The sequence below is a fragment of the Tamandua tetradactyla genome, chromosome 20 (assembly GCF_023851605.1).
Source record: "Tamandua tetradactyla isolate mTamTet1 chromosome 20, mTamTet1.pri, whole genome shotgun sequence".
Lineage (NCBI taxonomy): Eukaryota > Metazoa > Chordata > Mammalia > Pilosa > Myrmecophagidae > Tamandua > Tamandua tetradactyla.
In genome coordinates this window covers 45,220,653-45,292,741 of record NC_135346.1, presented here as the reverse complement: position 1 = coordinate 45,292,741, position 72,089 = coordinate 45,220,653, and the positions used below count along the sequence as shown (strand labels likewise).

The 72,089-nt window shown below is 36.5% G+C and overlaps 1 long non-coding RNA gene and 1 pseudogene across 1 annotated transcript; both read right to left on the bottom strand.

Annotated features, from left to right (window-relative positions):
* Positions 1-16,205: 16,205 nt before the first annotated feature.
* On the bottom strand, positions 16,206-53,522 carry LOC143664583 (uncharacterized). Its single transcript, XR_013166525.1, has 3 exons — positions 53,220-53,522; positions 18,453-18,620; positions 16,206-16,359 (listed from the first exon to the last, which is right to left on the bottom strand). It is a non-coding gene; the product is annotated as an uncharacterized LOC143664583 (long non-coding RNA).
* A 13,840-nt stretch (positions 53,523-67,362) lies between these two features.
* LOC143664336 (uncharacterized protein C14orf119 homolog) lies at positions 67,363-67,780 on the bottom strand (annotated as a pseudogene).
* Between the last annotated feature and the right edge of the window lie 4,309 nt (positions 67,781-72,089).

Genomic DNA, 72,089 nt, shown 5'->3' with positions numbered 1-72,089 from the left:
GATGAGCTGTAACACTGTTTCTGTACCTGCTTTACCAACTCACTGATCTGTAGCATTTCACTTAGGGCTGTTCTCTTTGACAGGAAGGCTTGAGGGAGATGATGGTTCTTAAATGTCAGGAGGATTTTCCACGTGGGCACAGGGGGAACACACTGTATCTGTGCACAGCAAGCAGAACAGATTTTGAGGGTGCAAAACTCCATTTACTTGTTCTTAAAATGGACCATTGGGCTTAGTGGAAGGGAAAAAAGTTAATTCATCTGGAGAGCAATCTGAGAAACCAATTCTTCAGTTTCATTTACATTTGCATTAGCAGGGCATCTTTAACATTTGAATGAGATCAAGCCAATATGTGAGACTTTATGGATACGATCTCTTTGTATTCTCCAGTCAGTTACCTATTGGCAAAAAACCACAGAGCCCTATTGCTTTGTTTTGTCTGTTCCTCTAGTGTGACCAAGAATTTATTCCTTGCATTTCTGCCTCTCAGTCTCCAATCACGCATTTTTAATACCAAAACTTTTATCTAACCAAAGCCATCTGATAACTCATCTCAATCTCACTTCCTACCTCTTCTCTACTTGTGATAGAAATTTGACTCCTTCAGAAACTAGTCACGTGCTCTTAAGAACTTTGCTTATTTCTGGACCTTAGCTCATGGTTCACTTTTATTAGTATTAGTGTTATGTTGTTTTTCTTACTATTATTGTAGGTTTACAGAAAAGACATGTAAAAAATATAATATTCCTATATGCCCCCCATTGTTGGCACTTTGCATTGTTGTGGTACCTTTTGTACAATTGATGAAAGAATATTAAAACAGTGCAATTAACTGATAGTTTACACTAGGTGTATTTTTCCCCTATACCATCCTATTATTAACACGAGGTATTAGTATCAAGCATTTGTTATAATTTGAAAAAGAACATATTTATACTTGTGCTGTTAACTCCAGTTTATTGTCCACAGCAGGGTTCACTGTGTTGTACAGTCCTATGTTTTTTCTTCTAACTTTCATTCTAGTAACATACACTACCCCAAACTTCCCCTTTCAACAACGTTCACAAACATAATTCAGCGCTGTTAATTACATTTACAATAATGTGCTACCATCATCACCATCCATTTCCAAACCTTTACAATCAACCTAAACAGAAATTTTGTACAATTTAAGCGTCAGCTCCACATTCTTTACCCCCATCAGTCCCTTGGCAATCTTTATTCTAGCTTCTAACTCTGTGAGTTTGCTTATTATATTTAGTTCATATCAGTGAGATTATACAACGTTTATCCTTTTATGCCTGGTTTATTTCACTCAGCATAATGTTCTCAAGGTTCATCCATGTTGTTGCATGCATCAGGACTTCAATCCATTTTTTTAAGCAGTTTTATTGAGATATATTCAGATACCATGCAGTTCATCCAAGGTGTACAATCAATGGAGTTGTTCATTCATCACCAGAATAAATTTTAGAACATTTCATTTTTTCAGAAGGAAAACCCCACACCTTTTGGCAGTCATCTGTTAATCCTTCTATCTCTCCCCAGCCCTACATAACCACTAATCTAATTCTGTCTCTCTGTTTATCCATTTGTATTTAAAGATGCTAAACTCTTACTGTTAACTATAGTGCATAGTTTGCATAAGGTGTATTTATTCCCATATGCCATCCTATTATTAACACCTTGTACTAGTAGCATACATTTGTTATAATTCATGAAAAAACATCTTCTATTTGTACCATTCACCAGAGATATCATTCACCACAGGATTCAACATGTTGTACAATACATATTTTATCCTCTCGTGTTCCCTCTAGTAACATGCATGACCTAAAACTACCCCCTTCATACACATTCATACACATAATTCAGTGATGTGAATTATAATCACGGTAATGTGCTACCATCACCTCCATCCATTTCCAAGCATTTACAATCAACCTAAATAGAAATTTTCCACAAATCAAGGATCATTCCCCTATCCTCTATGCCAATCAATTGCCTGGTAACCTATATTTTAGATTCTAATTTATGGGTTTGCTTATTATACTTAGTTCATATTAGTGAGATCATACAATATTTATCCTTTTATGTCTGGCTTATTTCACTCAATATATTTCTTCCAGGTCCATCCATGTTCTCATACACATCAGGACATCATTCTTTCTTAGTACTGAATAACATCCCATTATATGATATACCATATTTTGTTTATCCATTGATCAAATGATGGACATTTGGATTGCTTCCATCTTTTGGCAAATGTGAGTAATGCCATTATAAGCATTGGTGTGCTGTTGTCTGTTCATGTCTCTACTTTCAGTTCTGTATATACCTAGTAGTGGAAATACTGGATCATAGGGCAATTCTATACTTAGCTTCCTAAGGAACTGCCAAACTGTTTTCCACAATTGCTGAACAACTTTACATTTCCATCAGCAATGATTGAGTGTTCCTATTTCTCCACATCCTCTCTAACATGTGTAACTTTCTTTTTTTTTTTTAAATAGTAGCCATTCTAGTGTGTGAAATGATATTTCATTGTGGTTTTGATTTGCATTTTCCTAGTAACTGGTGATATTGAGGATCTTATCATGCGCTTTTTTAGCCATTTGTATATCATCTTTGGAGAAGTGTCTATTCAAGTCTTTTGCATGTTTTTTAATTGAGTTGTCTTTTTATTGATGAGTTCTAGAATTTCTTTACATATTCTGGGTATTAAACCCTTATCAGATATGTGGTTTCCAAATATTTTCTCCATTGAGTAAGCTGTTTATTAACTTTCATGACAAAGACCTTTACTCAAAAGTTTTTAATTTTGAGCAGTTCTCATTTATCTATTTCTTTCCTTTTTTTGCTAGTGCTTTGTGTTTAAAGTCTAAAGAAACATTACCTAACTAAAGATGCTTGGAGATGCTCCCTACATTTTCTTCTAAGAGTTTTATGGTCTTTGCTCTTATATTTAGATTATTTAGGTCTTTGATCCATTTTAAGTTAATTTTTGCATATGGTGTGAGATAGGGGTCCTCATTCATGTTTTTGCATATGGATATCCAGTTCTCCCAGCACCATCTGTTGAAGAGACTATTATTTCCCAATTGGGTGGACTTGGCAGCCTTGTCAAAAATCAGTTGGTCATAGGTCATAGGTGTGAGAGTCATTTTCTTGGCTCTCAGTTAGATTCCATCAGTCAATATATCAATTCTTTCCCGGTGCCTGCCCATGTTAAAATATATATGTGTGTGTGTATATATATATATATATCAATTCTTGTAACAGTACTATGCTGTTTTGGTAACTGTAGCTTTGTACTGTGCTTTAAAGTCAGGAAATGTGAGTCCTCTAACTTCATTATTCTTTTTTGAAGGTATGTTTGGCTATTCAAGGTCCTATACCCTTTCAAATAAACGTGATAATTGGGTTTTACATTTCTCCAACTAGATTGTTGGAATTTTTATTGGGATTGCATTGAATCTGTGTTTCAGCTTGCCAAAATCGCTGCAGTGCAATATACCAGAAGTGGGCTGGCTTTCACAATGGGGATTTATTGACTTACAACTTACAGCTCTTAGACCATGAAAATGTCCAAATTAAGGCATCAACAGGATGTTACCCGGGCTCTGAAGAAAGGCTGCCAGCATCTGGGACTCCTCTGTCACACGCGAACACACTTGGCTGACATTTGCTGGCCACGTGCTCCCAAGTTTCTTTACTATTAACTCTGGTTCCAGTGGCTTCCTCTGTGGATCCTTTCTTAGCTCCTCTGTGGTTTTTCTCTCTAAGCTTTCTTGGTTTCACTTCTTTTATCTTCTCGTAAAGGACTCCAGGAAAAAGATTAAGAGCTACCTTGAATGGGCTGGATCACATCTCAATTGAAATAACCTAATCAAAAGTTCCCACCTATAATAGGTCCACACTCACAGGAATGGATTAAAAGAACGTGGCTTTTTCTGGGGTACATAAAACCTCAAACCAGGTATAATTAACACCCTGATGATATTTATTCTTCCAATCCATGAACATAGAACGTCCTTCTATTTATTTAAATCTTCTTTTATTTATTTTAACAATATTTTGAAGTTTTGTGTGTACTAAGTTCTTTACATCCTTGTTTAAATTTATTCCAAGATATGTGATTCTTTTAGTTGCTATTGCAAATGAAATTTATTCTTGATTTCCTCCTCAATTTGTTCATTACTAGTGTCCAGAAACTCTACTGATTTTTGAGTGTTGATTTGAACCCCATCACTTTATTGAATTCATTTATTAGCTTTAGTAGCTTTGTTGTAGATTTTTCGGGACTTTCTATATATATAGGATCATGTCATCTGCAATTTAATTTTTCTTTTCCAAATTGAATGTCTTTTATTTCTTTTTCTTGCCTATCTGCTCTGGCCAAAACTTCCAGTACAATATTTGATAACAGTTGTGACAATTAGCATCCTTATGTTGTTCCAGATCTTAGAGGGGAAATTTTCAGTCTTTCACCAGTAAGTATGATGTTAGCTGGGGGGTTTTCTGCTTTGATTTGGTGATATGGTATATTATATTAATTGATTTTCTTATGTTGAACCATCCTTGCATACTTAGAATAAATTCCACTTGATCATGGTATATAATTATTTTAATGTGCTGCTGGATTTGATTTACAAGTATTTTTGTCGAGGATTTTTACAAATATTGATAATGAATATCTATATTCATTAAAGAGATTGGTCTGTAATTTTCTTTTCTTGTAGTATTTTCTTATCTTGTAATGTTGGCTTCATAGAATGAGTTAGGTTGCTTTTCCTCCCCTTAAATTTTTTTGAAGAGTTGGAGCAGGATTGGTACTAGTTCTTTCTTGAATGCTTGGTAGAATTCACAGGTGAAGCCATCTGATCCTGGACTTTTCTTTTTTGGGAGCTTCTTGATGACATATTCAATCTGTTTACTTGCAAGTGATTTGTTGAGGTCATCTATTTCTTTTCAAGTCAGTGTTGGTTGTCCATGCCTTTCTAGTAAGTTGTCCATTTCATCTATGTTGTCTGGTTTATTAGCATACAGTTGTTCATACTATCCTCTCATTACCTCCTTTATTTCTGCAGGGTCAGTGGTTATGTCTCCTCTTCCATTTCTGATTTTATTTATTTGCGTCATCCTCTCTATATTTTTTGTCAGCCTGGCTAAGAGTCCATCGATATGATTGATTTTCTTAAAGAATCAGCTTGTGGATTTGTTAATTTTCTTGTTTGTTTTCGTTTTCTCAATTTCATTTGTATCTGCTCTAATCTTGTTATTTCTTTTCTTTTGTTTGCTTTGGGGCTAGTTTTCTGTTCTTTCAGTAGTTCTTCCAAGTGAGCAATTAATTCCTTGATGTTTTCTCTTTCTCTTTTTAAAATATAGACCTTTAAGGCAATAAATTTCCCTCTTAGCACTGTCTGTGCTGCACCTCATGAATTTTGATATGTTGGGTTTTCATTTTTATTTGCCTGGAGGTATTTACTGATTTCTCTTTTAATTTTTACCTTAACCCACTGATTGTTTACGAGTGTGTTGTTTAGCCTCCATATATTTGTGAATTTTCTGCCCCTTTGTCTGTTATTGGTTTCCAGCTTCATTCCATTATGATTTGAGAAAGTGTTTTGTATGATTTCAGTCTTTTTAAATTTATTGAGACTTGCTTTGTCACCCAGCATATAGTCTATCCTTGAGAATGATCCATGAGTACTTGAGAAAAATGTGTATCTTGCTGTTGTGGGATATAATGTTCTGTCAATATCTGTTAAGTCTATTTCATTTATTGTATTATTAAAATTCTCTGTTCTTTTATTGATCTTCTGTCTAGAAGTTCTATCCATTGATGAGAGTGGGGAATTGAAGTCTCCAACTATTACAGTAGTACAGTGTTGGCAGTGTTTGCCTCATGTACTTTGGAGTGCTTTGGGGTATGCTGCTGTTCTTGGATATATAATTCTATGTCTTTCATAGGAAATGGAAACTATCAGTGATTATTTCCTCCACTAGTCTTTCTCCTCTTTTTCCCTTCTCTTCTGCTTCTGGGACACCCACAGCATGTATATTCATGTGCTTCATGTTGCCATTCAGTTCCCTGAGACCATGCTCATATTTTTCCATTCTCTTCCCTATATTTTCTTTTGTGTGCCAGATTTCAGATGTCCAGTCCTCTAGTTCACTAATCCTTTCTTCTGCCCCTTCAAATCTATTGTTATAGGTTTCCATTGCTTTTTTCATCTCTTCTATTGTGCATTTCATCCCCACAAGTTCTGTAATTTGTTCTTTCAAATTTTTTAGTTCTTTTTATTCACCCAATGTCTTCTTTATATCACCCCTCAACTCACTGATTTGATTTTAATGGGATTTTCCATATTTGTTCAAACAACCTGAATTTCAACTCCTCTATCTCAATTTAATTGTTAAATTTAAAGGTTGTTCCTTTGACTGGACAATAACTTTGATTTTCTTAGTATGACTTGTTATTATTGCTGGTGTATAGGCATTTGATTGCCTTAATCAATTTATTCTGGAGGTTATTTTCACTCTTTTACTTAGGATTTTCTTGCTGGATAGCTTTGTTCTCTGTCTGTTCTTTGACTTATTTTAAACCTAGGTTCTGTTTAACTTATCAAAATTTTTCTTTTTCAGGAAGGAAGAGTCACCAGCCCTATTTTCCCTGAAGGTGAGACCCTATAGGTTTTCAGACTTTCCCTGTGAAACCTCTAGACTCTATGCTTTTCCTGTCCTGCCCACCATGTGGCCCTTTTCTGCCCTTGGCTTCCCACCAGTGTAAAGTGCTGTGGTACCTCTAATTTCAGCAGACTCTCCCTGCCAGAGGCATGGTTGAGACAGAGGTGAGACTGGCATTAATTGCTTCAGTTTTCCAGTCCATGGGACCTGAATTCCTTGAAGGAGTGATTCCACTTGAGCTGGGCCCTACTGTCCTCTTGGGGAAGATACAACTCCAAAGGAATTAACTCTTTTCACCTGACAAGTTACTTGTCTCTCAGGCAAGCTTAATTCCCCACTTGTTTGGGGCAGTGCTGGAGCCTAAGAGGGTTTCTAGTTTTATCTAATGAGCTGTTAAGGAGTTGAAAAAAGCAAAAAAAATAAGCCTTTTCAGAGCCGACTCCAACTCCTTAGGTTTGTCAATCAAGAGCTTAAGTTGGTATATGGCTCCACGCATCTCTAGGCTCTATATGCCCCCTTTTCTTGGGGTCCAGTCCTTTTCACGTATTTTGTGCTGTCCTACTCAAAAAGCCTCCCTTTTTTTTGCCATCAGCTCTCCCCCCTCTCTGTCAGGGCTTACTCCTAGTGCCTTTATTGCTTATTCCAGATTTATCTGTGCTGGGGGCCTATTTTCAGTAGTCAGAATTAATTCCACAATTTGGTGCTTGGCTGAGCTTAGCCCTTGCTGCTAGTAAAGTCTGTTTTCTTTCCCCTAGGCCTGTCATGCCTATGGGAGAGGGACACCAGCCTCCATGGTTTTAGGGACTTACACTTATGTGTGGAGTCTCAGCCTTCCACCTTGTCCAGACTGGTGTCCCCTGTGTGTCTAGTCACTGATGTAGCCCCAGCAGTTGTTCTGTACTGTTCCTGGCTATTTACTAGCTGCTCTGGAAGACAAACTAAATTCCACACCACACTAAGCTGCCATCTTGACCCTTCTCTCCTCTAGTGTAATTTTATTCTCTACTATTGTGCCATTAATCCCCATAATTTCTGTTTTATTTCTTTTTATATGTTCCATTTATTCTTTATCCTCACATATTATATTCTTAATATGCTTTATCTCTTTATACATATTTTCCTTCATCTCCTTGAATTGCTTTAGGAGATATGTTTGAATATCTTTGATTAGTTGTTCCAACTTCTGAGTTTCTTCTGATGTTTTGATCTGTTCCTTTAACTGAGCCATATCTTTCTCTTTCTTAGTATAGCTTATAATTTTTTTGCTGAAGGATGAGCATTTGATTTTCTTGATGAGTTAACTCTGAAGGTCAGTTTCTCCCTCTTATCTAGGGTTTTATTGTTGATTGACTTTGTGTTATCACTTTTCTTTGATACTTGGTCTAACTTATTCTAGAGCTTTAGAATACCCTGTGTTTAACTGTTCAGTTTTTCTTAGCTCTTGTTCATTTGATTCTTGCCCTGGATATTCGGTATAATTGTACTTTCTGTGAAATTGTTTTACCTCCAGGAGAGAGCTTTCTTCCATTTGTTCCTTCTCTGAGAATGTTGGTCTATTCTGTTTATTTCCATGCAGACTTTTCTCCCCAGTCCCTGTGATTTGTTTTAATCTGTTCCCTACTTTTGTGCCCTATTTTCCTTACACTTTTCATTTCTGTTTTGCATCCTTTCTTACAGCAGTTCAATTTAATCCTCACCCTATACCACCACCCCCCCCCCCACTTTACTTTTTGCATGGGCAGTCACTGGGAATTGAACTCTGGTCTCTGACATGACAGGCAAAAAGTCTGCCTGCTGAGCCACTGTGGCCTGCCCTCCCCTGCCCTGCCCCTTTTTGTGAGACTTTTCTGCCTCCAGTTTCTTCCCTATTAGGTATCCCAACCCTTGGAGCCATATTACGTCAATCCAAAAGGGTGGGTAACTTCATGAGAATCTGTTTGGCCTTTAGATATCCAGTCAACTGAATTAAGGGCAAAGCAGTTCTTACCAGCTTGCTATCATGCTTATCTCTCTCTCTCTTTCTTTCTCTCTCTCAATCTCTCTCTCTCTGTCTGTCTCTCTGTCTCTCTCTCTCTCTCTGAGGCTCTTTTGACACTTAGGGCTCTTTTGTATATAGCACTCCCCAGGACTTGTTTTCTACCCAGGATCTCTGGGAACTTCAGTCCCTATGCCTCAATTTGTATGGATTTCTAACTTGCTGTTACGAGTTGCTCTTCAGTATCAGTCCATGGTGGGTGAGAACCAAGCTGCACTACCACTGTGTACTTGCAAGCTGTGCAGAATCAAATGAGGGAGAGGGAAAGAATTGGAGAACTGAACCACGTCGGACCTGAATCTACTACCTAAGATTTTTCCATTTCTTCTATTCAGAATTTTGGCATCCCTTTCCAGTTTCTACCCTCCTCCAGATGACTAAACAATTGGGATTTGTTCTTTTATTTGCTAAATCTCTGGGGAAGCCATAAGGTGATGTCTTATGTTGCTCTGTTGATGACATCATTCCTCATGGTTAAATTTTAAAACAAAATTTGAAGAATATGAAGTATATAAAGTTGATGATACTGACCCAGACATTTTTGTGACCCTGAACAAGTCCTCTTACTTCTCCAAACCTTAGTTACCCACTTAGAAGATGGGATTCACAATAAAATAAGGTTTTCTTCATGACTGTAATATCATCTGTGTAAAGAGTTTGCTGTTGATTCTTTAAACAATGTGCCTCCCATGTGTGGGTCCAGCTTTTGATGTGATGCCATTATCACAGAGAAATGTTCACACAGCTAGAGACTTAGATTGCCTAACCCTCTTTGCAGTGCAACAAGTAAGCAAACACATCACCTTCTTCTCAATTTTGACTTTTTACATTCTGAAGTTACCTTCTAAGCTCCAGTTCAAGAATAGACTGGGTGAGACAACTTGGAAGTACACTTGCATGATTTAATACCCAATTATGTCTTCATCCAGGTCAGTGGAAAAAGCAACAATTAATCAGTGCTCAGGCTTAAATCAACACTTGCACAAATAAGTAATATTCTTTCCTTCATGTCTTCATTCTTAATCTGCTTTCCAGACCATACCCAAAGGTACAGCCATTGCATCTAAATCCAGAATTACTCTTGACTTCATCTGCCTGTGGTTTCCTTGTTAAGATGTTATTACCATGAGGAGGTGATCTATTCCAAGGCTAACCTAGAGTAGAGTATGTTTAGACTAGCTGTGATGTGAGTGCCTTGTTCTTGATCAAATCACTATTATGTTTTTGGTTACACTTACTTTCATAGCTGAAAGCATGGAAATCATTGAAAAGCCGTATTTGTATTTTCTTCTAGTTTTGCATTTTTCTGCCTGAGGACTTGATGGCTGACACAATTTCTTCAGAAATTATTAAATTAACTTCTGCAGGTTCTATTAGTTAACTTAGTTGATTTTCTTCTACTTCTGTATAATAGAGACCCATCTGACCAGTACTTCTCACTTAGCATTTAGCAGAATGCTTGACACCTAGCGCACGTTTCAATAAATGGTAGATAATATTGCTATTACCATTAAGTTCCAGACACTGCCATAAAATCTGTTAATACCAATGTAAGTAATGGCACAACTTCCATAGTTAGTGAGTTCAGACTCTTTTTCAATTTGTGCTTAAGTCATGCTTTCATGAATGAAAGTGAATTTTCCTTGAGAAATCTATCGTTTGTTTTCAAATCTTCCTTGATGGCAATGACAAGAATATCATGATTCCTGGCTAATATTTTTGAGTGATGTTTATAGCCAAGGAACTGAGCCCCAGTGGTGCAGCTTGCAAGACCTTTGGTTAACCATTACATCTCCTCTTAACCCAAACCAGGCTAATTAGTATTTGCCAAATGAGCATCTAATATGTACTGTCAAACTAGAGAGTTCATAGGTCTAGGAGGGGCAGACATGCAAATCATATTCTTATTAACAAGTCAATTATATTCCTAATCATAATCCTATTAATATGCCAATCTTTGCCTCAAACTTCCATATGAGTATGGCTATAACTTGAAATAAATATTCAATATGCTTGTATAAGAAATACTTTTTAAGCCCTGCAAATGATCATTTTCACACTTAAGATAGATGGAACTTAGCATAGAAAAGTAAATAGTAAAAGTAAAAATAAAAGTTATTTTATTCATTTCACCAAATTGCAATCTCCTTGAGAGCAAGGGTCATGCATTTCTTGTTCACTGCTTAACCTCTGTGCCTTATACAATGTATACAGAATTGGGCCTCACTAAATATTTATTGAAATACTAAACTCATTTTGCTACCAATTTACCACCTTGGTAAAAAACAGGTGAATAGAAAAATACTTTAAGTCAGTAGGAAAGTGATTTACAAGATTAGGAGAAGGCTATTCTGAACACAGTGGAAACTATAAGGTCAAATGTGAAATTAGAATAAATCTATACTGTCACGCCTTCATAAATCCTTATTTGTTGTTTGTCTGCAATTGATGGTAATTTACCAAGTTTATTTGTATTCACCAATAAACAGAAAGAACTGAAATGCTGACTTTGTAAGATTTTGAAAATATGAGGGCGTTCCTCTACCTTAGTTCTTTTAGTTAATGAAATCTTGTTCAAACCCATCCACCAACCCTTCATTCAAGTGTCACTTTCCTCATTGCTTTTGTTATGTGCCATTGAGTCATGGAAATTTCCCGGCTGACTCATGCAGTGGCAAGGTGATAAATCATAACCACAAAATAACGTCAGAGAAATTGCAAATGATAGACAGCATTTCAGAAGATTGCCTATGGGAAACCAGATATTTATTTTCACTTTGTACCAACTTCTAAATAGTTTACACTGTGCAATGGGAGTTGTCAGAAAGTTAAGAAGTTATTGCCAGTCCATTGTTATTTGAGCATGCAGGTGGAGCTTGTTAAAATAGAGAATTTGTCAACTTTCATATTCTAGCAAATTAAAACTGAAATTGAGGAATATATTTTTTTATGAGAAGTACAATTTGAAGGTAAAGTGAAAACAATATGAAATCCAGGCCTTTGGTGAGGAAAACTACTTGTTGCTGTTTTAAGGGATGCTTAGTTCATTTTCTTCAGCAATAAGAAAAATAATTGAAATGGAGTAGAGGCTTTTGCTTCTATGAATAAAGCTCTACTTCGTACATGAATCATCAGTTTGGACTCAGGTTATCTCAGTATTATACCATTGTAGTCTGAGAATTATATGTGGAATCTGCACAGCACTCATATAAGGGCAAATGTAAGACTACAAAAACCAAACAGCTTTTAAATGAAGATGATTAAATACTTGTGCTTATAATTAGAATTACTCTATACTAATTTACTCTGTACATTTTATATAGTAGCAACTCAGCCTAGAATAATGATCCCTTCATCCAGAGCTTCAAAAATTGTATCTTATTAACATTGATGAAAATAAATACCCTACTGTTGAAAGGAAATCGCTTCTTCTTCCAAGCAAAATTAGCCAAATTATCTAAAATTCTGAAATTTGATTGTTATAATTTTATATTATGAATACATTTAAAAGCATATATATTATCAAAAGGCAAGGGGAATATTATGGAAAATACACAAGTAGATAGATCTGTGTGTCTTTACAACACCCTTGTCATATATTTCCACAGAGCTGGGCATATATGTATTTCAAAGAAAGGAAAATTTGAGCTAATCACTAATGCTTTTTTATGTGGTTTTTCCAAATTTGATTTTTATTTATAACATAAAGTTTTAAAAGTTAAAAAATGTGTGTGAAGTATACCATCTTTCTCCCAGAACTCACATGTTCCAAAGAATCTCATCTGAAGACAATGAACAGGAATAAATAAATCAAACTTAGAAGTTGGAGATACAATCTGTGTCATTTCACCTTCTGTCAAACTAGCAACTCTTTGGGAAGGCAGAAGGAAGAGGAAGAAGTGAGCTATTTACCAACAAAGAATATCTTATTAAAGCCAGTTGAAACTTGCAGAAATACAACATTCTCTTTGGTGGACTCTTAGAGGATCATTAACATATATACATTCCCATTCTCTTAAGAATTGTGCCAAAAAAAAAAAAAAAAAAAAGAAAGAAAGAGCTGAAATGGTATCTTCTTCAAAATTCTAGAGGGAAACTAGCCTTTAAGTAGGCACTTTTGGTGCACTATGCATTAAAGTGTTTTAATAGCATCCATTTATCATTTTAACAGCAGGCATTTACTAAAAGGTGTATGACCAGGTGCAAAGAAGAAAGCATATGATGTATCCTGAGGCTTAAATTTTCAAAATGACAGTGTGAAGTCAAGTCAGAAATGGAAAATGCTTTCCTTTTCCCTTTATTTGCCTAAAGTGTATGATTTTCTAGTCCCAGCTTCATGGGTGACAAAACTTGATCAGAACAATATCAAGTGTCTTTTGCATGAATGAATGATTGAAATAAGACCCAATTACATCAGGTTATAACCAGAGTTATAGTGGAAAGTTTCTGACTATTGGTCAAGACAAGAATGTAAATGTAGTCATGATAACAGACAGTGTGAAGAAAAATCAAAGTTTACACATCACTTTCACATACATCATCTGAGGTGATTCTCTTAACAAACCTATAAATAAAGAATTTACCCCCACTTGACACAGGCAACCCGCAGAAAGCTGAATTAACTTGTTGCCTTGTTGGTGCATGGAATATATTTGAAATCATCCCAACCTATAAAAAGCACTTAAATCTGTAGACCCTTGAGAAATCTCGGATGGATAATTCCATTAATAAAGTTAAGCAAAACTCTTTACAATCTGCTTTCCTTCAAAATTCCAGTGCATTACGAAGGACATAATTCCATGCATCACTGATTCATTATAACACAACTGTTCCTGAATACATAAATCATCTCTTTGTTGTGTTTTCTCTCTGTGTCTCTGTCTCACTTTCTCTGCCATACACACAAACACACACATACACACATACCTATCAAAATATATTGTTTCCTTGTTTTTGGGGTATCTTCTTCCCCAGTCAATGAAACAATGAGAGTCATTCATCTAGACTTTCATTTTTAATTCTGGTGAATAGTTTTGGCTGAGGAATAAACAACAGGTGTGTGATAGGGCTGGTCCCTCTGTACAAATAAATGAAGGAATAGCATTTGGTATTTTGAACTGTGAAGTCTACAGAGGCTCAATTTTTTTCCTGAAAAATGGTAGAAGAACGAATGATAAATTTTAGCAAACAGGGATCGATAAGTATAAATATAAATAAAGATCTCATTAAGCATTAATTGAGTCTCAGACAGTTGACCAGCATTAAGTTTTGTGATTCTTGTAATAAAATGAAACTGAAAATATTTAATTTCAGAATTGTTGCCAGTGAAGATTCAGGCAAATGCATTTCCATATGACTTATGGTAATAGAACAATTCTTAGTAGGTCTTTTATGAGCTCCCATATCTTGACCTCAAAGCTTAATGGAATAAATGTATTATGAAAATCTACATAGCGACATTGGATTCTTTAAATTAGGGTCAATACACTTTGTTTAAGGGGACAGATTGTGAATATTTTAGATTTACGAGCCAGACAGTCTCTGCTGTATTCATTCAACCCTGTCATTGTAGTGGGAAAGCAGCCATCGATAATACTTAAATGAATTAATGCGGCTTTGTTCCAATAAAATTTTATTTGCAAAAAGATGGTATTGACAACCCCTGCTATAGAATATGATTGTTGTTTTGTTTTTGTTTGTTGGTTTTTTCCTTCTGCTATGCCAAAGACCCAGATTCTGTACAGTAAAGTGGAGCTTGAACTAATCAGTCGAGCTCCCACACATCTTTCTTTCTCAAGAGTCAAGTGAAAGCAGGGGAATCTCAGGCATTGTTGCATAATACCTTATCTTTTTCACTCCCATAACTGAGGAATCTGAGGCCCAGGGTAGTAAAGTACCTTGCCCGAAGGCACTCCTAGATTCTAAGCATGTTTCTGACTTCAGGGCTCAAGGCTTTTCCTTTGGGTATGTGGAATTTATTTTTGGAGCTCCTCTACAACTTTTTACTTTGTTTTGGGTACTTGTGTATCTCCAGACAAGTTTATTTGATGGTCAGTTGTTAAAGTTCTGGCCTTAGTGAGGTGAACTCATTTCTTTGAAGGATTTAACAGGTGATAGAATTTGGTGTTATACATATGGGATTACTTTCTTGTTAAAAAGCAATTCTCACAAACTGGAATATCTTCAATATACAGAGGCGTACTCTCTAATTGTATATTGCATACAACATAGCAGGCTGTAGGTGAGAGATTTCAGGGGAAGGATACATATGCAGTCATACTGTGTGGACCTTCTTCACTTTATCACATACAAATCGGAAGATATCTTCCTCCTTTCTATTAGGTTTCAGTTCCCGGAACTGGCATAATATAATCATGAATGCCTGAGGCAACTTCCCTCATCTAAGCCCTGTGCTGCCATGCCATTATTTCCATTAACTTTGGATATGGAAGCTGTTAGTAAGGCCTCTGACAGCACTGTAGAACTTTATGATTCTTTTCATGAATTTGGCATATAAGAAAGTACACATTCCCTCTCCTATCCCTGCTCTAGCCCTGTCCTCATCTTTGTCACTAAGAAACCAACATACAAAGCCATATTTTTCTTTTGAAATATGAATACCATCTGAAAAAAATAGAAGATGAGAAGGTAGTACAGACAGTGATTTACTTCTTCTCTAGTCTGACTAGGTGATGTTAAGAATGGAAAACTCTATAGAAGAGAGGGAGTAGAGGAGTTGGAAGATACCAGCATCCTACTGAAAAGTTTGGTTATCTTGGAATTGTGGATGGACGAGATAGAAGAAAAAAGAAATGCACATTCTGTTAAATACTGTTAACTCACATGTTTAATCCACAGATAGAGATGCATCTGCTACTCTGCTTCTTGGCTAGAAAAACAGAAGAAGTCAAAATGCAGGTATAGGGACAGCTAAGGAGTTCAAGAATTTGGAGCACAAGAGAAAATTCCTTCCATATTCCATTTACACCCTCAGAAACAGATGTGCACCCCTCTGAAATCCATGTTTTTAAACACAAATAGGAAAGCTGCCAGGCAAGGACACAGACCCAAACTAAAAAGTCATTTCCCAGCAAGGGACACAGCAATCTCTACTTTGACTTTGACTTTAGCTCCACAGCTGTGGTGAAACTCACATTATGACTGCGGGAAGGAAATTGTTCCCAGGTGAGAAGTAAATTATCTGCCTTGGCACTAAAATGTTGAAAAGGCAAATTCCACCTGCTTTTCTCTAGGCAAGATATTTTTGTTCAAATATCTCCCTGCCACCTAGTCAAGTAGTTGCCCACATGTCCAATTTGCATCCTAATTGTGAAAATGGTTTCAATTTTGCATTCATAAATATATGCATGTTTGTATGTAGAAATACATAGAGGACCTAAGGCCCAAAACTTACACTTTCTAATGCCCTAAAGACATATTTTAAAGAAATCTCAAATATGAATCCTTGCTTTGATTGATTGATTTATTCATTAATTTCTTTTATCATTCAAAAATATTTACTGAGTGCCAGTTTGGTGCCATGTGCTATTTTAAGATCTGGGACTTTAGCAGGGACAAGCAAGTCCACTTCTCTCATAGATCTCATGTTTTTAGGCGAGGAGACAGGAAGTCACCTAAAAAACAATGAACAAATTAGACACATTTTTTTCTTATTCATTTCATAAACACAGAGCTTGTATAAATATTTGACAAAATACTCAATACATTATTCTAAGGCCCTGAGAGGATTTAAAAAAAGATGAGGAAGAGGACATCATGGCTTTTGCCCTGAAGGAACATAGAATTTTATGGGGGTGGCAAGCGTTCAAGGCATTTACTATAATATAAAACATAACTTTTTAAGTTCTGTAATAAAGATACAAGAGAAGTGTTGGAAGAATGCTAAAGCAAGAAGAGATAGTCTGGCAAGGTGCAGGGCAAAGCATTTATGGAGAAGTGTTTGAAAACCATATTTATGATAAGGAGGAAGGGGGAAGAGGAAAATGATAGCAACTAATATTGATTATAGTGCTCATTTCCTATCAGGCACTGTGGCACTGTTATAGATATTTTGCATATGTGAATGCATTTAATCCTCACAATGCTAGGAAGTAAATGCTCTCCTTTCCCCATTATACAAGGTCACAGAGGTAGTATGTGAGGAGGTTAGGATTTGAACCCAAGTAGACTGGACCCAGTGCCCATGTTTGTAAACCTTGTTCAATATGGCCCCTCATACTAAGAATTTCAGTAGGTCAGATAATAAACTAGGTTGATGGTACTGCAAAACCAAAAGCAAAAAGATTGAAATTTCCAAGAGTGTTTAGATAGAAGGAGTTGACACAGAGGATGTATGATCCACAGTACAACGAATGTAGTAAGATATGAAGTCAGAAAAGCAGGACTCCATTTTGGGACTCTTAAATGCCAGGCTAAGTAATTTGTATTCCCTAGGTTGGCAGTGGGGAATTATTGAAACTATTTGAAGTAGAAAATGACACAATCCTACTATCAAGAACAGTTTGATCTAGAGAATACTTGAGACATCCCTAACCCCCTTATTAGGTGTTTATGTACATTGTTTCTAATCCTTGTATAATGGTACAGCTTATTAGCATTTAGAGGTGAGAAAACAAGGGCTTACAGCTGATAAAAGGCAAGACTAGGATATGAATCCACAAAACTTAGAATACTAGACTATTTCTAATTTTCTTTGAATTCCAGACCTTCGCAATATTGGGGAAGTAATAAAGAAGCTGAGGGAGTGTTCACAAGGTAATCAACAGTGCACCTGGTACTCTACATTATGTTATTTGATGGATTTTCAAAGGTCATTATTCAATACCAACCTGTGTAGTTATACTGTTCCTTCAATTGAATTGTCATTTTATTTTCTAAGTTGTAGAAATGTTTTTTTTCATTTACCAGAACTTTAAGGTACTGGAATCTGTAGCATCATTCATTCATTCATTTTTCTTTTTAATGCTCATTGTGTGGGTACTTCCTGTTTGACAGATTGTTTGCTATGGATCCTGTAGGTGCCATGATAGATAAAGTCTCTTCCATTATGAGGACTAGTCTTTTGGAGAAGACATATAAACATAACAATAACAATGAAAGTGGGATATTTGTGATAATATAGAAAAATAGATGATGCTGTGGGTTCTATGAGTGCCTGGGTCCTATGGTCCCTCACCTAATCTGATTGAAGGTTAGATCAAAAAAAAAACAAACAGGAGAGTTAATGAGTGCGGAAAAAAAAGTATCCTGGAGAATGAATGAGTAGAAGTTAAGAAGAGCTTTCACACGGAAGACCAAGAGTCTCTCAAGCATCATCTAAGTAGAAATTAGAAGCCTCCCCATAGTTGGGAAATCTGATAGGTTTTCAGGCTTTTTTTCCTGTCATCATTGAATGTGGACTTGAAAAAATCTCTCATGCTGCTCAAGGGAGTTTTTACGTGGTGAATCAGGTGCTCATGCTATCAGAGGCATCTCAGTGGATAATGGCAGTGAATTGCACAGGGCGATAACTGAGAGAACTATTCATAGCCTCATGGTTTCAACACTAAGTTAAAGATGGCTTCTTAACTTCCCTTACTACAAAATGCCCTCCTTTTCCCTCCCCTCTTTATGGTCAAGTTCCTAAGCAGTTTGTCTTCACCCAAAGTTGATGCCAATTGGTGTAAATGATTTGATAAAAGATTCAGAGATACATTCCTTTACTTACCATAGGGGAATGGTGCAGTGTAAGGTTGAGACATGGGGCATTTTGGATTCATAGAGGTTGGCACCTCTTACTTTGGGGATTTTATGCATTCGGCAAGTGACAGGTGAGAGCGAGCTGTCAAGCATCACATATTCAGGAGTCTTCTCATAGCAACAGGATACCTGTAAACTAAACAGAAAGGAAACCACCTGGATTTACCTTTGTTTTTGCAATAAATGACATTTTACAAGTTAAAGCAGAGCAAGTGAAAAACAATAACATTGACTTCTAAGCAACAACCCCTTTGCAAAAAAAAAAAAGCTTAACTATGGCATATCACAGTCTGGGCCCATTGTCATAAAATACAATCAAAACCCCAAAAGATAATATTTTTATGGGAGGGGGGTGTACATTTTTATGGAAAAAAAATGACCTTTTTCCTCAAAGTTCTTGATTTGCTGTGTGATAAAATTAAATTGTTGAGAAATACCATTGACATTTATATTTCTGTGGTTTTATATTGAATTCTACAAGTAGATAAAACTCATGGCCAAATATAAATATACAGTCTTCCCTGAAGAGAATTTTATAGTCGCTAAGCCTTTTTCTCTTTTCTCCCTTTAAATGCTGTTAGACAATTTGGTTTTCTTAAGTCCAATGAGATGACCTCAAGTTACCCTAAGTTCTGATTTTCCAACATTCTTTGAAAACTGGATAATTTTACTGCTTGGATATGAATATTTAGGTATGAAATTTCTTTGAATGAATCCTGGGAAAACATTGCAGGTTGTAAAGTGGGGGGGGGGGGAGGGGTATGGCCAAGGGTAGAGTAATATTAATAATAATTTTCAAAGCTATTATTATGGTGACCTTTACTTAGCATCTATTACGTACCAAGGACTTTGCTAAGAAATATATAAACATTATCCTATTTATTTTATACAATCATCCTATGTAATTGGTACCCTTATCAACTTTATATAATAGATCTAGAAAATGAATATTATATAGGTTAAGTAAGCTCCTGAAGGCTACTACTGGTAGGAAATGGAGCCTGATTTGAATCAACTACTGTCTAATTTCACCAGCAATTCTTTTAACCAAATAAACTACATCCCCTTCCTAAAGTTAGATTGGACTGTCTTCTAATCTCCTAAAAGTCCACATTTTTAGTTCTTATGTCCTCAGATTTTTCAAATATATATTGCATTTGCTTTGACTGCATAATAATTCTCCCTAAAATTTAGCGGCTTAAAATAATGGCAGCCTTTATTTTGCTCACTAATCTGTGATTTGGACAAGGTTTAGTGGGGATGACTTGATTTTGTTGCACTCAACATCAGCCGAAAACTGGAGGCTAAAATGGAATTTGCTGGTTTGAAAGGATGTATGGACCCTAGAAAAGCCATGTTTTAATCAAAATCCCGTTTCGTAAAGGCAGAATAATCCCTATTCAATACTGTATGTTTGAAACTGTAATCAGATCATCTCCCTGGAGATGTGATTTAATCAAGAGTGATTTTTAAACTGGATTAGGTGATGATATGTCTCCACCCATTTGGGTGGGTCTTGATAAGTTTCTGGAGTCCTATAAAAGAGGAAACATTTTGGACAATGAAGGAGATTCAGAGAGACCAGAGGATTCTGCAGCACCATGAAGCAGCGTTTTGGAGATGAAGAAGGAAAACACCTCCGGGAGAGCTTCATGAAACCAGAAACCAGGAGAGAAAGCTAGCAGATGATGTCGTGTTCACCATGTGCCCTTCCAGCCAAGAGAGAAACCCTGACTGTGTTCACCATGTGCCTTCTCACTTGAGAGAAACCCTGAACTTCATCAACCTTCTTGAACCAAGGTATCTTTCCTTGGATGAATTTGATTGGACATTTCTATAGACTTGTTTTAATTGGAACATTTTCTCGGCCTTAGAACTGTAAACTAGCAACTTATTAAATTCCTCTTTTAAAAAACCATTCCGTTCCTGGTATATTGCATTCTGGCAACTAGCAAACTAAAACAGTAGTGATCATCTAGGGGAGGGGTCCTTAGTTAGGGCTCTTAGCAGAAGCAAGTAAACATGGCTTCTTATCATGACCTAGGGCTCCTCATAACATGATGGCAGAGTCCAGAGGAGAAGTGTCCCAAGAGAAAGAACCAAGTGGAAGCTGTAGAACATTTTATAACCTAGCTTCAGAAGCCTTGCAGCATCACTTCTGTCACACTCACTGTGAGTATCTTGAAGACCTTGTCAGTTTCAACAAGAGGAGAAATAGACTTTACTTCTCAAAGGGGAATTGGAAGATTCTGGAAGAATATGTAGGCCCAGATTATTTCTTAGGCCATTTAAAAAAATTATCATCTGCCTCAATGTATAACTCTTCATAAGCATTTCCTTCTGGTCAACAAGCTCTCAGCCCTCCTATTTCATAAAGTGCATATTGCTTCATCTGCATTTTATGCACAACATGCCAGAGAGCTTTGGGGACTAGGGTAAAGGAAAGGTGGAGTAAATAGGGAGCATTTTGGGGTTCAGACTGTGGAGTTAGAGCTGGGTTAAAATCTTGGCTCTACTATGAAGTCATTGAGTCATGGATTTTTACCCACATTATGGGGATATTGTCGCATTCCTCATAGAGATGTTGTGAAGGCCAAAATAGCATTGATAAAGTCCTTAATACAATGTCCAGCACATGGATGTTTTGTGGAAAATTGTATTTAAGTTTTAAATAAAGAATGAAATACAATATTGTCTCATGGACACAGATTCTTCGTGATTTAGCCCCTTCTGATCTCCTGGCTTCATCTTATACCACGGAGTCCCCTTGCAATCACTATGCTTTAAATCTTCTTTCTGTTCTTTGACATTGTCCTGACCTCAAGGTCATTTCTTTGCTCTTCTCTTTGCCTGGAAGATCCTTTCCTCAAATTGCTGCACAGTTACTGCCTTTTCATCATTCAGAGAACTTGACTCATTTCATTGGGAAGGTCTCTTCATGAACTACCTGCTATCGCAAGGATTCTGTACCTCCCACTAATTCTTTATCATGATGCCATATTGGTTAGTCTCTCCAACAATTATTTCTACTCAAAATGGTCTCAGTAGTGAATTTACTTAGATCTTAATTATATGGTTCCCCCAGCAGGGTGTTTGCTGCATGAGAGCAGTGTCGTCGGTCTTGTTTCAGAGTCCAGAACAATGCCAGACTAATAGTAGACACTCAGGATTATTTGTTGGATGGATGGATGGTGGATAAATGTGTATGTGTGTGTGTGTGTGTTTATGTGTGTGTGATGAAGGCAAAGTAAAAGGAAGTGGAAGGGAAAAAAAAGGAAACATTTAAAAAGAAACAACACACAAAATTGCATTTTTGTGAGAGAGGAGACTGACGTTTTCCTGCTGTCCCTCGTTGGAAGAATGCAACAGAAAGGGAACTGGATGACTGCTTTGTTAGCTGTAGGGCACATGCTGCAGACAAATTTACCCCATGCTGCAGTGAAGTCATAAGACACCTTCATCTTTTTTCTCTGCCCCTTATTCTTTCCCCTGGGCCTTGCAAATGCATGACCTAGGGATTATCTCTCTTTCTTTCACTTCTGGTGTTCTGGATTTAACTGTAGGTATCTGGCTGGATGCCTCTCTATCAAGAAGATTTACTTTCCTTTTCCAGGAGATAATCTTTCAAAAGTCTCAAAAAACTAATGTATCGCACATGCAAATCATTGCTCCAAAAACAAAGCAATTCTAAAAATTACCCAGGCTTGCATAAAAATAAATGTTAAATTCATTAGATTGACTATTTTTACTTTTCTGGCCTTTTCACAGGAGCTATTTGGCAACTGAAAATTCATCAGTGTCTAAATGAATTTATATCCTTGTGTAAGTTTCTAATTAGCACATACAGTGTGACGTGTGGAGAACTAGTATTCTCTAGCTAAGTTTTAAAACCAAGGTCTGTCCTCTGAAATACATAAACAGCTGCTATGCATTTCAAAAAAAAAAAAATAGAAGGAAAGGAAATAAGTTGTTAACTTGGGACTGTGGAGTGGAACTTGACTGTAACTCCAAAACAGATGTTTCAGGTCTGAGACATTTTGCATAGAGTCATTAGAGACTTCATATCCAAAGGATCCTGGGGAGCTGTCTAACTGTTTTGTTTAATTAATAGATCTCTTTAAAACTCTACAAGCAAAAGAGCCAGGGGACTAGTATTTGTGTGCATCTCCATTTTCCCTTCCACCTGGAAAACTGTTAGGTCACCCCAGGTGGGCTTGGACTAGTCACCAGGCTTTCCGAAGTCTCAGTTTCCCCATCTTTGACTGGAGAAGATATGAATCCCTCCTTATTTGACAGGGATGTGTCACAGATACATATTAATGAGCTGTACCAAAGTTGTTTGCTTACTGACAACCTCCTTCTTTAAATCCTGGTTACTCTCATTTTCTTTATGAGTTTCACAAATTCAGGCTATAGTAATTCTGGGATTAGAGCCACATGATATGATGTTCTCACAATAGCTTAATGGCACTGAGCAGTTTACATTTTTAATCAGTCATTTTTAATCATTCAACACCAAAAATTTACTATTAAACAATTACATAACAGCTTCAATAGAAAAAAAATTGATAAAAGAGGAAGAAATTTTTCTCTCTTCAGTTCATCAAGCGCTCTCTCTTTTCTTCATAATTCTCACACATGGGAAACTGAGGGAATGTACATGAAACACATGAAAACAAGCATTGTTTTTATTTCAGCTAGAAAAAGTACCTTTCCTCCTATGCAGTTGATTTGCAAAATGATCGATGACAGTCAACATCCCTAAGCTCTATGCCTAGCTTTGCAAAGTACCACTCTTTGGCTATTAAGAGGATATTGTTTTAATATTGACGGGGAAGCCAAATGTTTCACTAAGTAGTGGTTACATGTTTTCTTCCTGGGGAACTATGATTTCCTAGTGTCCTAAGGAGGAGAACAACACTTCCCTCCCCATACCCCCGCCCCCTGGAAAATATTTCCATTCTCTTTGCTTCCTCAAAACAGGAGACTTCCTATCCACTTAGCCTAGTTCCCTTGTGAACTGAAGTCATTTCACCTATAGAAGACGGATGGCTTCAACCCTCGAACTTGAGCTTGAATTGCAATACAACCCAAATTAGATAAAATAAATCAATAATACCCTTGCAGGCCAAATTCACTTAAGTAACATTTACTGTTCAATTGCACACTTTACCCCCATGCTTTAATCCATTAACACACTACATCTGGCACCTGCATAAACACTTTATTCCAGCTGAATATAAATGAACTAGGATATTGTCATTATTTTGTGTTGAGTGAAAGGCTAGTAATTTTTATTTAGGATGGCCCTAGCAATGCCCTTGGAGCTCTTTGATGGCTCACAAGTTTATACAGACTATGGCGTTCATGCCCCTACATTATGCTCCCAAAATGTAATATACAGACCAATGCATTTGGATTCTAATTTGGAAAACAGATCTTCGAAAAGAAACAATAGACAGACAAGCTGTGGTATGGAAAATTTCAGAGTGGTTTTGTGCTTAAAAAATAGGATACCTTAAAATAACCGTGGCTAACATAGACACAATTTTTAAAACTTGGTCAGTCCAATTTGTTGCAGCCTCATGTAAAGTACAATAAATTAGTCACTCTAACTGTCAGACTATGGATGAAGTATAGTATATTAGACTGATCCAGCCCATATGGATAAGACCTTCATTCAATTCATGGTTTGAACTTGGGAAAGGCTATCCAACAATTTCTTTCAAATAATATCAGAGCTATAGCATCAAAACTTTGCTCTCAACTGGAAATGTGTGACATCAGAAACCTAGTCCCAGGGGTTTAGGATCTAGAAGGAGAAAGAGCGAGTTTGCATGATTAGATAGTTGTATGTAAGACCATTGTGGCAAAAGGAGTCACAAGACTGTTAGTGAAAGTATTCTCATGTATGTACATGTACATTATGCTTTTGCCTTTATTGCTTATAGACCACCTGGGCAGACCGCTCATGGGCTTTTTTTTTTTTTTTTAGTGATATAGCACGGAGGCTTAGACAAAGCTTCAGCTTTAGGGAAATAAATACTAGCACTGCCACCTTCTGAATGACTATAAAGAGTCATTTATTCTTTTGTGGGATTATTTGTGAGGTGGAAATGAAGATGAGACATATTTCTTGTGGGTTTACAGTGAGAATTAAATGGGGGAGAAAGGGATGGAGCACAGAAGTGTGAGGAATGAATGATAATTTAAATAGGTGGTAGAACTATCTGCCACTGCACTGAATGCAGGTAGCATGGAGTGGGAGTTGATGGGAGATGAAAGGAGATTTGACTGTCGTTTTTAACATAATGGCCTCATATTGTTGGCACATCTCACTAGGCTGTGTGTATTTCTAACATTTGAGGTTATGTAATGCTTGCACATGACAGACAAATATGTTTCAAACATTTCATCTAGTGCTGAAAATCAAGTGATCTTTTTCATCGCTAGGGGGAAGCTGTTATTCTTGAAGCACTATTATGTTAATCTCCATAATCTGCCTAAATCTTCCTAAAAGATTTTTGGTGGTTAATTTCAATTTGACCCAAATTTCATCATGTTTGATGATTTTAGAACCTCAGTCAGAGTAACACCGACCCGTTTTCTGGGACAAACCAAACTCTAAATTATACGCTTGACATTAATGGATCAAAGCATTCAAATTGACATACGTTAGGAACGAAAATTACTCAGGGACTATCAAAAAGAGTATTAGACCCTTGAGAAAATATACGTCCTTTTTGTTGGGCTCCAGAGTTCTCTGAAACTTAAAGTTGAGTCATTGATCCCATATAGAAAGTCGGCATTTCAGAAGTAACTCATAGAACCTGCCCAGCAAACTGTGTGGATTAACAGGGAAAAAGAAAATAGATGCAAAGAGAGATAGCAAACATTTGAGTTACAGCCTAAATCACATGGAAAACAATTTGCAAAATGAGTGTTGTAATAGAGAGAGCAGAATGCTTTTATGGGTTAAAAAATGCTGCAAAATGTTGGCAACAATAGTTTGCATCCAAATAGTCAAACCTAATTGTTTGTGAATGCAACATAATTGGGTCTTCATTGTAAGAGCTTTAAGAAAACCAAATAATGCATGAGTCTTTTATGACATTAAAAACAAATAATTTGAACAGAATTATCATGTTTGAAGAAACACACACCTCTCGAATCATTAGATTTCATAAGAGACTGACAAGGTGTTTAATGTTTTGTTTTGTTTCTGCTGTCAATTTCACAAAACGTAAAACTCATCCCTTTGGAAAATTTCCTATTCTACTTCCTTAGAAATCAGACCTCAAAGTATGCATTAAAATAAACTTACACAAAGTAAACATGGCACTCATAATTACTAGTAGCTGTTAATCGTATTAATCAGCTGTCTGTGGCCCTGCCATAACCTCAATCTTTGAAAGCAATGTCCAACAAATACTTTGAGAAATGAAGATTCATTGACATAAGTGCAACTTATACTATTGATGAAAATATCTTCTTAGTCAAGAAGCAAAAAGAGTGATTAATACTAACCCAGCCTAGAGCAAATAACAGACAACAAAGAAAGATAAGGTAAAATAGATAATTTTTAAGCAACTTTGAAGAATTTTAAAGTGATTCCCAGCTTCTGACTTTTTTTGAACCCTACTGCACACCTAAATGAGAAAGAATTAAATGGAGAAGTAAGTTATGGATCACACACTCGGGTGCAATCAAACTATAGCAGTTACAGTATGAACAAAATGCCAAGTCCAACTATCTACCTTATTCAATTCTCCAAATCTGTGACCTAGAAGATAGACATTAATTTTTGCATATGCAGGGCCTCAGGAATTTATTCAGAGAATAAAGGAAATCAGACAAAGATAAAATAAAATGCAAGATGTTCTAGCTTTAAAAATATGTGCAAAATATATGATCATGATGAGCAACTCGTCCAGTTTCTCTGGGACTTTTCTGACTTTAGAGCTGAAAATCTTGTGTCCTAGAAAGCCTCTTAGTTTCAGGCAAACTGTGATAGTTGGTGTTGGGGATTGAATCATGCCCCCTAGGAAGGCATGTTTAGGTCGCAACCCCTGGTCTTGTGGGTGTGACCACATTTTTAAATAGGTCATTTGAAATGTTATTGGCTGAGATATGCCCAAATTGAATGAGAATAGGGTTTAAATCTAATATAGCTGAATTCCTTACAAGCAAAAGAAATTAGCCACGGAGAAAAAGAAGCCAAGGGAAACAACCAGAAACTGGAAGTCAGTGGAACCCCGAGGAGATAGGAGAAGACATTGCCATGTGACAGAAAAGCCAAGGAAGCAGGATCATAAGCAGCCATCCCCAGAATGCCACAGTCTTTGGGGAGAAAGCAAATGCCTTCCTGACACTTTCGTTTTGGACTTCTTCTCATCTCAAAACCATGAGCAAATAAATTCCCTGTCTTAAGCCAAGTTGTATGGTATTTGTTTTAATAGCTAGGGAACTAATACATTTGGTCACCCTGCCATTTAATCTGGGCTTCTCATTATTTGCAGAGACTGCAAGTTACTCACCTGAACTTATTTTTGAGTAAACTATATAGACAGAAGTATTTCTCAAACTTTATTGGGCATGAATGTCACCCCACAAACTTGTTAAAACATAGTTTCTTTGGTCACCTCCCAAGAGAGTCTGATTAAGGAAATTGAGGTGAGGACTATAAATCTGCATTTCTAACAAGCTCACAGGTGATGTAGATACTGCTGATTCAAGTACCACATTTTGAGTAAAACTGCTACAAACATCATACACCCCTTCTGTTTCCTAGTTTCTCTTCTGATATCCTTGAGTTAAGTTTTCAAGGATACTTATGCCTGAACAGATGGTAGAGGTCTTTTAGAGGTAGAAATGCCTCATCTTGGCATAAGCAATGCCAGAATAACTGATGGAAAACTTGTCCAATAAACTGGCTGTTTATACAACATTAAAAAACATGACTATTTCATTTACCTAATTTTGATCAGTTATTTCAATTATAAAGCCTTAATGAAATGCTAATTCACTTTGAGGAATTACTACAAATAATAGGAAAACAGAGATAAGCTTGGCCACAGCCAATGGTGTTCTCTGCAGCTGTAAAACTAGAATAACCCTAACTATTTGAAGAAATCCAGCAAGGAATTTATTTTTCTTCTATTTCCCACAAGAGCTAAGGTATAAGTCATGGGATAAAATCTAATTATGTTCAGGGATTCATTTTGAAAAGGCACAGCTCTGTCTCCAACACTTGCTATAAGTAGTTTGAACCGAAAAACATGGCTGTCCAGAACGAAGCCAAAAATCCCCACCACAGCTTCCCACCATTAAGAGATTTTATTATGTCCCATCTACCTTTAGTTACTATGGTAGAAAGTGAGTGAATGCATTTTACAGAGACTTTTTACAATAGCAGAAGCTAAAACAGAAAAGAAATTCTCTGGTTTGATCCATTTAACCAGAATTTCACACTTTGAGCATTTCAATGTATGGAATGTTGAATGCGTTATTTGTTTAAAGGTAATCTTTGCAAGTGCAACAACTTTTTGTAGATACTAACCTTCACAAAGAACCCCCAACCTATTCATTTGCAATTTCTCATATAATAAATTAGAAAACTCACATTCACACTCACATAAACTGTCTAATCTTCACAGGCTACATACAGGAATAAACTCCTGATGATTCCTTTTAAGATTAAATTACTGCCCAATTCCTGGTCATAGGTTTGGGTGTCTTTTTCTTTCATTATTAACGGAACACTAGATTTCCAAAGTCTTTGGCAAATTAACAGCAAAATACAGCACAATTACATATTATTTATTGTTTCTTTTTTTTTAATTGAGTATTTGTTATAGTACTGGCTCTGTTTTATGCACTTTACTTTCATTATTACTTTTAATTCTCACCAGGGTCTGGGCCAAGGTGAAATGGATGAGGCTTTTACCTTGGGTGTAAAATTTGAGAAAGCACCAAGAATTTAGTAATTAAGACAGATGATATTTTAATTCAATGTTTTTAAAAAATGAAAATTAAGGGAAAAAATCACAAAGAAGAAAATATCAAAATTTTAAATAAAGACCTGACCACTGATAACTGATTTTTTTCTTTTGCTTCCGGATCCAGTATGGCTCAGCAAATCATTGTACTCGATTCTCTACAACAACCAGAAAAGCAGGTAATAATGGCATTCTCACTTTATGAATAGAAACTCAGAGAAATCAAGTAAATTTTCTGAGTTCAAGTTGGTATATGGTAGATCCATAGTTTCTGACTTCAGAACTCTTCAACCAGGATGGTGCAGCACTTATTGATCTTTACTTAGTGCTTATTATGTGTGTGATATGAGGTGCTCCCATCCCTTCTGTGAAGTTCTGTAATTCCCTAGAAAGATTTCCTAAACTCTGAAAGCTATTACACTCTCACTTAAGGTTTATTACAGTGAAAGGATACAGATTCAAATCAACCAGGGAAGACAGCATGGGACAGAGTTCAAATATGGAGCTTCTAATTGTCCTATACCAGTGGAGTTATGGTATAAGACCAACTCTCTTGACAAAAATGAGTGACAACACACTCAGAATATATTGCAAACCAGGGAAGCCCATGTGAGCCTTGGTTTTCAGAACTTTAGGGATTTGATCACATAGACAATTGACTGACTGCCTGGCTGACCTTTTGTCTCCAGCCCCTCCAGACATGGAGAAACTGTGTTCTCCAGTTCCTCTGGTGGCAGAGTGAATAGCATGTGGCCCAAAGCTCCCATGAAAAATCGCATTGGCAGACAATCCAGTGTGGCCCCAGACTACCAAATAAACAAAGATATTCTTATCAAGCAGAACATTCTAAAGGCCAATGGATCACCTCTTAGGAAGCGAAAGCAAAGGCTTTCCTTCAAGTAAGATTAATTCTTTTCTGTACAACATGTCTAGGCTGTGAGCAGTAGACAAGTAGATTCCTCAGTGAATGAGGAGACAGATGCCTATTTTCAGAAGAGAAGGAGAAATTGTTAAGTAAATGAAGTAATATGCTTCAATGAAATTATTCTTAAGAATCAGTCACGTTGCTTGTTTCTTCAGTAGAATGAACACATATGTAAAGGAAATCAAAGCTGGCAAATGACTTTTCTTCTCAGGTTTAGGACCTTCAGTAGGAAAAAGGGCACCTGCTCTCTAAGTCCAGCCTATTTACTCTCTGTACCCTCTTTGCTGCTTTGGTAGAGCTTGAAAGAAGATTCCTTACTGTGAAAACAATCAGTATGGAAGTCAGGAGATCAATGAGCATGCACACACATCCTCATATTATTTTCTTTATAAATCAGTAAACGGAATGTTCTATTGATATATTTCCTTAGGAGTTATAGAAATATCACCTCTATTGTGTCAGCCTAAGAATTAGAATGGAGTATCAAAGAGGTGGTATACATACTATTGGTGATACGTGGGATGATTTTAGGTATTATATAATCAAATAGTTTTAAGTTTAATAGTTACATATTTATTTTAACATATATTAAAAATCAAATTACAAATAAATCATGTATACAAAAATCTGGATATTCTGCCGAGGGTAATGTTAAATAAAGCATTTAAGCTCTTAAAAATTATCAATTTAAAGACAAATATTAAATAATTTTAAATATTAGCAGGATAGGCCAGACTTAGTTATGGTAAAGGTGAGGAAAGAATGAAAATAACTGAAGTTTAGGAAGCCATGGGTAAGTAGGATGTAGATTTTTACCTTGTCTTCCTAAATAACAGAATGATAATCCTGTGACTGTCAGAAAACCAGTTTATGAAAAGGAAAATTAACCATGTTCAATTTGGGTGTTTATTTATTTAAAAAATTCTAAATTTAGAGAATTCCTCTTGTCCTCTTTTGCTACAGATCAATTTTGTAGGAAGAAAAATTTCTTTGTAAACAAATGTAGAAAACCTCATCATTCTCAAATGTTTTTAGTCCTGAATTTTTTAGCCTATAAAATTTTTCTTTCAAAATTTTCCCCATTACCAAACATTATCATTGAATGCTAACAACCCATCTTTCCTGTGCCTGAAAATCAATAGGAGAGATGAGGTGGAGGGCAGTTGGCCTGGTGGGAGGGGTGTGGAGCTCACTGTGATTCCTTTCCCACCTCATTGTGAACTTTAGAAAAGCATTTCTTCTCCATGTACCACAATCTCACCATTTGGGAGCCATGGTGACCTTCTCAGCACATGGTAGGAGAAATGAGTTCCTGTCTGCTGGCATTCTGAAACTCTTGAAATGCAAAGGAGGAGGAGGTGAAGGAACAGTAGGGTTTCTGGCTGTGTCTGTGATCACACGGAATGAATAGAGCAGGTGGCTAGTTGATGGAATGCAAGGGTGCCTTCTGAATATGGAGGAAGCCATGGGCTGTACTTGGAACCCCATATTTCTTTGTTGTAATTGAGCGTGATTAAAATGAATGAGCAAATGTTAAATTGGAGGGGGAGGGGGTAAAACCATCTCCTGGATTTTTCTTTCTATTTTGGGGGGACGGGGAAGGGGGAAAATACTTGTTTTGTTTATAAATTTATTAGAACAAAAGTTGCGTTTAAGAAAACTGGATTTTATCATTGAAAAGCCCGAAAGGTGAAATCGCATAGTGACTAATTATCGAGGCTTGAGAATTAGATAAACCTGTTTGTAGTCCACTGCTTCTTCTGTGACCTTGAGGGAATAACGTAGCTTCTCATTTTGTCAGCTGTAAAGTGGGTAGAATAATAGTAGCAAACTCCTGTTTTGAGATAATTAAATAAGATAATGCAGTCAAGTATGCACTGGCACATAATTCTACTTTTATTATTAATATTTGCTTAATCTTATTGCTTAAATTGGAGGGGGGGTAAAACCATCTCCTAGATTTTTCTTTCTTTTTTGGGGGGACAGAGAAGGGGGAAAATACTTGTTTTGTTTATAAATTTACTAGGACAAAAGTTGCGTTTAAGAAAACTGGATTTTATAATTGAAAAGCCCAAGGACTTGTGTTTCCTCAGTAAAATAGCAATAACGACTTTCTGCCTACTTCATTGTGTTAATGCGAGACTCAGGAGTTAGTGGCAGTGAAGTACCTGTAAAATTTGACGTCAGTTCGAGGCCTCTCTGTCCTATGGACAGTGAGTAAAATTAGCTTGATCACTCTCAATTTCATAATTTGTGTGTTTGCAGTGTTCACCAGCACGCATGCACACAGAGTTTCTTTCCCCATCTTGCTTTCTCACTTCTCCCCAAACCCCTATCCCATCTCCAGGACAGAGTTTTCATGGCATTCCCTAGAACTCCCTGCAAAGAATCCAGACACAAAGTTCTGTTCTTATTTTATTCTCCCAAGAAATCTCCTACTTGAGCATGTGTGAATTTTACTGAGGATCACGAAACACAGTTTTTTTTTTTTATTCTAGCAATGCCCCTTCTTCTGTTCTGTGTCGTACCTACTCCGTCTGCCTTCCTAGAGCTGCCAAGGGAAGGTGGTCTAATGCTCTTACTGAAATGCTTTTCTGATGAGTCTCCACCACCACCAAATACAATGTTCTTCTTTCGCAAACTAAAACATGCTAAGTACTTCCAAACTAATGGAATATGTAAATGATAAGAAAATATATTTTTATTCTGAATCAGTTCAGGATATACTTATTGATGCTCATCTTATGGTGTAGACTATGCTGATTTCTAAGAATGCAGTAATGAATAAAGCACATTTCCTGCCTCCAAAGAGCTGGCAGGCAGGTGAAGAGCAAGCCTTGAAAAGGATCAGTTGGTTACATGCCACGATCATCCCTGAATAGAGGGGTTTATGACAGACCATCAGATGACAGTGGGCTTCTGGAGAATGTGAAAAAGGCACAAGTGGCTACTGAGATCTTGTAGGATGAAGACAAGGTAACTAGAAATATGATGAAAGGAAGCTTGTTTCAGACAGCGAAAAAGTCTTCACATACAAGCAATCAAGTAGGTTAAAAAAAAAACTTAGAAACAAGGTATGTGAGGGAACAGAAAATAATTCACTGTGGCTAGAGTCCAGCCAAGGCAGAGAGACTGGCACTCTACATCAGCATGTACATATTTCTAAAACCAAACTGAAATTTAGATGTCCTATTTTAGTACTGCTAAAATAAAGTAAAATAAGATAAAAATTATTAAATCTAGCTCACAATTTTTAATCTGGAGTAAGAGCAGTCCTCCAAAACATCAGGCCATGTTCTCATACAGATGTGACCAAAAATTATACGAGATTTATGATTTCTTTCTATTTGCAAAGGGGACAAATAAAACATTTGCTACTGAAAAAGTAATAAATCTTTCATCCTGAGTAGGTGTGAATCTTCCATACGCTGTGCAAGAACCTCAGTATACAGGGCTTTCTTGGGCATATTTGGATTGAGCCTTAGATGCAAAAGTGAGAAGGGGAAATAAAAAAAAAATCAGATGTTGCAATGTGTCATTTTGGAGCAAATTTCTATTTTTTTCCATTAGAAGGTATTCATTGTGGTGAAAATTGGATTTATAGCTGAGATTAAAATTACCATTAAAAAATAGCCATAAAGAGTATGATTATCATAAAAAGAGGAAAGATAGCATAAAGTTGGAGGCTATCAAGGGTTCTCAAAGAACCCTGACTTAACAAAACACAACTGAGAGAAGATCTATGTGAAAATTAATGTAGATGTGTTGTGCCATCTTGGAGATGCGAGAAATGTCACATCGCTGCCCCAACAAACATGGCTGTTTTGTTCTATTATTTTAAATATAACTTAAGTTTGACCTTCTATGTTTGTGAAGAAATCTAGGTCTCTTTGAACCCCAGGGTTTATTCTGTCTTGAAAATTCTAGGAAGAGTCTGTTGTCTTCAGACCTCCCTGGCCCATAAAGCCCAGCCCTGCTTCTTCTGTATCAATCTTGGGTCCAGGGATTTTAAGTTTCTTTCTAAAGCATCAATACCAAACGTGTGATGAAGATTTCTGTAAAATAACTTTACTACACTAAAGGGTAGCTTAATAATACTGGAAGCACTCATATCAAGAATACACAATCCAGGATGTTTCTGTGGCACCCAAAGATTCCTAATCGGGGGTTGACACACCAGAGCTGGCTACAATTGGTGTTTCAAGATTGTCCACAATGTTGAATCATTACCATACATGACATTAGAAATGAGTTTTGGTTATTAATAAGCCACAGAAGTGGCTTTGCAGAAAACACTTTGTTGAAAAGTGTCATTGATAAGCTCAATACTCTAATGTCTTTGGCATAGTACTCCAGGCCTAGAAATCCCTTTGGCTGATGCCCACCATGAAAATGGAGGAATCGTGGCCTGATTCAACCAATAGTCTTGCAGATATTGCCATGGGAATACTGTTGCATCCCCATCAAAGTGAAACTTTCATACAATGGGATTTTTCAGAGGGTCTAATAGAATTAATAATGAAAACTTTACTAAGCATAAGGAACAAGTTGAATGACTGTTGATACACCTACTTATTAACAATATTTGTTTGTGTGCAGAATTTGATTAGAGACTGGCTTTCATTGAAACATAACACCTGGTAGTGTTGCTGGACTGAATGAAGCAACAGAGATTCCATTGACCTCTAACTGTTTGAGTGGCTGGTATTTACCAAAAGGACTTGACAGGTTATGAAAGCCAAACATTCTTCGCCTGGGCTCCTGAAATTCCAGCCTCCATAAATACACATTGACAGAATCCTTTGTCAAAGTACTGCTTCTTTTACCCTGCGGTGATTTACCTCACAGGGGATTTTTGGTAATGTCTGCCTATGTTTTTATTGGCCACAACTGGGGAGCTGTGAGCAGCCAGTGGGTAGAGGGCAGGGATGCTGCCGACATACCACAATGCACAGTACAGCCCCCTCAATCAAGAATTTGCAGATCCCAAATGTCAATACGGTTGAGGTTTCAAAGCCCTGCACTAAGTAGGGCCCAGGCCCTTGGAACTGATGAAATCCCATCCTTGTCATCTTCTTTAGGACCAGTGTCTTCTTGATTTCCTTTAGGAATATCAGTTCCATTTTACTGGGAGGAGGGAAAGTACTTTCAAGGCGAATCTATGTGGAAGTTGCCTTCAGAAACCTGTTCATTACCGAAGACGCAAAGGAATCCAAAACTGTAAGGCCCTACAGACCTTCCAGAGGAGTGGTATTTGGACAGAAATGGGGTTATTTACATTCTCAGTTTTTAGTGGCCTGTGAGCACTGAGAACATATCAAGTGTTAATATCTGGATAAATGATCCTCCCATACCTTTATCTGAAGAAACCACAAATTTGGTTTAATGTTTTTGAGACATTGACATTACACTTTCTTTGTTCTTATGTTTGTTTCAAAGGCATCATGGTATTGGTATGCAATAATTCCAAGGCAGTGATGGGGGTGGTTATGATGATAGTTACTCACTTTTAAAGAAACACTATCTTGTATACTATAAGAATGTTCCTTTTAGTACATGTGTACATCCACCTGATTAGGAAGGTGTTGCGATTCCCATTGTATAGTGAGAATACAAAGACCTAAAGAAATTATTTAAACTGCCCCAATTCAAACTGATATCAGTGATTGAGGAAGGAATAAAACATGATTTACAAAATTCTAAAATCCAAACTCAGTAAAATTCATTCAATAAAATTTGTTTAGTATTTACCATGTGCCAGTCACTTATTCTAGGCTCTTTAATAAGTTGGAGTGCAAAAGGGGTAAATATCTTCCAATTTCTGAGTTATTCTACCTGTATAGTATGAATGTTTTCAGTTATAGTATTGCAGAAAGCTGTTTTATTGCTCATAACTGGATTGAATTCATGAGTTTTTATCACTCCATACATTTGTCACCATCTTGGTTCCCATTAGGAGCAGATCTCATTATTAGGTGACTCAACTCACTTTGTAGATTAGCCAGCCAAAGGCACTAGAAAAGAACAAAATCCTTCTGATTTTTCAAGCATAACAAAATATAAAATTTGGAGAATAGTTTCATGAACCGGAACCCAAGCTCCTGGAACTTGGAGACTTAGAGAGGAAGGAGTTCACTTGGGGCAAAATCCTCTTTGGAGGTCTTCATGAAGAATCTTACTAAGATCTTGGATTCCTTAATCATGCAAGACTGATTCTTCACTATCTGCAGGTCTGATGTCGCCTTTTTCATCCATGCAAAATGTCCTTTTGGCTTTAGTGGCCAAGAGAGTATGTGATTAGAGATTAGCCTCAGGAAGGTCCATTGTATCTAGGCCAGGGGAAGACTGGGGTGTGCAGAAACATACTGGTCTTGTCTCATGATGGTGGGATTGCCAGTCATGGCATTGTAAATCCTAGTCTTTGATATCCTGTTAGTGAATGTGACATTGTCACAAAATTGTCATGAAAAAGTGTTCAAGGATGTCCATTTGAGAAAGAGATAAAGGCAGGGAGGTCATTCAAAGACCTAGGGATAGAATAACGTGACTTAGTCCACCCAGGGAGGTAAACTGCAAACTATTAATTGTCCCCATTGAAATAATGTATTCATAACTTGTATAAATGCAAGCCATTGTGGAGAGAGTACTGCAAATGGCCAAAATGCTAATCTGAGGAAACTGAATAAGGCTCTAGTCTCTGTTCCATTACTAACAACAGAATTTAAAGCAAGGCATCTTCTTAACTCCTTTGCACCTCAGTATTTTTACCCTCCAAAAAAGAACTATTGATAGAACTTACCTTGGAGAATAAAAAAAATAATTTTAGTAAAATAGTTAGCCGAAGGTCTAATACATTTTAACAATAGTATTATTACTATTAATGGTGACCTCGTTAATTCAGATAAATACGCTCAACTAATATTCAGAAGCCTGAATTCAGAACTTTTACTGCAGATTGTGCTCCTTGTAAAACAGAAGAAAAGATTATTTATTTCCAAATGTCCTTTCAAACTCTAAAAAGTTGAAATTATATCATAAATAAATTATGGATTACCTGGAGGTCTCAAATCCTCTAGGTTGTATATATAGGTTTGCCATATCAAAAGCCCCATTTCCTTAATCATTAAACTAATCACTTATCCTTATTCTGAAACAAATGTGTTCCACAATTTTTTTCTTCATAACTAAGTTTTCTAAATTCAAAGAAATCAGTGGTTTTACATATGGAATGTTCAGCAAAACATTTTAAAATTACGTAAGTGTGCGGTTGCCAAACACTGTATATTCTGTAAGGGAATGAGCAATATTTTGTCACTAGCTCTGTGCCCATGAACTAGGGGAAAAAAAGTTGGTTGCTAAACACTGCTCCAGTGGACTGTGATATAAGACAGATTATAAAATCTAGATTTAAACTGGAAAAGACCAAAGGAAGCAATGAAAATTAACTTAGACGGTCAGAAAGTAAAATTGAAAAGGCAAGGAAATGAAACTCACAGAAGCAATACAAAACCACAATATGAAGAAATGTCCCTCTGGATATTAGCATGGTGGTAACTCAGCTCCTAAGTGCTCTATCAATAAGCAGAGTCATCATTAATCTTTTGTGACAAGACACTTTGGAGTAACCAAATTGTGGTAGCCCTGGACCATGAATATCCTGTATTATCCTCAGGTTTGAAGATGACTTCTATATACAGTAATTGTTGTATCATGTTTCTCAATTGCAGTAAACTTTAAGAGAAATGGCTTTCAAAAGCTGTCTTAATAAAGGTGATTTAGAAAAAAGTACTCAATATAGTTAGTTCTTTTTCACAGTGTTCACATATATCTATTTGGTTTTAAACTTCTTTTTTAGAGATACTCTGTCATTTAAAGCAGAAGAAATGAGAGATTAGCACTTAGCTCAGGTTTTTCTAACACAAGTTCCCATGAATTGTACAATTAGTCCTGTTTACACATATTCTATACATCTCAATTTATGACATTTATGCTCTTTGTGAGAGAGATTTTCGTGGGAGAAGTTAAGATCAAAATGGGACAAATCTAAATCTAACTATTTTTTTTCTTGGAGAAAAGTCAAATTTATTGCAAATAGGAGGGTTTTCCTTAGTATTGCCTATGAGAGGATTTTCCTTAGCAGATGAAAGAGAAAAGAGGCCCTTGCCGCAATGATGATAAAACTGTACAGAAAGAAGGAAGATAGAAAAAACTACAAGACAGAAATCATAATGTGCTCTTTGAGGTCTAAGTGGAGTCAATTTGCTGGGTTTGGAAGGCAGGCTCTGAACTCATGATAATGTATTTATCATGGCTCTAGTTCTTACTAGTGTGATACTGAGAAAGCTACTTGATCTCTCTGAATCTCAGTTAGACCATCTGTTAAATGGAGATAATAATAGTACTGATTTCATTTATGGTTGTTTTGAAAATTAATAGTCCATGTGGACATGCTTAGCAACTAATGACTAGCACACAGTAAATTCTTACTGAGAACAGGATCTTCTAGTAGATTGAAGGGTGATCCCCAAAAAGATATGTCCATGTCACAGAACCTGTGAATGTGACCTTATTTTTTTAAAAAAGGATCTTCACAGATATAATTAAGAATACCAAGATGGAATCATCTCATATTATCTTGGTGAACCCTAAGTTCAATGGCAAGAGTCCTTATAAGAGACAGAAAAAGACAATATGTGGAGAGAGGAAAGCCATTTGAAGACAGAGACAGAGTTTGGAATGATGCAAGGTAGTGTTTGGAACCACAAGATGCTGGAAGAGGCAAGGAAGGACTCTTTTCTAGACTCTCTGGAGGAAGCACAGCCCTCTGGATACCTTGATCTTTGAAGTTCTACCCTTCAGAATTATGAGGGAATAAATTTCTGTTGTTTTGAGCCACCTGGTTTGTAGTAATAGGTTACAGTATCCTTGAGAAATGAACGAAATATTTACTAATTGCTATTCCAACTGTCATTTTCCTACCACAACAGGAGCATTCAGAGCTGTGATGATGATTCCTCTGGTACTAGCTTGAGGTGATTTGGGCTAAATATAATTGCCCAATATTAGTTTAAACATTAAAATGTATGTCACTTCTACCTTTGTTTGTTATATGAAGTACCAAGCAGCTGATTTGGACCTTGCAACTATGCAGTCAAAGAAAGTCAATGACCATAAGTCTCTGAAGGCATTGCACAAAGAGGGCCACCTCCCCAGCTAACTCCAATCTCTGTTTTTTCATCTATCTTTACCTTATCAGTGGATTAAACCATTCTGTCTGCCTAGGTATACTGAGTTAGCAATTATGATCTCTAGATGTTTTATTTATTCTGTACATCCTCTATGTTGTATTGACAGTGGGTAGAATTTTGAGTTTTTCCCTTTCTTCTTTATATCAGAAAAATGGCCTGAATTATGCATCACTCTATTTATTATTTTCTTTTTCCATTTGTATTTTAGTTTGCCAAAACTGCTGGAATGCAATATACAGAAATGGGTTGGCTTTTATAAAGGAGATTTATTAAGTTATAAATTCACAGTTTTAAGGCCATAAAAATGTCCAGAAAAGCCGTCCAGAGAAAGATAACTTGACTCAACAAAAGCCGATACCATCTGGAAAACTGCTGTCAGCAGGGAAGGCAACACAATCCTTTGTCTTCTCGTTTCAAATGGCTTCCCTAGTGGTGTTTTCTTCTGCATCTTCAAATGTCTCTGTCTGTGTTGGCTCTGAAATTTTTCCAAAATTGTTCCCTTTTATAGGACTCTGGTAAGTGGATTAAGACCCACCTTGAATGAGTAGAGACACATCTCCTTGGAAACCACCTAATCAAAAGGTCTGACCCACAACTGGGTGGTCATATCTCCATGTAAACAACTTACTTAAAAAGATCCCACCCTACAGTATTAAATCAGGATTAAAGAACATGGCTTTTCTGGGGTACACAATAGTTTCAGACTGGCACAATTTGAAATATGGTTGCCTAGAGAGATACTATCTAATACTTGTCCAATTGTCCCTTATGATATTTATTAATATCATTGGGGAAAATCACACACAATTCTATATGCTAAAAAGGAGATAAAAATTTGCAATTTATTTGGTATGCACTTTTATTTATCACTTTAACTACTGCTTACTAGGCTTTGGAACATATACAAACTATAGATAGTTCTTTTAACTGTTTGTTTTAAAGAAAATTATACATAATGCTTGAGACATCATAGGGGATCATATTCCATACTCTTTTCCCAGAAAAATATTTTTCTGTCTCTAAACCACACATGGAATTTCTTGCTTTTTGAGCCAAGAAATTCCATGTATGGTTTAGTGGATCTGCTACCAAAAGCAGTGAAATCTTAGGCAAGATATTAAGCACTCTAGGTTTAATTTCCCCTCTGTTTAGGCTTGTGAGAAGTAAATGAGACAAACTGTTTGAAATAATTTGCATACTTTCTTGCACATAATTGTTTAAGAAATGGGTACCTGAATGGTTAAAAGATTAGAAATCTAATGTAGACATTAGTTACTTTTCAGTTTTAAAACTTTCTTTACTCTGGAAGATTTATTCTGTTATTTTAGGGGCATCTTCTTAGATTGCCTTTTAAATTTTCTATCTTAAAGATAAGATCTGTGGTTTGAGATTATAGCTGATGGCCTTATCAAAATACTGCCCTCCTCATTCATTGATTCAATAAGCACCCAATCCCCGGGGGCTAAGTTCCATGCTATGCCCCCCAAATTCATTGTTTAATGGAAGACAGACATATAAATAAATTAGTTTAACATTAGAATAAAGGTTCTATATAATAGGAGAGTATGTAGGTCACTATGGGAAACACTAAGGTGCAGGTACTTAAATTCACCTGGCAAAGGCAGAACAAGTGGCATTTAAGGGAGTCTGGAATCATATGAACAAGGTAAGTAGGAAGAAAGGAAAAGTTAGGTTTAAAATGCAAGAGGTCATAGCATGATTAAGCACTTACATGTTTTCTTTACATTCAAGTGCCACATATCCATGGATGTGTGACTAGAATTGAGATTAACAATAGCCTGTCAAAAGTTAAAGACTTTGGTTCCTCTCTCAAAGATAATGGGGAGCAATGGTAAAGTTTCAGACAATTAGAAGTCTTGAACCTATTTTCTACCTACCTTGTCACAGACGCTCATTGTGCACCTATTTTTTTGTACCAGTTTCTATGCATGATGAAAGGTAGAACCTAGGCACTCACAGGACTCACAGACAAGTAAAGGGGCATATGGGTAGACAGGCACTCACACAATGACCCTTGTATTAGCTAGTGCTCTCTAGAGAAACAGAATCAGCAGCAGGAAAGATCCGTAGATATAAAATTCATAAAAGCATCTCATGTAATCGTGGGAACATAGAGTCCAAAATCCATAGGGCAGGCTGTGAAGCTTCTGACTTCAATGAAGGGTCTGGACAAACTCCATAAGAGAGGCTCACTGGCCAAAACAAGAAGAGAGCCTGTCTCTCCTGAATCCTCCTTAAAAGCCTTCCAGTGATGAGATAATGCATCACTCATTGCAGAAGACACTCCCCTTGGCTGATTACAAATGCAATCCACGTGATCATGATTTAATTCTGTGAAATAGCCTCATAGCAACAGTCAGGCCAGCACTTGCCCAACCAGACAAACACGCACCACCACCTGGCCAAGTTGACGTAGGAACCTGGCCGTGACGATACCTTAAGTGCTGTTATGGAGATAGTAGAAGGGGCTTTGGAGAATAGTGAAAAGGCAACTAGGAAAGTCTTGGGGAATTCAAAGAAAGAGCTCCAGAAGAGGTACTCTTTAAGCTAAACCCTGAAAGGTCAGCATAGTTAAATATTAAGAGAGTGTGGTTGGAATAATGCACTAGGCAGAGAGGATGTAGCACATACAAATGGGGTTCATCAGCTAGTGAATAGATAAGCAAAGCGTGTTACATACATACAATGGAATATTATTCAGCTGTAAAAAGGAATGAAATTATAAAACACGTGAGAACATGATGAACTTTGAAAACATCATGTTGACTGAAATAAGCCTGACACAAAGGACAAATATTATATGGTCTTACTGATATGAAAAAATTAGAATAAGCAAACTCATAGAGTCAGAATCCAGAATACAGGCTGCAAGGAAACAATGTGGTAGTGGGGAATAGGAATTAAGTTTTAAGATGTAGTTTCTGTTTAGGATGATGGAAAAGTTTTGGCAATGGATAGTGATAATGCTAGTACAATGTGGTAAATATAACAAACGACACTGGCTTATACATTTGAATGTGGTTAAAAGGAGAAATTTTTTATTTTATATATGTTACTAGAATAAACATTTAAAAATCCAAGGAACTGCACAACTAAACAGTAAATCCTAACTTAAACCATGAACTATATGATTAACAGCACAATTATAAAAATGTGCTTTCATCAGTTGTAACAAATGTACCACACCAATGCAAGGTGTTAATAATAGGGTGGTTTATGGGGATCCTCCTATATCTTATGCATGATTGTTCTGTAAACCAACAGCTCCTCTAAATATATAAATATATGTAAATATATATATTTAGAGAATATATAAAAATATATAGAGAGAGAATATAAATATATGTATGTATGTATGTATGTATATAAAAAACCAAGGCAAGAGAAAGCACATGGAATTCAGGAGAGCAAAATATAACTCAGTATGACTATAGTTTAGAATGGAAAGTGGAAAATAATTACAGACTGGGATGAGAGAGGGAGATTAGAGCCATTTTGTGAAAGGCTTTCTATACAACGTTAAAGAGTACAGACTTTCTTCTGACAGCGACGGTGATTTTAAAAGAATCGTGTGCAGATAGCTGGCATAATCATATTTGTACCTGTGATGATTAAGTTTGTGTGTTAACTTGGCAAGATGATGTTGTCCGGTTGTTGATCAAGCAAGCAACTGTCCTGATTGTCACTGTGTGGATACTTCATGGATTTAAATCTTTAGTCATTTTTTTTGCATGTAAGTCTGATTACATTTACAGTTAACAAGACAGTTTGCCTTTAGCAAAGAGTAAAGTCTCATCCAGTCAGTTGAAGACCTTAAAGGGAGAAGTGATTATTTCAGTAGTCAGAAAGAAGAATTTTGTATTTCTACATCAGTCAGTAAACTTCTTCTGGAAAATTCATCAAAAACTTCGTCTGAGTTCTGTGCTAATGACTTAAACCTACAAAAATACCTTCTCAGTAATGATCAGGCCAGCGGCTGCTTGACCAAACAACTGAATACTATCACCTAACCAAGTTGACACATGAACTTAACCATCACACCAAAGAAAAGATTAATAAGAAGAGAAAAAGTCAATATTGTCATGAGCTAGAGATTGTTTAATTTAAAATAAACACTTAAGACTTTCTATTTTCCATAATTAACTGTAGACATATGACTGATAGTCAAGAAAATATCAAGACTAATGGCAGTGAAACCAGTTAGCCAAATGATGAACTTGTCCAAGCAAAAGATGATGAGATCTGGATTAGTTCAGTAGTAATAAGGCCAGATTGGACATATTTGGGAATTACAGGTAACAAGACTTAGAAGTGAGGAAGTAGAGACAAAACAGAGCCAGGGAGGAAAAAGGATAATTTGTTTATTTGCTGAATTTGAGGAACCATTTAGAGTTCCAAGTAAATCATTAAGTGGAGAAAAAAGAAATTTAGCTTAGAAGATGTCAGAGAAGGAGAGATTATTTGGGAATCTAATCACCAACTCTCCCCAAGGGTAAAAAGTGTGCAGACTAAGAAAAGAAATGAACAAAGTAGAGTTGTGGGAGCATCATCCTATAAGGAAAGAGAAGAAATGCCTAAAGGAACACTCACTGAGATAGGAGAAGCACGATGTTACACAGAACAGAATAAATACCTCTCTAAAAGCATAGCACTTGGATTAACAAATAAATTGGTCCTTCTTTAAAAGATGATCATTGTAAATGTCATGAACTGGATATGGGTGGGTAAATATCTCTACCAGAATTTTAAGGTTTTAGTTTTGGGTTATATTCTTTGACAGTGTGTGATTCTTTAATGACATGCTATATAAAAGCACCAGGGTAATCAATGATAAACAATTGTGAATGAATATATTCTCTAAGCATAAAAAAGAAATATCTCTAAACAACAATTTGAAGGGGGCAAAATATAAAAATGTTATATGAATTGTTATATGGCCAATATCTAAATTCCCCATGGATTTAGGCTCAGCTGCTTGTTGAAACCAGGTTATAGTTAGGCAGGATATTGACATCCAGCATCCTGTAACACTATTTAGAAATATTAGAAGTGCCATTTAGTCAAGAAAAAAATGAACACTCTATGTGCAATCAGCAATATATTCTAGCTGTATAAAATTTTAAAACTGATACTCTGGAGGAAGTTGAAAAATGTATAGGCAAGTGTGAATAAGAAAAATTGGATACTGTAAACCATGGAAAAGAAAGGAGAATTAAGTTCAGAAACTGGTCCAAAATCATGGGCATTTTCAAGGGATTGATAATAGGGTGGCATAAGGTAACCCTGTATTCCATGCTTGATTTTCCTGTAAACCTACAACTTTTCTAATAAAAAAGAAAGGAAACATGGGCATTTTAACCCACATGAGCAAGATATTTTGGTAGAACCTAAATGTCTTAAATTGCATGAAGATTTTATTAACAGATCAATACCATAATACTGGTTTGGCTTCTTTCATGTACAGACATTTCTTTCATGTGTTTGCTAACTTAAATGTTTTCAAATATAATTAAATTGGTAGCTCTGTTAAGATAAATGCTACATACCAAAAAGCTAGGGTTATCACTAAATATTAATTAATTCTGATATACGAAGATGGCAATAAGAGTTAGTATATCTCAGTGCACTGGAATCTGTCTCCCAGAATAACACAGGTTTGTAGCACCCCCCTTGCCCACCCCCAGGCAGTTTTGCACCAAAGCTGTAACTACAATTGTTTGAAGTTCAGAAAGTCCTCACATTAAGAAATCAGACAGTCTGAAATTACTTGATGTCTAGATCCAACCGTTCTCACAGCCTATAATAAATCCACAAATGGAATTTACAAGCAACAGAAACGATAATAGAGTATTTTGTCCTTTTAACGTTCTGGACCACTGGCTTAGCTTAGTGGCCAGAAAAGTTATATTTTGGCTCCAGACCATCATGAAATGCCTCCTACAGATTTAATAATAAAAACAGAGCCTCTAACCTTGAAAGTAAACTGTGGGAGTTTTTTTTTTTTTTTTTTTTTTTGCCCTATTCTGATCTAATAGAGTAGCCATGACTTCATAGTTATTAATATCCACATCATCATTTTAATACACTACTTTATCTTTCCTGGAGAGTGCATAGAGTGCAGCGAAAGCCATATTTTACAAGCCAATTTTAAATGCCTTTTAATGATGATTCACGGTGCTCTAATACGGGTTTCTCATCAATATCGCCATCCTGCAGGCACGCATTAAAGCTGCAAATCATTTCTTGGGTGGTGCTACTGTCAGACTCCAAATGTACTACATACATAACTCAGAGATCTGAATTAAGCATCTCCCTTGGATACGATGGGTATGCCCTGATTTCTGCAAACTGGAAGGGATGCCAGCTATGCCACAGATGTATTTGAGTGTCCTTGTTTGGAAAGCATGCCTGAGTCTCTCTTTCTCCCTCTCTAACCCCAAATAAAGAAGAGCAAGCAGAACCTCTTCATTTCAGAGCCCCAAAGTAAAAACATAACCATGAATTGAACATCTGTCTAGGTTTCCACAATTTGCAAATTGTTTGATTACTTAAGTCTTTCTTTTTCCCCTAGTAGTAATCAGCATTCCTGTTGGTGGTCCTTTGAGTTGTTACCATGGAAGTTGTAAATGATTTTAAAGATGTAGTTGGGATAAAGGAGGGGGCACCTGTGGATGAGTTCTTTTCAGTATCATTAGCATACCCCCTTACAGGCTGATTTCTGCAACGTTGTGATAAACTGCTAGAAATAGAAATGCTTGATATAAAACATGGTAGGAAGGCTTAAATTGTTCTGAGTCTTTAGCATATTTTCACATTGATATTAAGAATGTTAGGAATAATTTAATCATTGTCTGATTATAGCGATGTTAGGAGTAATGAAATCCTGGCCTTATTACATATGGGCTCATTCAGAGCCTCATTATTTATTTGGCAAGCATTAAGCATCAAATCAATTTAGTCAGATACTTAAAAATGGGGAATTCAAGATGAAAGTTAAAATGAAGATTAAGAGGTAAAATAAAAACTATTTATTTCCATCAGGCCCTGAGAAATTTTCCTTTGTGGGAGACCTATCCTGAAACAGTTTAAATGGCAAGAAAAGGGGGCAAATGGTAGAGTCCATTCCAAAAAAAAAGGGAACTTAAAATGAAAAAGAGTTGGCAAAGCATCCCTTACTTACATTTGCCTGCATCAAATAACAAAGGAAGAAGAGAGTGATAACATTGATTTGTAGCTGTGGAATACACTCTGTGCTTTTATGCCAGTGGTTATTCTTGGAATGGTTTCCATTTTCAGCTCAATAGAAATGGGAAGAAAGGAAGTACATGCTAATCATTTGGGAATTTGTAGTTTCATTTTGCATATGAAGATGTACTGACATTAGTAGGATGCCATAAATGTATTGAGTGGTATTTTGGTTTCAGACTTAGAATAGTGGCCACATCACTGGCTACATACTTTCACATTGTCTTCTCCTGTATATAGGGGAAAGTATCCCACCCACACTAAATTGAAGCTGGAGATAATACCATTGTAAGCAGCCATCTGTCTTTCCCAGTAAGGAAATTTGCTAATGTATTGATCCATAATAATAATTGCTGGATTCGGTCATAGGGAGCTGATTGGGCTGATAGCATAATGGGCAGTAATTGCTGTGAAATCATACAGAAAGCCTTAAGGAAAAAATCGTTTCTTCCTTTGAAGAACAGAAGTAATTAGAAGTGGAGGCAAGCCTATCATAGGAAAGTGCTTAGATTTGTTACCCTCCCCCTTACATACCAGGCAGGTATCACCAAACATACCATAGAGAACCCTACCCAATAGACTTGATCTAGTCTTTCTAGAAAAGGTGTGCACCTAGACATTTATACTGAATATTGAAAGCAGTTCTCTATTTCTTACTGTGTAGAACACAACTACAGCAAGTAAGGTCCATGCTTATTACTGAAAGGGGACACTGTTTAGCCCAGGAACAGAAAGGAGGAAGATATATATTTTAATTAAGGGGATAGAACATACACACACATACACACACATGAAAACCTAAAATAATTTATTCTCATTGTGCCAGGCACAGGATTAACAGCTTTCTATATAGCATTTCACGTGTTCCTCTTAACAATCCTTTAGGCTGCAATAGTTTCCTTTACAGACAGAGAAACTGAAATTTACATAGATTGTGTCACTGCCCCAGATCATACTAGTTGGATATGTGTGGCATATTTCTCAGGGACTGGAGCCTAGCCATACTTAAAATTTTTTAATCCTTCTCTCCCTCTCTACATTCACTCTCTGCCCTCCGTACCTGTAACTCACTCCTCGGAGTTCCCGGTGGCCCATCCCGGGTGGCCCATCCCGGGGTGAAACAATAAAGCTTAAAACCCACATCTGGCCTGAGTGACGACTTCTCGCGACCGCCGGCTGGGGAAAGCGCCGGCTCCAGCTTACCCAGGTTAATTCCTGCGAGCTCGCCCCAACCCACCCAGTGTACCGGTCGCGCGGCCCGCTGAAGCTATCAGCGGCAGATATGAAATAATCTGGATTTAAAACCAGATGTCTTATTTTAAAGCAGTGTTTTTTTTTTCTTTTTTAATTGTACATGTACTCTCTGCCCTCCGTACCTGTAACCCCCCTCTCTGTTCCCCCCTTCCCCCTCTTGTTGTAGACCGCCCATTTCTGTAGCCCACCACTAAACCGCAAGCCTTCCTGTTATTCTCTTCACTCCTCTATACCTAACCTAAGCCCTCAGCCTAGCAACTGCCTCCTGCCTTGTGTGATTGGCTGTCCCTTCCTGACGTGTGCGCCCAAGACTCCACCCCTCCCCGAGAGTACTTAAGCCCCACGCTTACCCCGCTCTGGGTCGTCCGAGCCCCGGGGTCTTCGGACCCCAGACGTCTCACTCCTCGGGTTCCCGGGTGGCCCATCCCGGGTGGCCCATCCCGGGGTGTAACAATAAAAGCTTAAAACCCACATCTGGCCTGAGTGACGACTTCTCGCGACCGCCGGCTGGGGAAAGCGCCGGCTCCAGCTTACCCAGGTTAATTCCTGCGAGCTCGCCCCAAACCCACCCAGTGTACCGGTCGCGCGGCCCGGCTGAAGCTATCAGCGGCAGATATGAAATAATCTGGATTTAAAACCAGATGTCTTATTTTAAAGCAGTGTTTTTTTTTTCTTTTTTAATTGTACATGTACTATCAGGTAGAAACAATCTCTCAACCCTCCCAAAATATTACCCAATTGCATAGACTACATTCTAGCATTCTCCATGCTTTTGTCAGCCAGCTAGAGAGAAGTCCCAAGATCAATTAGCTTCTAGCAAGTAACCCCAAAATTCAATAAACAGTTGTTTAATCTGCTGAAGTTGTAAACGTGACTTTAGTCTCAGTTAGGAATGGGTCAATTCCTCCCCATTGGAATTATTTAAATGCTTGGATTTTATCAGTCAGCTCACTAGAGAGTCAAGAGGAGCATAAAAGGAGGGAATCCTTTAAGAATCTACCTTTATTTCACTTAAGTTTGCTTGACGATCTTTTGTAAAAGAGGCAATATTAATGTAAAGAGAGGGAATTAATATGCTCCATTGCTGTGATTACTTTTGGATAACACTGTCACTCATTGCCAGTCCCTGTACAAGTTTCATGTAGAAGCTTATTGATTTTTGAGCCATCTCATCATTACCAGGTTGCACTATTCTCTTTTTTGTATCAAATTTGTTCTGCTTATATTCTGGCTAAAAACATGCTACTGTCCAAATATAATCAAACATATATAATTGTCATTGTATTGAAATTCTTTTTGGCTCTTTATGGAAGTAGATTCATATTCCCAGTGTCTTTGTGAATAACCTTTCATTCTTAGGAATTTTACAATTTTTTATTTAATGAAATCTTAACCCCCTAGTTAAGGAATTCACAACTGTCACTGTAATTCTGCTTAAAATAGGTTTGCTACTCTGATAAAGAATTGCTTTCCTGTGTAGGGTTGTAACCAAGTCCCCAAAAAAAATTCTTTTAAAAATATTCTTTACAAATGGAAGACATTATTAATTGTTAATGCAACTGAGACCTTCAAAGTAAAAAAAAAAAAAAAAAAAGTGAAGTGCTGTCAGTATATTGGAGGAGAATACTTGAATGTGATCTAAATCCAAAATCACATCAAGAGGGATACATATGGGAAATAATATTATAAAACACTAAGATTAAAATGGAATTCAGATTTGACAGCAGGACACTGTTTTCATGAAGAGACTTAAATAAGACTCATCAACACCAAATATTTAGATTTGGATTTTAACAGTTGGAGGGAAATGTTAAAAATTTAACAATTATTAAATTTACCCAATAAATATTAAGAACTGCGGAAGAATTGAATGCATTTGAAGTCAGGGTAGTTAAAGAGGAGAGCATGTGCCGGCACCAATAAAAGAAGTGATTTTGACTATTTACAGGAAACATGCTCAAGAAAGATCATAGGAAGGAGATTACACTGAGATAAGCAAGAAAAGAATTATAAGGCCATTAAAAAAAGTGTGGGCTGAGCTTTTACAGCAGAATGGAAAAGAACAAAGAAATAAGATAGCACATACTCTGTCCATCACCAAATACTTGAGAAGGTAAGAGAAAGCCTCAAATTTCCTTTCTTTTTAGGTTTTGCTTTCTTTTGTGAATCACTTGTTTTTCTCCTTATTTTTCAAGATTTTAATATGTCATCTTGCTAATAGATATGAAAACACATCATATAGATCTTCTTTTTTCATTGAGAGGGGGAGGAATACATTAGTGAGGAAACTAATCACCGCCAGGATATATGTCCTAACATCCCGACCCTCATCTACTCAAATGTTGAGTAACCCAACATGCTGCAGCCATAGAACAAAAATGTTTTTCTCATATCTCATTAATTTCACTGTGATAGATGGTCAGTTTATCAAAAAGATTAACAATCCTGTATGTGAATGAATATGGTAAAAATCCTGAGAAATACATGAAGGAAAAACTGTGATACAACTAAGCAGAGAAATAGAGAATTCACCCAATACATTTGGAGACTTCAAAACTCATCCCTTACTAATTGATCGGAGTGATAAACCAAAAATCTATAAAACACTAGAAAAGTCCTGTCAACCAACTTAACCCAACTATATTTATTGACAGTCCACCCTACAAGAGGAGAATAAACATTATTTTCAAATGCATACAGAACAGTAATCAAGATTAACCATAATCTGGGTCATAAAAACAATCTAAAAAATTTATTAGGGAGTAAGTAAAGCAAAGCAGTAAAAGCAGGTGGCTCCAATGGTGAGACCTTCTTTCTTCTATCATCTTGTGAGAGTACCTGCATGATCCCTCTCTAGTATAAATTTTCTACTGACTTGCTCTAAAAAAAAAAAAATTAATAGGATTTAAATCACTCAAAGAATTAGATGAAAAAATCAACAGCAGAATATCTGAAAAAATCTCAAAATATTTGTGGGTTAAAATATCCTTCTAAATAACCCATCAGTCAAGGAAAAGAGTAAAAATGTAATTAAAAAATAAACTAAATGAAAATGTGTATGCAATATATCAAAATTTGTGGGATGCAGGAGAAAAGAGGGAAATTCATAGCATTAATTGCTTTTATTAGAAATGAAAGTATTCTCAAGTCAATGACCTAACCTATCACCTTATTAGAAAAAAATATAAGTAAATTAAACTCCCCAAATATGCATAAGATTTATATATAGGTAAGAACATAAATTAATGAAATATAAGACAGGAAAACAGCACAGAAAAATAATTGAAACCAAACATTGATCCTTTTAAAACATCAATAAAATTGAAAAATTTCCAGTGAAAGTGATAAGAATGAGAAGGTATAAATTACCAAAATCAGGAGTTGAAGAGGAAACATCAATATAGCTCCCACAGACATTGAAATTATAATAATTAAAAAAAAATAACAGAATAAATTAACAGTTGCTTGAAAAGCACAAACTACAAAAAACTCTCTTCAGAAAACAGTTTAAATAGCCCCATGTCTATTATATTATTGAATGGATGGTTAACAATTTTTGCACAAAGAAAACACCAGGCCCAGATGAATTCTCTGGTATTTCTACCGAATACTTAAAGAAGAAATAGTACCACTTTAATACAAATTCTTCCAGAACATAGAAAAAGAAACAATCCCAATTTATTTTATATCCAGTATTATCCTGATCTCATATTCAGCAAAAGGCATTACAACAAAAATATAGAAAAATATTACAAATTCTTAATAAAATTTAGCATATCCAAACTATACATAAAAAAAGAGACTACATGTGATCAAATAAATGAGCTTTATCCCAGAAATTCAAGGTTAGGTTAAAACTCTAAGATAATTCAGTTTAATTCACCAAATTAACAGATTTTTTAAATGATCTCTATAGATTGAGGAAAAGCATTTGAAAAAATTCGGCATCAATTCTTGTAAACACTCTCAACAAATTAAGAACAGAAAGACCATGTATGAAAACCTAAGCTAATATCATGCTTAATGTTGAAGCAATATATGGTTTTTCTCTAAGGCCAGGAACAAGGCAATAATGTTCACTTTTTGCCACTTGTTTTCAACATTAAACTGTAGGTCCTAAGTAGCCTATGTAATAACTCAAGAAAAATAAATTAAGTGCATATAGATTTGAAAGGAGGAAAAATTCACAGGCAACAAATTCTGCTACATGAAAAATCCCATAAAAAATGCCATAAAAAGCTGCTGTAATTGTCTTCTAAAATTAATCATACGTTTACCATATGAAGACATGTCTGTCCAAAAATTTGTATGCAGATGTTCATAGCAGCTTTTTTTCATGATAGCCTAAAACCATATAAATGCTTATCGATTGGTGAATGAATAAACAAATTATTATACATTTGTAAAATGGAACCCTACCCAGCAACAAGAGACAACAAGCTACTCATATAAATGCAAATTTCACACATAATAATAATAAGTGAAAGAAGCCAAGCACAAAATCATATTGTACGATTCCATTTATATGAATTTCTAAGAAAAGCAAAATTATGGTAACAGTGAAGGTAAGTGGTTGCCAGAATAGGAACAGCATAGGGTATTTACTGCAGAGGAGCACAAAGTTACTTTTTGGGGTGATGGAAATTTTCCATCTCGTGTTTGTGGTTCTGATTATATGACTGTATCATTTGTCAAAATTATTAAGTTGTACTTTTAAAACTGATGAATAATTTTGTATGCAAATTATGGTGCAATATTTCAAAGGTTTAAAATTTATAGACCCTTGGTCTCACTTCAAGGATCACAGAGTTTAATGACAGAGGCAGGCTAGTAAGCAAATAATTAGTGTGGTCAGTGTTATATCAGAAATATTTGCATATACTATTTATTGATTCAGCTTGCAGCTGAATGTGCCTAGGTCTTTAATAAGCAGTGCAGTAATGACTGTCCTCACAGAACTTAGTGTCTGGGAAATATAAAGCAGGAAATAACTAATTATACTTAAGACATCAGCAAAAACTTATTAGACATGATTTCTGAGCAGTTCTGATGGAGAAATTCAATGGACATTGGGAAAAGCAAATACAAAAACACCAGGATTATTAAGTTGCATGGCATGGCATTAAAATAGAAGGCAGGGTGGGCCACAGTGGCTCAGCAGGCAGTTCTTGCCTGTCCTGCTGGAGACCCAGGTTCAATACCCGGTACTTGCCCATGTAAAAATAAATAAATATATAAAAGGCAGTTTTATGTGGCTTTTCTTAACTAGTGCAGCATGTTATTTATGAAATTCCAAAAGGTTGCCTTTACCTGGACTATCTGATCGTATGGTTACCATCTCTACATTTATTTTTCCTCATTTGGGATTCACTTCGAAGATCACCATTGAAATGACAGAGGAAGAAATTATCAAATCTAGGGCTTTTAATAAAACGAAAGGTGTTTTTCAACAGGGGAATTTGTTGATAGTAGGGTGTTTATAATTAGCTTTCAAAGATTTACCATTCAGATAGTTTAAAATGGCCAAGGGCCATACACTGGCATTTACTCTTATCAGTGCAAGGATCTTGCCTGTTCTGTTCACCACTTGTTTACTTCAGTGTCTGGGAAATGGTAAATGGCCAAAAGATATGTTTTTGTTGTTGTTGTCGTTGGAAGAATATGAAATCGTATTGTAACAACTTATTCCACTTGCTGCCTATCTCAAGATAGCCAATAAAGGTACCAACCATACTTTTTTTATTTTTCTCTGGTAATTCCCACTTCAACATTCTAATGAATTAATTAGAATGACTATATTACTATGAGAATAATATATTAATTTCATGAACTGGGTACAGTTTAGACATTAGAGGTAAGAATCACAAAAATGTTTGTACATTTAAGAAACCTGAGATCTCCGATGTCATTCCAAGCACTTTATAGAGTTTCTGTTTCCATAAATATCTGGGTGGCTGCCAGAAAGCTCTATCTGTCTCACATAAGTAGACTTAGTTTGTGTTATCATCAGAGATATGTTGAACTGACAAACCATAGATACTTACCCCCCAACTTTCCTACAGACACTGTTACAGCTCTTAAATGTCTTGCCATGCAGAGTGACAGTAAATATGTATTTCCAACATTTTTCAATTCAGTTGGTGAGATTATATTGTGTGACATCTATTATATAGCACTTTGTTTCATCACAGTGAGGTGAAGGACAATATAATTGCACAAGAGGTGATGAGTTGGATTTGCTAGCAATTCCAAGTGCTCTTGAATCCATTTTATATCTCTCCGGCATTTTGTCAGACTTTTCTCTGTGTTTATCCTTTTCTCCTTTCACATTACTTACTGGAGAATTCCTTTTCTTTTTGAAGGGAAGACACTACAATGGCAAATTCTAGAATGCTTTTCCATTATAGTCAGATGGAATTTATGACCAAGAAGTTACAACATTGATAAATTCTTATGTTATTACTGGAGAGAACAGGAAAACTCAGGCACCTAGACATAATTACAGGTTTTCCCAAAAGTATCTCGTGAAGTCAGCTTAAGAAGAGAATATGTTAGCTTTAAATTAATTTGCATTTAGTTCAAAAACAGTTCTATGAATAGCCAAACAAGAATTTCCTTTAGAGGCAGCAGAACAAGATACTTATTTTAAAATCTTAAAAGGCATCTTTGTGGATACAGCTTTGGACATGAGGTTGGAGGTCTTGTTTATTTTCTTTGCAGTGTCATTATCTAACCCTTAGACTTTGGATAAGAGTCATCAGTTGTATGTATTTCATTTTCCTTGTCTGTTGAATAGCAATAATATTTTATATACCTCTACAGAGTTTTTTATAACAATTAAGTCTGACAATGACAATATAGGACAAAATACTTACTTAAGAAAGTATTATGTAATATATAAATATTCGTCTTCACAGTCTTTTGTGTACACATAGTACCATGCTGTATCTTAAACAGAAATTATTCAGACAGATAAAATGTTCAAGGCTGGTTAAAAGAAGAAAACCTCCCTTCAGCAACCACTTGAAAATTCTGTTCTAACTAAACAGGAGCAAATAATGGCTCATATATATTTGGCTTCTCTGAATAATGAATAATTCAATGTCCTGAAAGAGGGAAAACTAGTTTGAACCTATTAAATGCTTTTGTTGAGATAAACGAGATAAATGACCCAAAATGTGTAGTGAATATTGACTATAATACTTGCCTCTTGCCCTCAAGGAATTTCAAGTTAGTTGATACATGTGTCAATAAATTAAAATGTTACTTTCCCCCAAAACCTCCTCCCACTCTCTATAACCTTCCATCTTTCGTGTTTCTCCTCCCAAACTGTAGCAATTTTTCATACTACACCTACTTTGACCTTCCTGAGCTCTCCTGCACATTTGGCCCATTTCCTTCTGCCAGCTCCTACCCAAATCTTTCTCTTACATGCACTCTCCAGCTTAGACTTTACCACCTAGATTCTACCTTAAAATATTCTCAACTCATATCCACTATGATATCTCCAATGTTTCCATCTAACCATCTGCATGCTCAGAGAATATCCCTGGATCAGAGGAAAAAAACATCTCATACTGAAATTATTACAAATACCTAGGATTCAACCCCAACTGAAGGCTCAATATTGTCCCCACGCCAATCCTCTGTATTTCCTCATGCAGCTCTCTCTTCCATTCTCCGCAGTAACTATTACCAGCTTTCTCACTCACTTCAAATCCCCTATCATATAACCTCTGATTTTTCTGTTACCCCTCAGTAAAAATAAAGACCACATTGGAGAATAGTTATTTCATTATTTGCTATACATCTACAAATATGCCTGTATCTCCTTCTAAATTGTCAAACATTGTCTCTCTACTGGCCTATTTCCATTAATTGAAAATAAATTTATTAGAGAAGTTGTGGATTTACAAAACAATCATGCATAAAATGCAGAATTAGTTGGTTATTCTTTTTTCTAGTTGCTCCAGGTGTGCAGTTCAATCTTTGATTTTAACTCTTTCTCCTTTTTTAATACAAGCATTTAGGGTTATAGACTGCACTGTTAGCACTGCCTTCACTACATCCCATAAATTTTGTGTTCTCATTTTCATTAGTCTCAAGATATTTACTGATTTCTCTTTCACTTTCTTCATTGATCCACTGATTTTTAAGAATGTATTATTATTATTTAACATCCAAATATTTGTAGAATTTCCAGTGCTCTGTCTGTTACTGATTTTCATCTTCACTCCATTATGGTCAGAGAGGTTGCTTTCTGTAATTTCAATGTTTTAAAAATTATTGAGATTTGTTTTGTGACCCAACATGTGGTCTATACTGAAGAATGATCCATGTGCACTTGAGAACAATGTGTATCTTGATCTTTTGGGGTGCAATGTTCTGATAATATCTCTTCAGTCTAGTTCATTTACCATCTTAATCAAGTTCTCTATGTCCTTATTGATCTTCTGTCTGGATGTTCTATCTATTGATGCAAGTAGTGTATTGAAGTATACAATTATGACGGTAGAGATGTCTATTTCTCCCTTCAGTTTTGCCAGTGTTTGCCTTATACATTTGGGGTCACAGTGATTAAAATGCATAAATATTTATGATTCTTATTTCTTCTTGATGGATTGCCCTTTTTACTAATACATAGTATTCTTTGTTTCTTATAGCAGATTTTGACTTAAGTCTATTTTGTCCAATATTTTAGTATAGCTACCCCAGCTCTTTTTGGGTTACTATTTGCATGAAATGTCTTTTTCCAAGCATTCACTTTCAACTTACCTTTTTTTTGCCTTTTAGTCTAAGGTGAAACTCTTTTAAACCATGTATAGTTGGATCAATGATCTAGCTTTCTATCAATTCTGTCATTCTGTGTTTTTTTTTTTATTGCAGAGTTTAATCCACTAACAATCAGTGTTATTACTATAAAGGCAGTATTTGCTTCAGCCATTTTGTCCTTTGGTTTTTATATGTTAAGTACTCACTAAAAAGTGAATTCACATTTCCAGAACCTGAGTTTTTGCCAAGGTAATCAGTATCACAATTGCAAAATCAATTAGAAGATTTCACTATTTAATTTACCTGACCCCTTAGTACCACTGTAGAATACTGATGACTTGGTTCTTCCCTAAACACTCATCTATTCACTCCTGTGATATCACCCTCTTCTGATATTCCTTATGCCTTCTGGGTCACAGTTTTTCAATTTACATTAATGGCTTCTTTTTCCTCTATCCACCACTTAAATACTAATAATAACACTCGTGTTCTTTGATGTTTCTCCAGGGTCTCTTTCCTTCTTTTCTACCCTCTTTGTAACTTGATAGCTTCTGCTGTTATGTGAATGTGGCCTACATCTGGTTCTTTCACAGATCTTTCTTCACATTGTTGTGTCCAACTCTCTTCTAGGCATCTTCACTGGAATGAATTGCAGGAGTCTAAAAAATCAGCATTTTCAAAATCAAATTCATCAGCTTCTTCCCCCTCTCCAATTAATGCCACTTCCTGGAAATGAACTCTGTCACCTGCTGTTTCCATTTCAGGGTCCAAGTTGACTCTCTGACCATCTTCTATGCACATTTCACTCTCCCTCATCTCTTCCCTTTCCCTCATTCCTCAGACCAACTAATCACCAGATATGTTAATTCTACTCACTAAATATATTGGACTTTAAGTCTGTCTAATATTCTCTAGCCTCACTATTGCATCTCTAGTTTAGGCAATCATTCATTCCATAAACTCTTTGAACCTAATCCATGCCAACCATTGTGCTGTAAGCACTGGGGAAACATTGGAGATCAAGCCAGATATTATCTGAGCCTTTATGGAGACTCTGCACATTTCTAAATTATTGTTATGGGCTCATACTTCATCTCCTTTTCTCCAGATATGCCAGTTCCCAAATCAATTTTTTTGTTACTGAATATAGAATATATTTTCTAAAATGAAATTCCAATCATGACACTCCTCATCTTAAACCTTTCAGTAGTTCTCATTTTTCTTAAGATAAAGCCCAAGCTTCTTATCATGGCCTACAAGACCCAGCATGATTTGGCCCCAACTTGTATTTCAAACTTATGTTTCTAATAGCTACCCACCCCCCGTATCATTTGTACTTTGAACAATATTATCTACCCACACTTTCAATTTTTTAAAAGCCATAATACTATTTTTCACTTGGCACACTTTACTCTTTCTACATGAAATACTTACTCTTCTTTTTCATCTGGCTGTTCACTTGTTATAGAAAAAAATCCATGACTCCTCCACCACCCTAAGTCAGTGCTGTGTTCCCTTTCCCATTGCCCTCCATGGAATCTTCTATGACCCTACTAGGGTATTTAAATTAGAAGATCGCCTTAGTCTTCCATTTTTCAAAACATCCTTTACATCAGGGGCATATCTTTGGTTGTTTTTAACGAGGGCAGCATTTAATAACTGACAGAAACAAAATACATATAAAATGAGTGTATGAATTTTTATTCCATATTATGTGTACCTGTTTCTATTTAAACATTGCTTTGAAACTGTTGTCACTATCTCCCTGGATATTTTTAGTCTTTCTATTTAGTTGATAGCTTTAAGGTGAGGAACGTACCTTGTTCTTATTGTTTCTTATCACAGTACTCCGTGCAGTATGTGTTCAAAAAGTGCATATAAAATGTTTTACCAAGTGTGGTCATAGGAGATTACCTTTTCAGAGATATTTTTTATATATTATTTTAACAGTCATGTAACTTTAAAGATGTATGTATAGTGCTTGATGTTATAATGATATTTACAATATAATTATTATTTAGGAGTTTTTTTATACCAAAATTATCTAATGATTAAAACCCTTATGTAGCCTGGGAGTTATGTAAAGCATTGTAAACAGCTAGAATGTCTGCTGCTGGGCAAATAGGGTCTCAACCTACTAGTGTGCAGATTTACCTGTGAAGAGTTTGAAAGTTTGGATGCCTGTATAAATGCCTGACCCCAGACATATAAAATCTAAACTTCTGGAATGAGCTCTAGTTATGTTGTTTAAATGCTCAAAATACGCTTGTATCCCTTTATTGTTAAGAAACATTACCCATATGCACACGTATGCACACATCCATATTGCATGGGAAAAAAGAAGAAGAAATGAAACACTGCATAAGATCACTGCTTCTCAAAGTGTGATCTTTGGATGAGCAGCATCAGCAGCATATGGAGACTTGTTAGAAATGGCAATTTTTAGACCATACCTCAAATATACTAAATCAGAAGTTCCGGGGGATGGGGTCTAACAGTATTTTCACAAGCTCGCAGGGTGTTTCTGATGCAAACTAATGTTTGAGGACCATTGCCTTAGAACAAGCTTATGATGAGGTGCAGAGTGCAATTTGGTATTAGATGACAGCAGCCTTTCCCTCTGAGACCATATAGGGCCTCACAGTTCTCCTCAACTCAGAAATCCAGGAAGCTGTTAATAGATGAGTGTTACAACTTGAGTTGAAATCTGCTATCCCAACTTTATGAGTTATGCATAATTCATACTGTTTCTAAGGGCCTAGAAAATTGTTCAGGACATAAGCTTGAGCAATGGTGGAGGGACAGCTGGGCATGAAGACATGAAATTTAAGATGCCTTTGAGAAATAAAGGAACAAAAGGGCATGTGCAGAGGAAAGTTTCTCTAAATGCAAGAAGAAATGTTGAAAATGACTGGGTCAGTAGAGGAGAAACAAGCTGAAGGAGAAATCTAACAACGCATAAGAGACAGAATGAACTGGTATCCAGAATGAAGAGAGATTTAGTTACCCTAATTTTTAAGTCCATCATATTAACATTTAGTCACATATTGCATTGCTTTTCAACTGAGTAGTGTTAATATAAAGCATAATGACATAAAGTTTCCTGTTAGTTCCACTGAAGAAGAAAGAAGAGACAAATAATTTCAAATAGTTTAAAATTAAAGCAGTATTTCCAAATAGTTTAAGCTTAAGGAATTTAAGACAGTTTTGAGAATAGTTTGAGTTATTTTATATTACTGTGGTTTAGTTTCCTAACTGCTAAAACAAATACCATACAATGGGCTAGCTTAACCACAGGCATTTATTATCTCATGAATTCAGAGGCTAGATGGCTTGCTTCCTGCTAGAGTTGGTAACTTCTTGCTGGCCGGTCATTTTGGGGGTTCCTTGGCTTTTCCATTGCATGACAATACACATGGCAGCGTGTTCTCCTTTCTCTTCAGGTTTCTATTGAACTTCCAGCTTTTGTCTGTTCCGCTGTTTTTCTCTTAACATGGCGTCTTCTCTAAGGCCTCCAGTCAAAGGATTAAGTATCCTGATTCACGTGGGCCGCATCTTAACTGAAGGAACTTCATCAAAAGGTTCTGTTTACAATGAGTTCATACCCAAAGGAATGGATTAAAATCAAGAACACATTTTTCTAGTGTTTTTTCCAAGCCGCCACACACTGTGATGGGTTTAACACAAGTAATACTTAGGTCTTTTAACTCCACTTATTTTACTGACTTTATGAAGCTACCAAAGCTTCCTTTTTTGAGAGGAACAGGAACTTTTATGGGAATATCCACAATTATTATTTATCTAAACCATCAAAAATTTCAAGCTGTAATAGTTTCAAAGTGGTGGACCTACTGAGAGTAACAGGTATAATAGGAGTAATAAGAGTGATCTGAATATATTTAAAATAGCGCCGTTTTATAAATATCTCTTATATTGTTCATTATTTTACAAACATTTGGAAGTGTAAATTATCTCATGTCAATGTATACCTTTATATTGGAATTGTGTAACTTTGCTGTCACCTACAGGTTGCTGTGTGAATTAAATGATTTCATCTCAGTATATTTTCATTGTATCTAACAGCTAAAAATCAGAGAATAAGCTGTAACTGTTATTTTTCTTAAACCTGAAAGGTTCTAAGCACAATTAAGCATTAACATATTACATTTGGGAACAGTCATTATTATTATTATTTTTTGCCTGAAGAGGATAGTGTGGACATATAGAAAATAGTCATTTGTATTTTTTTTTCTGTTGCATCAGATTTATTTCTTCATTAAATGTAGAAAAATCATCAACAGCCAGTACATGACTTCAATTAAGAGCACATTTTGTCTAACACTGCTATTCTCTAACTGCCAGATATACCATAAGAAATAATAGAGAACCTGTCCTGTTTTCTCATCTTCCTTCTAAATTAAAAGAAAATTTAGTGACAATGAGACATTAAAAACAGTCGACATCTGTTCTTCTACAACAATTTGTAAAAAGTTGGATAAAGGAGAAACCAATGCAAAGCTGAGACAAAAATATCCATTTTAATACCGGCAGCAAAGCAGTATATAGTATATAGCAGTGCATATACAGTATGCAGACTTAAACATCAGCTAATGTGGAGTTTAACACCTGCTTCTTCCACTTACAAATCTCAGCATACTGAAAAGACCAAGTTGCTAAACCTTAGTTTAAAAGTTCCTTCCCCCCAACCCATTGCATTTTCAATTACCTTGGTGCTGGCTCTTCTAGAAAGTCTCAACCTCAACAGAGTAATAAAAGAGAATTCAGAAAGTATTTTCCAGTGGCCAAGGAAGAGGTACCCCAGCAAATTATTGGGTCAACCATAAAATAAGGCAGTTAGTTCATTAATATGGATGATCACATTGTTATTCTTTCATTTATTTTTTAATAATCCAGACTGTTTTGGTCTTACCAATCGGATGCTTTTTCTCAAGACTTTCATTAAACTTAATTTATCCCAGATAGGGACAGTGAATTAAAATTTGAATTTAGTTTAGGGTTAGCTTTTTTTTTTTTTTAAGGAATGTGTGAGAAATTAAGATCACATATGCGAATAAGATAAAATAAATCATTTAAATAATGTTACATTCAGATGAAGCTCATATGTACAGATTGATTTAGACTATCCAAAATAACTGCTCTACTTTTTAGTGCTCATATTAAACACTGTTCACCCACCGACAACATGCTTGGCAAAGTGCTAGACAACTGGGATGCAGACCTCCACTTAAGCCTACTGTCTAGATGGGAGTATGAGACAACCCAAGTGTCAATACCTACCATACACTGTAACAAGAACAGTAATAGGTGTGTGTGTGTGTGTGTGTGTGTGTGTGTGCGTGAGAGAGAGAGAGGAAGAATATGGGAATGAGGAAGAAGAGAACCTGAATCATCAGAACATGAATTGCGTAAGTGACTTGGAGTTGAAGAAAGTGGAAAAACTCAGGAGATATTGAAGAGATATTGAACCGGGCTTTATTGCTGGATTGGATATTTGGATAGATGATGTGTGGAGTGAATCTCATGTTTCTGGATTGGATTGTGGTAACTTCTGCTAATAGAGAATATAGGAAGAAAACATGTTAGGGATGAAGTAAGGGAAATGTTGGTTTCTCATGATGATATTGAGGTATCGGTAGGAAATATAATGGCAGCTGAATAAAATGGTCTGGGGTCCTGGGAGAGATTGGGACTAAATATATATTTGAGTGGAACTGATTTATAGACTGCTGAAGTCATGCCAGTGAATAAAATCAACCAGGAGACTATGTAGAAATAGCAGATAGTGGAGCCCACATAGTAATAAAAATAGGACCCCATAATAGAGGCTGAGAAGGAAGTCCAGTGAAGAGAAACAAAGGCAGGATAAAGCTGTGGAAGTGAGAATTTTGGAATATAGGCTATGCCAAAAGTGTTAAATAATGTAAAGTATATAAATTAGAAAAGGACCCAAATGTGTCTGCTGAATGTGGCCTTCGAATGAGCAATATTAGTCAAAGGGCAGAAGTTAGACTAGTTAGGTAAGGAATAGATTTGTGTTTCCAAGCAATGGAGGGGTTTGCATGTTGCATCATGAGGTCTAGATAGGTTATGAAATAAAACTAGGTGGAGAGTAGGAATTGAGGGTCTTGATGAATTTAAAGAGAAGTGGTATCATTAAGGCACTGAGGGAATTAAAAGACAGGATGCTATGATAAAACAATATGTTACCAGGGTTTAAGATTGCACAGGGAAGACAGCTATGATTAATTATATTGTCTTGGCTTTTTGGCCATAGATTAAACAACAGAGATGGGCAGAAGTGAAGGTGATTGGAGAAGAGAAAGTCTGAGATTTGAATGAGGGACCACATAAATGGTTGAGGTGACAGAGGTAAGGGTTGGGATGGAAAAAGAAACTAAGGCAGGGAGTCAACTCACAAAACACATGAAGATTTTGGGGTGGGGGCAAGGTGTAAAAAAGGAGACCAACTAGGTGGCATGAGCCTCACGTGAGGATAGCTTTCCCAAAAAGGAGGAAAAACAATAGTTTGGAAGTGGAATGGGGAATTGAAGAAGGTCTTACCTCATACCAGTTAAAAGATATGTAGAATATGGAAAATTGAGGCATCTACACTAAAGGAGCAACAAAGGATCCATTAATCTCCTTCTGTTAGCACCAGTTGAAGCCATAGGCTCCCTTATAACGATGTGAATTTCCTCCCGTATAACATTTATTGTATTGTGATTATAGAACAGAGGTACCAGGAACACTGACATTTATCGTATTTAGTTCATAGCAGAGTTACTGGATTATATCTATTGCCCTGTTCCTCATTATGTTCATTTTTGCATCCTGCAGGCTCCATAATAAAAACCTCAGAGCTATACACATAATAACCTTCTAAAAGATATTGTTTGACTAAATAAATGAATGTATACTGATCAAAATACTCCTGTGCTTGTTTCCATTTGTTGAAACAACAAAAATTGGTTATGGCTCCTCTACAAGGTATTAATATGTTTGCATTGTTACTTTTAGAGGCAGTAAACAAGATAGTTAGCTCTTTGAAGTGTTTGTTCCAGCCTGAATGATAATCTAATTCAACTATCTATATTGAACAAATTAATTCAAGAATATGGCAGTAACCCTACTTCAATTGACGTTGTACATAAAGAGATACAGGGGTGGACAAGTCCAACTAATTAACTGAAACATCTGGATACCAAAAAACATGTTTATGAAACGCAAAAGAAATCGTGGGTAATATTGCCAAAGGTTCATTATGCATTCTTCTAGTTTCGATTTGAGCCTCCCAATTTAATTCCCTTTAATCCTTCTCACTTTTATATTTTCCTGATGATGCTTCCAGTTGCAGTTTCAGAATGTGAAATGACAACACTGGGGACAAAATCAGAATTCTCAACTCTAAGAGTAATGTTGTAACGAGCAAGGCTACAGGTTCAGTCACTGTTTCAGTTAAAGGATCAATATTTGTATCTTGTCCAAAGTCTGCTGTCTTTCCTTGACAATAACTTCCACCACTCCCTTGAGGAAAAACCTGAAAATGACTGCAATTTTCTATCTGAAGTCCTCTTTTCTCTCTCACTATCCATTGTCTTGGCCAAATACTTTTCTTTCTCACTATTTCGGAGCCTGCTCTTGTTATTCCCTCATCTAATTTGGCATTAGCAGTGCTATTGGATAGGAGACCTGCAATTGGCAGAAGCTGATCTCAGAGAGGCCGGAGAGGGTCAAACTGGTATTTCGACTTTTAAAATTCATTTCCTATCTTGAAAATTAACAATTTCAGATACAGAATCAGTCAACAAATCCCAAATGCAAATATGAGATCAATATTTCATTAGTGTTCTCAAAAAGAGTCAGTTTTACCTCGTTGAACCTAACGGTTGGAATAGTCAATCTTTCCCCCCAATTAGCAAATTACATAAGTAAAAGTTAGGCTGGAATTCCTTTGATAAAATGAACCTCATAAAAAATGGCTGGCACCTGCTTAATAGTTTATAGCAACTTTTTTTAATGTGATGAAAAGATAAATCACATGGATTTGTTTATATCGGGGAACTTATGATATTTTATTGATGTATACATTGTTTGATCTTTTAATTTGAAGTATTGAGGACTAGCAAGGAATGGGACCATTAAATGTACAAGATAGTATGTGATATATCAAAAAGCAAATGGGATTAGGAGATGGGATCCTCATTTTCTAGCTCTACTCTAACTCTGTCTGTTTGATCTTAGGCAAGTTATTTGTCCTGTGTTTCCTTGTTTTTTCATTTTAAAATGAGAGAGATAGGTCATGCTCTTCTAAATTTTTCCTTCCCATTCTATGATTTAAATAAAAGTTTACAGAATATCACTATTATGTTAGCTAGCCCTTCTGTAATTACCTTACAAGATCAGTTTTCCATATATTTTGCACTACATGGTTTTCCAAGACACAGCAAAACCTAATCATCTTAAATAGTTTGTGGAGTGTATTACTACAACAGGGCATTGTGGGAACACAAGTTCATGGCACGGCAGAAACTACCAGCAAATAAGCCCTTTACTGTACAGATTAAAGAGTCCAGAAAAGACAAATCTCCTTGTCACTTACATAGTCCAAAAGAGCAGGGGGAAAAGTCCCATCACAGATGTTCTCCCAGGATGGCCATATCTGCTCCAGGTCAGAATTGATAGATGGCAGCTATGCCCACGGCACTTCTCAGGTGGCAGAAGAGAGACCAAGCTCTACCATTTGAGTGTGGGTTTTATGCACGTCGGGGTGGGGGTCCCTGCCACTGAGACTTCCTGTTCAGATAATTACTTGGGGCTGCTTGTTCCCTGGCTTTCCAGGTTTAAGTTCTGGCCTGGCCTTTTCACTAGTCTTAACATCTCCCCCAGACTGGGGAATGGCGCACAATAGACAAGGATGTGGGAGTAGCTGCTTAGTGTTGTTTGTGACTTCCCCAGAGAAGGAGATGGGTCGGTGAAGTCTGGGCAATTGTCTGTGACTTCCTTATCAGAGTAAGCTATGGAAAGATGTTGAGAAATACATTTTACCTTTCGTATATATTATGGTACTTGCCTTTTCAAAAAAAAATATTGTTGAAACACATGATTCTAAATCTCTTATTATGTAATAGTCATTTGTCCAAATACATTTTCATATACTAATATCAAGTATAAACCAAGAATTAAAAGCTTCTCCCAGTATATTAAGTGCAAGAGAGACATCTTTCTATTTGTCGAAGTCAAAATCAGCAAACTGTTTTTAGATATCATGTATGTTGTCACTGGATTTTCAGACCTGTTAACATAGTAGCAAACTAGCTATTGAAACCAAAATGTGCATAAATCTCCCAATTAGTATGTTCTTAATTTAGTCGCACCAGATTAACCCATCTATGTGCATTCCATATACCACATTTGGGAAAAGAAAATATCCCTTTGAATTATTTGAATTTTTCATTAACTCCATTATTCAACAATACATTCAAATTCTTTATGACAGTGAATGAGTAGATATAAATAGAATGGATAAATATAAATCTGTAAGCCAGGACTAAATTAATATGTCATATGCATTATTTCATATGATCATCAAAAACTCAATACTGTACTTATTATTATCATTCCTATATTGCAGATAAAAGCTAGCTTAGCAGTGTTAAATGACTTGCTCAAGGTTACAATGTAGAAGAGAAGAAAATTGACCACAAGCAGCCCAACTTAAGAGCCCACGCACTTAATCACTGCTATGTCCACATCATCAGGCATTTGTGGTCATTCAGTGAGACAATATCTATGAAATCCTTACGATAGTGTGTCGCACATGACCAGGACATGATGTGAAACAGAAAATGTTGTAGTGAAGAGTGTGGACTCAGGAAAATGAAGATATGGTTCAAACCCTACTTCTGCCACTTAGTAGCTGTGAGATATCTCCGTGTTCCTGAATGCAAACATGTAAAGTACTGATAATAAATGTACCTATTGCATAAGGCTATTGTAAGGATTACATGGATTAATTAATATATGTAAAGTCCTTAGAACAATGCCTGGCACATAAGAGGAAATGTAATTATTAATTATTATGACAAAAGTAAGCCATATTATTACCCGACAAAGGCTGTGGATTCGTCTACCCTGCATGCTCAATAACAATTCCTGAGACACCAGGGTTTCAAAGAGAGAAAGTTTACTACAAGGCACATAGTAGAAGATCAGATGGCCTAGCAGCCCAAAATCTGTCTCCCCAAACTGTAGTAATTCTAATAGGTGTATTATAGAAATGATGGGCAGGATTTAGGATAATAAGCACAGAAGCCCCAGATGATGTAATTAGAGAGGATCTAATTATTGAGCATGCCCAGACTGATTACATGCTTAGTCACAGAATGTATGTAAGAGAACGGTGAAGTATTATAATGAAGTATAAGTGACTTGTAGATTAAAGTCTAAGCTACTGCTTGTGTCAGGTGGGCCCGCTGTGGTTAGATCCAGTCTTGGTTATCAAGATAACTTTGGGCTTGGAGTGGGTTAGTTTTGGGCTAATCCAAATCCCTTCATTAATAAACATTAGGGGCTGTCTTTAATGATTACAGACTCTGAAGTTGAAAAACTGGATAATGGGGTACACATGAAGGTTAGTTACAAGGTTTTTACCATCACAGGGGCAGAGGATAAGGGCAGTACAGTCATTATCAGAGATCAAGGAAGCTGGCCTACAATTTAGAGATTTCAAGAATTTCCCTCTGTCTACTCTAATATGCAAGAAAGCAAAAAGGAAATGTCTATAAAAGGATTCAGTAATAAAAATCACTCCTTAAATCATGATTTCTCAGTTATACTATCATATCCACTTTCTCACACTCTTGATTTTCCATAACTTTAATAAATCATCACTGGGAAAGCTAGTGGTTGGGATATCACATAGTCATGCCAGAATCTTGTAAGAGTGGTGAAGCCAGCCATCCAAATCAAGCTAAACTATAATATTATGACATTTTATTACCCTTATTCTTTTATTGCTGGGATAGGAGAGTTCTATTTTACATCCCTCATGGGCCAGTTTTAGGGCAAAACTTGCGTTACATTTCTATGCTTCCTTTTGTTTAGCATTGCAAAAGACCATCAAATTTTTGGGATGTTTGACATCTCTTGGAAAGCAGCAAGCTAGGAGGCACACTGATAATTTAGATTTTCTTAGGTGGAAAACATGTACGATAAGAATTCAGTTGATTTGCTATTAACTTTAAAGTAACCATGCTCGTGCTGGTCAGTGAATTCAGTCAGATGATCAGGTCACTGTGTCCAAATCTTTAAGTGGCACATCTGAATTAAGCTTTCATTGTAAGGTCATGCCCTCAACTCCATCAGTTGTGGTTGTCTTCTCTTTGATTTTAATGCCTAGCAGTCCTTCCCAGCTGTAGCAGCCACTGCTTAGTGAAACTTTGCCACAAACTCTGGTTCACTGACCCCAGTTGCTTAACAAATTTGTTGCACTCCTCTTCAGCCCACCCTTGAAGCCATTGATCCAAAGCTGTAGCTGGCACTCCAAGATACAAAATGGTTTGTTTGCCCCGGACACACTAAGTTACTCCAGATCATGTGTCAGTGGCTATAACTTTCCTGCCACTGCCTTAGCTCCCAAGTCCTGTAGGAAGCATTCACACTGGGGACCTGACCAACTGGCAAACCAGTGGAGAATACACTTCATCTCCTGGAAAGTGATGTGAGGCATTGGCGGAGGGGAAGTGTTAGTGATGCTGTCGGTTACTGAGGGTAAGGACAGTAGCAGCAGAGAGGAAGATGAGTCCAGTGGCATCCTCCTTCCTCCTCTCAGAAGATGCCCAGAGACCACCACAGGAGTCCTTAGACTCCAATTACCCCCGCTGCTTCCATGTTTCCTGAAAACGTTAAGTAGGTCTAGCCCGATATCCACTTTTAAGAAGACAATTTATATTTTGTAAGACACTCAAGAGAATACAAAGCTACATTTACTCGGAGTATCTCCTTTGCTCCTTACATTATTATAGTCATTATAACCATTTTGCTGATGAGGACTCTGAGCATCAGAGACGTGAAAGGATTTTTCAAAGTCACGAGCATAAGAAGGACCTCAAACTCAGACCCTCGGGCTCTACAGCCATTTATATCACTTATCCTACTGCTTTTGCTTAGGTGGACATGACACCTTCACCACCAGTTCTTACCTCTGAGATCGTTTGGAAGGAAATGTGGGTAACAGTTTACTTTAAAAAAAAAAAAGTAAAGAAACTTATAAATAGGAAATCTAAAGAGAGAATTCAGAAATATGCTTCTCTTCTAGAAATCAAAGGGTGCTTAGGAGTGCAGAGAAGGTATAGGCAAACTATGGCCCGTGGGCTGTACCTGGTGTGCTGCCTGACTTTGTATGACCCATGAAGCTAAGCATGTTTTTTACATTTTACTTAGCTTTCTGACTCTGTGTTTGTGCCTTTAGCATGTGATTTACATTTTAAATGGTTGAAAAAAATTAATAGGAGAAGATTTTGTGATACATGACAATGATAAGAAATCCAAATTTTAATGTCCATGAACAAAAGTTTATTGAGACACAATGCATTGTCTGTGTCTACTTTGCATGAAAACAACAAAGCTGAATATCTGTGACAAAGACTGTATGAACCACAAAGTCTAAAAGATTTATCATCTGGCTCTTTAGAGAAAAGTGTGCTGCTTTCTTTGCCTCTGCATCTGAGTGTTGATGGCATTGGTCTGTTGAGAGGAAATATGTTTTAATAAAAATGATGCCAAAATAAATGTCCTCCAGTGCTCTCATACACCCAGCACATTCCCATGGTAATGATTGCCTCTACTATGTCTCTGAGTAAGCATGCCAGGAGTTATTGGAATACAGTATTGAAATGTTTATGTCTTGATTACAGATCATTACACCTTGTCTGTTATCAAGGAATTCTGATATAAAAGGCTGTCAAAAGCCAGGCTGCAGAGGCTTTTGATTGAACTATGTACCCCAGCATAGACCTGTGCTTAACCTTAACCCACAGGCCTGCAAGTGTGAACCCAATGTTCATTTCACTAAAAATGTGGCCCAACTGAATGTGGGAGAGTCTTAATCCACATTGCTGGGGGATTTATGAAGTGAGAAGCAGGAAGTCAATGCAAGGAGAGAGAGATTGTGGTGGGACAGGAGGCTGGAATATAAACCAAGGAACCCCAAGGAGGGTGGTAAACCAGCACCAGCACATGCAGACTCAGGGAGATAATGAGCCTTGACAATAACTTGATTTGGGGCTTCTTTTAGCCTCAAAACCATAAGCCAATAAATTCTTTTTGTTTAAGCCCACCTATTTTGTGGTATTTGTCATAACAGCCTGGCAAATTAAGACAGTTGTCTTTCACAGACAAAATCAAGCAAAGGGGATATGTGTTATTGAACTCAGAGCTAAAGGTCCCCAAATGACCATTCTCCTAAAATATACACAGAGCTTATATCTCCAGACGGAGGAAAAGACTAATGCACCTTATATTAAAAATGGCATGCTAACCCTAGACTCATGGTGTAGAATACAGCTGACTTTCTACTTTGGGGAGTGAGGAAACAAGAAGAAAACCTGTATTCAGAATCCTAAGATTGATAAATGATTGCATTTGGTATCAGCTCATGCAGCAGTGTTCTCTGGTTTAGCATTGCTAATGGCCTTTTGAAACTATAACCTCAGCATTATTTCTTAGTGAATTTCCTTTGTCCTATTTCAGGAGCCCTCAGCACTCATTGGTTACAGTTGGGTGACTCATAATTAGTTCAGTAACACTAATGTATACTAGAATAAGAAAAAAGAGGAAGAAAAAACAAATATGCTTTCAATCATGGTAAAAGGAAAAAAAAGGAATTATAACCAAAAGAGCTGGTATTGCAAATTATCAGGTTTTATTACTTGTTCTCTAATTTATTTATTTATTTATTAATATTCCAGGTCCTTGAACTTATGTTTGTTCTTTCAATGACATTCTATTTTCTGAGCTTTCAACAAATGATTTTAAAATTCACTCTCTAATGTTTATGAAAATTTGCTCAGATAAGCCACCCTGGCGATTACATTTAGTCTTCAAGTGTTTTCTTTCCTAGGCTGCTCAAAGAAAATACCATGAAATTGATTGGGTTAAACAATTGGAATGTATTTGCTCATAGTTTTGAGGTCAGGAAAATGTCCAAAGCAAGGCATCATTGAAGTGATGTTTTCTTCCTAAACTCTGGCTGCCAGTGCTAAGTCAACTGTTGTCTACACCATGAGTCTAAGGTTAGTATGCCATCTAAGGTACATCAGCCTTTTTCTCCATCTTAAGATACGATGCCCAGTGGGTTTCTTAGGAGATTGGTCATCTGGGGACCTTCAAGAGCTGCCATCAGCTCCTCTGTCACATTACAAAGCACATAGCAGCATCTGCTGGTCTCTCCCATCTCTTCCAGGTTTCTTTTATTTCAGCTTCTTGCTTCCATGGCTTTCTCACTCTCTGTGTCTGAATTTCATCATCTTTTAAGTCCTTTTAAGGACTCCAGTAATAGCATTAAGGCCCATACTGATTGAGGTGGGCCACCTCTTAATTGAAGTAGCCTCATTAAAAGGTCTTACAATGAATTTATACCCACAGGAATGGATTAGATGTAAGAACATGTTTTTTCTGAGGGGCATGCAGCTTCAAAACACCACACCAAGTGAAAAAGCATATTGTTTGCTGTGTGACAAGTCTAAGAGTCATGGAATCTCAGGGTTGGTAGAATCCTTTGAGCATCATGGTAGAAGTTGTATGAAGTTAAGATCACAGGATTTTGGACCTGACAGAATTCAGTTTGAAGCCTGTTCCCACTGTTCTCTAACAGTGCAATCTCAAGCAATTTATTGAAATTCTCCAAGTCTCACTTTCAAAGAACCTGTCCTCATAGCACACTGGCCAGATTTAAATGTAGTAATTCATGTAACGTGCTCATCACAGGATGTGTTCATTGAACATAGCAATTATTATTCTATTATTATGCACTTGGACAGTCCTACCCAGCACTGACCAATGCTAAATATGTGGGTACTCTGTGCAGTGCCCCTAAGAGACTTTGGTTGTCCAATCTGCTTGAACTCATCATATACCCTCAAAAACACCAGTTTCTGTTGCATACAGCTCACATTACCAAAATTTTTCTTTATATTGGTGTGCAATTGTAAAGGTCTCTCTCTAGTCCAAATCCGCTTCCATGTGCTACACAAAATAAATCCGTACAATTTCCCTATAGGCATGGGGAGGCAGTACCATCATCATCCCCATAAGTCTCTTTGTCTTAATTAACCCAAGTTCTTGCAATGATTCCTCGCATTTTATCAGCAGACCTCAATCCTGGCTACACATGAAAATCATCTGGGGGACTTTTAAAAATGCCAATGTCTAGAAATCTCATCAGCATAAAATTAAATCAGAATATCTAGTGGCAGGACCCAGGAATCAGCATTTTTACAGCTCCCTCAAGATAATTCTAATGTGCGGTTGGTGCTGAGAACCACTGTATCTGTTTCAAACTGTTTCATTGTGCTGATCTTTTCATTCCTAGCTTCTGTTCCAAAGTCATTGATTAAAGTGCTAGTCTCAGATAAACACTGTACTCTAAATGTAAACTGAGCAGGACCAGTTTACAGCAGGACTCTTCCCCTTTCCTTAGGGCAATGACATTCCTGCCTTATTCTAGCAAACACGGTCTAGTCTACTACGGACCAAAGTTTAATGTACATAAAATAATTTGGAAATATTGTTAATAGGCAGGTTATAATTCAGAACCTCTGAGATGGTGCTCCAAATTCTGCGTTTTCAACAAACTCCAAGGGAATGCTGACGTAGCTGGCCCACGGACCACACTATAAGTTGTAGGGGGTCTAGCCTGTTCATAGAATCACATTAGAATTACCTGCTAGTGTGTAGAGAGAGATGCAATACAGACTTGGTTGCATCATAAGTCATTTTGTTGAATCTTTTGTAATTTTTATGTATCTGGTGAGATTTTTAAGTGCATTGGCAGGATCTCTATCACAAACAGTGTCTGTTTTCCTCTTGGAGCCCAGTTTGCAAACCAGCATCCAATTATCTTT